General features: G+C 40.2%; 1 long non-coding RNA gene and 1 pseudogene across 1 annotated transcript; both read right to left on the bottom strand.

Annotated features, from left to right (window-relative positions):
* Nucleotides 1–8,045: 8,045 nt before the first annotated feature.
* Nucleotides 8,046–16,582, bottom strand: LOC100619734 (60S ribosomal protein L18a-like; annotated as a pseudogene).
* Nucleotides 16,583–20,429: 3,847 nt separating this feature from the next.
* On the bottom strand, nt 20,430–60,438 carry LOC103103184 (uncharacterized). The gene is made up of 5 exons (XR_457370.2): nt 59,984–60,438; nt 56,057–56,126; nt 50,278–50,443; nt 21,577–21,668; nt 20,430–20,770 (listed from the first exon to the last, which is right to left on the bottom strand). It is a non-coding gene; the product is annotated as an uncharacterized LOC103103184 (long non-coding RNA).
* Nucleotides 60,439–72,089: the final 11,651 nt, after the last annotated feature.

Here is a 72,089-nt window from a genome sequence, read left to right as displayed (position 1 = left end):
ACAACCTTTTAAATCCATTTAAAATAGGAATTAAGTGGTCTAGGACACTAAGAACGCTAATGAAGTAAATACCCAGTGAAAAAACAGGAAAGAAGAAGTTCTAAACCTCAATATACTCACTTATGACCTTTTTCTTCACCATCAACTATGCTCTGAAAGGGCTACATAAGCAGATCCACAAATTTACAACAAAACTCAGCTCTGCCCATGTTCCTCCTGGCAGTACCATGGAAAGCCAAAAGACAGAAGATTGCATTGGATGGGACTAAAGCACTTCAGTGCTACAATAGTACTCATTTAGAGAACTTAGAAACAGAAGGAACGGGCACAGGATGTTAGTGTATGTGGATCTACTGTTTTTTGAGGTGAACCCCTGGGGTTCGGTTCAGGTACCCTTTGCAAGAATGCAAGATTTCATAACTTAGCTTTTTATTGTCTGTCAACATGGAATCTAGGAATCCCAAACTTGTGACCTAGTGGGATCTGATGAACCCCAAGTTTCAGGACTAGCTTATAGATTGGAGACCCCAAAGTTTGTACTTGTTCCCTGTTCCCATGGGAATCCACCCTGAAGGGAATCCCAGGCTACCAGTTTCAGAATGAGTGGGGGATCCTCCGGGGAATGACAAGTCTAGTTGGGAGGGACTAAGCATATGCTAAGGATCCTTTAGTATCCATTGTAAGTAGCCCCTTCTCTTACACCCTAGCCTCTAGCTATGATTCCTTTCCCAAGCTTGATTGGATTCTGTCTGTGTAGTTTGAACACTCCCATTTTCTTTGTAGCTATACTGATGTCAATCATCTTTCTCTGCCCCTGGATCCCCCAAATGGTATATAGGTTCCCCAAATTATTTTGTTTCTGAGAGTCATCATCTAGCATGGTGGCATTCCCAGGGATAACATCCCCAGAGTCCAGGGTTTATACCCTGAAAAAGTTGTGGCACCAGACTCAGAGTAAAGAATTAAATACTGGACTTACCCCAATCCTAATTAAAGACTTGGTTTTTCTGACTATTTAATAATTCTGTGTTATTTCCAAGTTAACAAGTCTTACAATACAAGGGTCTGAGGTGGACAGTGTTATCTATCAGTGAAATATGCAGTCTCAGAAGTATGGAACACACATGCCATCTTTATCTGTTTATCGGTGGTCATCAGAGATGGTCTTCTCTGACTCCACTCTTTTAGAGGAGTCCTTCATTTGTCCCCTGGAACTTCTGGGTTTTCTGCATCTTGTTCCATTCTTCTTATTTCTGGGCCCCACTACATGTCTATTAGATAACCTAAGTGAGTCTGGGTATCTTTAAATAAATATTATAAGACAAAGAAAAATGAAACAATATTTGATGGAGCAGAGAATCCCATGGATCCTCAAGAGCCACAGCAGGATGTTCCTGAATGATTTATAAAAGAAGCAAGAATCATAAAAACTGAATTTATGGCTTGAAATAATAGAGATGCCTGAATCCATAGTGGCAAGTCTCCCCAAAGAAACCAGAGAGAACTGACTGTGATTACAAATTACAAATAAACTGAAGCAGAGAACAATCTAAAAGAAGAAAAGCAAAATGCAATAACATTAAAAGAAAACATGATCTCCCTAGAAGCAAAACATACTGATCTTGAAGGCAGGATACATAAAGAAAACTTAAGGATTATAGATCTCCCAGAAGAATAGGACAAGTCAAAAAAACCTGAACACCAAGGAAATATTTCAAGAAAACTACACAGACCTGTGAACACAAAGAACAAAGTGCCAATTGAAAGAAAACATATATTACCTCTCAGAACAAAACAAAACTATGATGCAAACTCCAAGATAGAGTGGTTAACTTAATAATTCCTGTGATGTTAAATGGATTCTTCAAGGGATGTGGAGAAAAACCTTCAAAAGAAAGGGAATTTGAATAACACAAGACTATTTAGCACCCACCAGAAACTAGAAAAGTGAACGGAATAACATATAAAGAAGGCAAAGGTACCACCAAATCCAAATTTTTATTTTTTTTAGAAAAACAGGTATTCAAAGTATTCTTGGGAAGAAAACCAGACATGAACAAATTACTTGCTTTCCAAACATCTTTGACAATAGACACACAACAAATAAACAAATTCAATAACCAAGGTCAACAACAACAAAATAACAATGGAGAGATCCTTAAAGATTTCTTTCTAAAAGTAGACTAGGGGACACAGGTAAAAGCAGAAATCAAAAAGGAGTGATGAAATAATCAAAATATAATGGACCAGGGCAGCTTGGTGGCTCAGTGGATTGAGAGCCAGGCCTAGAGACGAGAGGTCCTAGGTTCAAATGTGACTTCATACACTTCCCTGCAGTGTGACCCTGGGCAAATCACTTAACCCCCATTGCCTATCCCTTACCACTCTTCTGCCTTGGAACCAATACATAGTATTGATTCCAAAATGGAAGGCAAGGGTTTTAAAAAACAAACAAACATCATGGACTAAATAAACTTCACAGCACCCTACCTATAGGTGAATGGGAAGGTACATTAAAGAGGAAAGGGGAGGGAGAAGATACATTATAATCAAGACAAAGATTAGCAGTGCAGCAGAAATAACTAATCTCTCAGGAAAAAGAGAACCTTGAGGAGAATAGATAAGGAAGTAAAGGGATGGATTTAAATAGGAGGTAGGAAATGGGGAAAATCTTGTTTGAGTGGTGGGAAACTAAACTTCTCTTGAAGGAAGAAACATTCCATAAAGGAAAATGAAGAGCTTGTAATGGGTATAATCTATAGTCATTTGGTTCTCAGAAAGATCTCTCATATACCTCAGGAGAAAGGGAATTGGCACTCATAAGGGTAACTAATACTAAGAAGAGTGGGGGGGCAGCTGGGTAGCTCAGTGGATTGAGAGCCAGGCCTAGAGATAGGAGGTCCTAGGTTCAAATCCGGCCTCAGCCACTTCCTAGCTGTGTGACCCTGGGCAAGTCACACAAGCCAATACACAGTATTGACTCCAAGACGGAAGGTAAGGGTTTTTATTAAAAAAAAAAAAAAAAAAAAGAAGAAGAAGAGTGGGAAGGCATGGCAAAGGAGAAAATGACCCTAGAGAAGGCTAAGGTTAATAATAAACTGCATAATCAGGCATATTAAAAAAAAATACCTATCATGGGGTAATATCTTTTCTATTATCTGCAGAGAGAGGTATTTCTAAGAAAGCACAATAGAAAAAAGGGACCAAGGGACAAGATTTACAAGACAACAACACAGAAACTGTTTGAAGAAGGGAACCCCAAATAAGTAAGCTTAGAGATTTTAATTTCATGAAGAATACAGAACCTAAAGATGGACTAAAGTAAGTGTAAGGGACATGAAATGAAGAATACAAGATTAAATTAGATGGAAAAGGAAGATAAATAATGAAGAAAATGAGAAAAAAATCTTTTTTAGTGAAAAATGAAAGTCAGTTACCTTCTTCTGCTTTACATGATTTAATATGATTCTCCTTAAACCTCTGTGAGGTAGGCAGGGTAGGTGTTATTATTTTCATTTTGTAAGTGTAGGAACTGATACTCAGAAAGGCCGCAATTTGTTCATGTTTACAAAACATCCTGTAGCATTTTTTAACTTTTTGTGTGCCATGGATCCCTTTGGCATTCTGGTGAAACCTATGGACTCCTCAGAATAATATTTTTTTTAAGAAATTCACAATTGAAGAAAATACCAAATTTTAGTTGCTTAAAATAAAGATGTAATTTTCCCCATCAAGTTTACAGACCCCTGAAATTCTTTCCACAGCCATTGATAGCTGGTTAAGAACTGTGGTGGAAAGAAAAGTAGGCAGGACAATTCTTTAGCTCACTGAGAACAAGGAAGGGAGGATTGACTATTTGTGTGAACTGAGGGGTTCCCTAGAGGTTTTCAGCAACTTGACACCTTATACCCAATAATTCTTGGCTACCACTACCACCACACCAACTATATTGCAAGCTCTTTTGTTTTTTAAACATTATTTTATTTGGTCATTTTCATACATTATTCATTGGAAACAGAGATCATTTTCTTTTTCTTCCCCCCCCCCCCCCGCCCCTCCCGCCACCCCTCCACTAGCCAATGCACAATTCCAATGGGTATCACATGTGTCCTTGTTCCAAACCCATTTCCTTGTTGTTAGTATTTACATTAGGGTGCTCATGTCTCTCCTCAATCGTATCCCCTCAATCCCTGTAGTCAAGCAGTTGCCTTTCCTCGGTATTTTTACTCCCACAATTTGTCCTCTGCTTGTGGATAGTGTTTTTTCTCCTAGATCCCTGCAAATTGTTCAGGGACATTACATTGACAATAATGGAGAAGTTCATTACGTTCTTTTGTACCACAGTGTATCAGTCTCTGTGTACAATGTTCTCCTGGCTCTGCTCCTTTCACTATGCATCAATTCCTAGACATTGTTCCAGTTCCCATGGAATTCCTCCACTTTATTATTACTTTTAGCACAATAGTATTCCATCACCAACACGTACCACAATGTGTTCAGCAATTCCCCAATTGAAGGGCATTCCCTCATTTTCCAATTTTTGCCACCACAAAGAGTGCAGCTAGGAATATTCTTGTACAAGTCTTTTTCCTTATGATCTCTTTGGGGTACAAACCCAGCAGTGCTATGGCTAGACAGTCTTTTGTTGCCCTTTGGGCATAGTTCCAAATTGCCCTCCAGAATGGTTGGATCAATTCACAACTCCACCAGCAATGAATTAGTGTCCCCACTTTGCCACATCCCCTCCAGCTTTCACTACTTTCCTTTGCTGTCATGTTGGCCAATCTGCTAGGTATGAGGTGATACCTCAGAGTTGTTTTGATTTGCATCTCTCTGATTATAAGAGATTCAGAGCACTTTTTCATGTGCTTATTAATAATTTTGATTTCTTTGGCTGAAAACTGCCTATTCATGTCCCTTGCCCATTTTTCAATTGGAGAATGGCTTGATTTTTTGTACAACTGGTTTAGCTCTTTATAAATTTGAGTAATTAGACCTTTGTCAGAGGTTTTTGTTATGAAGATTGTTTCCCAATTTGTTGCTTCCCTTCTAATTTTAGTTACATTGGTTTTGTTTGTACAAAACCTTTTTAATTTGATGTAGTCAAAATTATTTATTTTACATTTTGTGACTCTTTCTAAGTCTTGCTTGGTTTTAAATCTTTCCCTTCCCAAAGGTCTGACATGTATACTATTCTGTGTTCACCTAATTTACTTATAGTTTCCTTCTTTATATTCAAGTCATTCACCCATTCTGAGTTTATCTTGGTGTAGGGTGTGAGGTGTTGATCCAAACCTAATCTCTCCCACACTGTCTTCCAATCTTCCCAGCAGTTTTTATCAAATAGTGGATTTTTGTCCCAAAAGCTGGGGTCTTTGGGTTTGTCATAGACTGTCTTGCTGAGGTAATTTACCCCAAGTCTATTCCACTGATCCTCCTTTCTGTCTCCTAGCCAGTACCAAATTGTTTTGATGACTGCTGCTTTGTAATATAGTTTGAGATCTGGGACTGCAAGGCCACCTTCCTTTGTATTTTTTTTTATGATTTCCCTGGATATCCTTGATCTTTTGTTCTTCCAAATGAACTTTGTTATGGTTTTCTCTAATTCAGTAAAAAAGTTTTTTGGAAGTTCAATGGGTATGGCACTAAATACATAGATAAGTTTGGGTAGGTGCAAGCTCTTTTAAAGGAAAGGACCATACCTTATTCTTCAACTTATCTTCTCAACTACAAGTGGGAGGTGCTCAAAATATTGGGTATTTGATCCGCCCCCCAAACATTATTTCAATTTCGTCTTATAATTGCTCCTTATACCCCTCAGTACTCACTTTTATCAAGTACAATTCCTCTTCTCCTCTTTTTGGGAATTCACTTCCTTTGGGTACTGGCTGCCTTGCCTGCCCTGTCTCACAACAAACACTTTACCATTCTTTCCAGAGTCTTCTGGCTGACCTACTCTTAGGTTGGCTGCCTGCCCAGGTTGGTGGAAAGGAACTGATTAGATCCTAGGGGAAAAAGGATGGGTGAGATCTGAGCAAAAGAGTTGAGTTAGCCCTATCCTATTGAATAGAAAGAGCAAAGAATCCTCTGTAATCAGATGGTTCTCAGAATGCCCTGTAGCCCCTGCAGTCTTCTTCCCTGGGTGTTCTATCTTTATTGGAACGACAGGAGGAGCCCCAGAGTCACACTTTATTAGACAAGAGTCTAGTTAGCTTAGTCTAGGATCAGCTTTAGCCTCAGCAGCAGCCATCATGCCTCATAAGCTGACCAGCTCAGACTGGTTTTCCAGGTCATTATCACTAAAAAATGAAGCTTACCACCAGGGATCTCGACTCCCAGGAACCTAAGCTAGGACACAACTCTGCATGAAATGACACTATAGCAGTACAACTACTTGCCATCCACACTCCCACACTACCTGCAGGAATCTTGGCTCTGAAATCCTACAAAGCCTTCCCTTAAAAACCTTTCTAAAAAACTGGGGCAAAGTAGAAGGAGGGGTCCAGACATGGTAGCAGGTCACTAGCATTGAGCACATCCCTCATGCTGGTTGGACCTAGTCGAAGTGGTCCAGACAGAGGTAGTAACTAATGGGTAACATGGGTCCAGCCCCATCAAAAGCAAACTTAATTCCAGACTGGCGTGTATCTTCTGGGCTCTTGCTTCATCTCTTCTTCAGCTGTAGGAGAAAGCTCCCCTCCAAACCAAGCAGGTCTGCTAAGCTGTCTTTTGAGCTCTAGGGTGTTTTCTCCTGGAAAGTTGTCTCACTTACCAGCTATGTAAACCCTGTGCCTACTGGCACAGTTACCAAATCACGTTGGCCCAAGCTCTGATGATCCAAAGAGTAGATTCTAGAGGGGAGTTCCAGTGAAAATTCTAGGCATAAAATTCTATTGTGCAGATGAACAGATTCATATGCATATTCATGTTACATATGTATACACTAGAGATATACAAAGTAGATAAAAGGTAATCCCAGAGAGAAAAGTATCAGCATCTCCAGGGAATGAGAAGTATCTCTTGCAGAAAGGAGCTCTTGGCCTGAATCATGAAGAGGCCAGGCATTCCATGAGATGGACATGTGGATAGAAAGCATTCCAGGCATGGGGCCAGACAGTGCAAAAGCACGGAGAGGTGAGGTGGGGTGTGGTATGTAAGGAACTGCAAATACTCCAGGATGGCTCATTTGAAGACTGGAATAGAGTCGATATAAGAAGATTCAAAGATTCAAAAATATTAGAACCTGGTTGTGAAGAGCTTTAAATGCTAATTGGAAGAGTTTATAAATGATCCTAGAAGTAATAAGGAATTACTGGAGTTTATTAAATAGTTTGTGAATATATGTGTGTGTAGGGGGGGAAGGATGGCATGGAATTGCTTAGAAATATTTTTTGAGGGGCAGCTGGGTGGCTTAGTGGATTGAGAATCAGGCCTAGAGACGGGAGGTCCTAGATTCAAATGTAACCTCAGACACTTCCCAGCTGTGTGACCCTGGGCAAGTCACTTAACCCCCATTGCCTTGCCCTTACCACTCTTCTGCCTTGGAACCAATACAGAGTAGTGACTCCAAGATGGTAAGGGATTAAAAAAAAAAAAAGAAATATTTATTGAATTCCTGGGTGCTGATGAGATCACCAAATGAGATAGGATAGAGGGAAAAGAGAAGACCCAGGAGAAAGTCTTAGGAGATATCTGCACGTAGTGGAAATGGCATAGGCCAAAATCCAGCTGAGGTTCTAAAAGGAGTGATTAGACAGATAAGAGGAATACTGAGAGAGAGCAGTGTCCCCAAAACCCATAACAAAGAGAGTACACAAGAGGAGAAGGTGGTCAGCAGGATCAAATGATGGAGAGAGGTCAAAAAGAATGAGGAATGAGAAAAAGCATTTAGATTTGGCAATTAAAAGAGCAATTTTAGTTGAATGATGAGGTAAGAAAGCCAGGTAGCAGAGAAGAAACAGTCAGATATCAAATGTAGACTTTTTCAAAGAGTTTAACTAAGAAGGAACAGAAAGATATAAAATGATAGTAGGTATTAAAGCAAGAGTTTTAAAAATTAATTTATTTTAAACATTAAAAAACATTTTGAGTTACAAATTCTCTCCCTCCCTTCCTCCCCTCCTCTAATCATTAAGAAAGCAAATAATATATCAGTTACATATATGGAATTATGTAAAATATATTCCCATCTTTCCTATGTTACAAAAAAACAAAGAGCAAGAAACAAAATTTTAAAAGTACGTATACTTCAATCTGCTCTTAGATTTCATCAGTTCTCTCTTTAGTATTTTTCATCATGAATCCTTTAGAATTGTCTTGGATCATTGTAGTGATCAGAGTAAAATATATCTCCTTGTTTTTGCATTTTCTTCTAGAACATGTTGGGCCTCTTGGTAGTAAAATATGACTTGTGCTTTGATTCAGGACTCTATGTGGCAGAGGGAACTTGATTTTGGAGTCATGAAACTTCTTGACTGACGGCCAGCAGTACTTATTGGCAGGAATTTTGTCCATTTTCGTAATCTGGGTGGAGTAGGTCCCAGTATGGTGATGGGCCCCCATATCTTGGTAGCATTGAATGACATCACAGGCAATGGTCAAGTCTCTGTGCATGTTGTGAGTGCCACTCCTAGAATCATAGACCAGCTAGATACTAAAATTTTTCACCACAAGAGGGGATTTTTCAATGACCTATTTGCAGCATACATTTCCCCAGAAGACTTCTTTACCTTCTTCAACAAGTCAAAATCAGGACTTTGGTACCACATGATTGGGAGCAAAAACCCAGATCAGGGAAAGAGGTGGCACTGGACTCCTGGGAGTAGGGAGGCAGCATCCAACTACCTTATATTCTCTCAGGGTACCTGAGGCATCCCCACTTATTGACCAAAAAGAAAAAAAAGAGAGAGAGAGAAAGAGAAAGAAAGCAAATCGAGTTCTGATGTAAGGGGGGGGGGGGAAGTTCAGCGATTCGCTCTATCCAAATGTGTGATGTGCTTTCTTAGGAGCTCATAAGTTCACCATCATTTCTTCAAGAAAAGACTGAATGACTACTTATAGTCAACCAAATGTGTTTTGGACTAGATTGCCTCTAAAGCCCCTTCCAACTGAGTTTCTGTGATTTTTGTGATTCGTTTGCCATTCTATTTTTTGGGGGGTATTTTTATCAACTGTTAAATCACAAGGTTTAACAAAATGGGAGTTGCTAGCATTTTAGAAAGAGGAGACTTGAGATACTAATAATAAATATTTATTTGTAAATTTTTTTGTATTTTTTAAACCCTTAATTTCTGCCTTAGAATCAATATTATTAATCACTGATAAAAAGATGAGAAAATTAAAAGAGATAGAGCCCAGGGGGACCCTCCAACTCACAGGTCAGATTTCTTCAGAGAATGACTACCCAAGATTTGAGATTCTTTGATGAAGGGCAGCTAGGTTGCTCAGTGGATGTGAGGTACTGGGATTGAATCTGACCTCAGACATGTCCTAGCTATATGTGACCTTGGACAAGTCACTTAACCCATTTTTCTAGTCTTTACCACTCTTCTGCCTAGGAAGACATACCTAATATCCGTTCTAAGACAGAAGGTAAGGTTTAAAAAAAAAGACCCCAGAGGTTGTTTGATGGTCCCAATAGCATAGTTCATGAGTCCCCACTGATGTGCTTATTATTATTCATCAGACTGAAGACACAATTTGTTCAAAGTAAAGTCATTTAATGAAAGAGCATAGTACCCTCTCTGGGAGTAGCATCGCCAAACCACCAAACCTATTTCCAATCCAGCCCTCACAGTCATCCTCTAGGGAAACATTTACTATGATCATTTCTACCAGCTGCCAACCAACTGCCAGCCAGGGAAACCCAGCCTAGCTGGAGAAGCAAGGTACCCTGAGGGAGAGACAGGAGGCGGTTTGCAACATGAAAGTCAAACCACTAAGACTTTCTTTATCACCAAACACAAAAACCTTGGGAATAAAATGCTTCCTGTTCGATGACCTCAGACATTATCCTAGGAAACCAACCCTGCAAACCCTGCCTGGTAACTACAGGTATCCTTTCCATATCTTTAGAATTAGGGTGCAGTGCTCCCAGATCTGCAAAATCTGCATAAAATTTTTGGCCCTCCCTTTATACCATGTCTTGTCATGAACTCTCTATAGCCCCTATATTTTAATATCTGAAGGCTTGACTATAAACTGGGTAATGGCTATTTGCTCAATAATTACCAGGCAGATAACAAATGGTGGATGGAGGGGGAGGAGAGAGAAGGGAAGAGGCAGAAAGAGAAAGAGAGTCAAACTCTATCCGTCTATCCCTATCCGGATAGGGAGTCAAACTCCCTATCCAGCCCAAAAGCAAATCATTTCCCATAAGTGGAAACTGGCAGAATATGTAGACTCTGTGTGTTTGTGTTTATATGTGTATGCGTGTGTGTGTACCTGTGCCTGTTCCCCCTCTCCCTCATGCACACTCATTGAGCTTCTTGCAGCAAATTCACCCAAAATGTAATCTTATTTCCTGCCATGGCGTCATTTTAAGGGAGGCGTTATCTCCCACATTAAAACCTTCCCTCCTTAAGAGGAAAGACAGTTTATAACTAGCTCAAATATTCCAGTCCATGAATAACACAGCAAATTAGATTCTACAAGCATTTTAAGTGATTATTATTTGTAAATATTCTACTACACATTGGGGATACCACCTGTGCCTTCAAGGAACTTACAGTCTGTAATAATTAAAATTATGAGACTATTAGTAACTTAATAACTTTATTAAATCAAAGTAGCAGTAGTAAAAAGAGGGAAAGGTAGGGGAGAAGTAGAAAGATACATAGCTTATTAATCTATTGGCCACCATGATGGATTGATGCTTATCTCTGACAAGGGTTCCTCTAGCCTCGACGGTCCAGCCAGAAGACTCCAACAGGCTCCTGGGTCTCTCCTTATAAGCTGTTTTCTCGACTCACTAGCTCTCACACATCATATCTAAGGAAACAACCATAGTTTCTTAATTTTCTGGGCAGTGCCTATCTCATTGGTTCCTTGGTTCTTTAACTTTCTTTCTCTGAGGGCTTATCTATATCTAAATTTACTCAGTGGTCTTTGACCTCCAGATTACTGAGAGATGATGTTAAACAAAGCGACATAATGGAACAAGAAATTCTCTTTCAAAAAGTCTAATGGGGAGAATAGAACTTGTACACCAATATGTATGATATAAAGCAGAATGTGATCATGGTAAAGAAAGGATCTAGACCAAGCATTATATGAAATATGAAGGAAAATTCAATTTCAGGTTAAAGGATGAGGAAAGACTTAATGGGAAAGGTGGGGACCTGAGCTGGATCTTATTCCAGTTACCACACTTGGTCTGCACCAGTGTCCAGTCTGGAGAGACTGAACTTAAACCCTCAATTATCCATTGATCACCCTACATAGGATTAGCAAATATAATCAAATCTCAAGCACCCCTTTCGTCTTCTTAGTTTCTCTTATTGTATCTAGGTCACTCCAGGGTATTCTAGCCTCTGGCTGCATCCTATTTCCCTAGAGTCTATGTCAGCCAAACAGTTGCCAGTCCTTTCCTATACTGTTCCCCCTAAAGTACATACAAAACCCTGAGTTCTACAATTCAGTGGAAATTCTCATTATTGGTGTCTTTATTGGATACAGTGTTCCTAGAGTTCAGAGCAGTGACTCCATGTAGTGGCCATGAGGGCATTATCTCCCTTGCCCAATTCAAGACAAGTTCTACTATAACTACTTTGGTAGTTCTGTGTTTTTTCAGCTTGACAGAGACAAGAAGAAAACAACCATGGAGAAGAGGAAGACAGCAATTTTATGTCTATCGAAATCGCCTTCCAAAATTGTTGTGTTCTATAAGCTTAAATAGCTTAAAACCACCCTAAGACGTTTGGGACTCCCTATGGATTTTTTGCTTGTTTTTTATTTTAGCTAGGGGAAATAGAGAATCATTTAAGATTTTTTTTAGAAGCAGAATACTGACATGGTTAAACATTCTTTGCCTCAAAAAACAAAAGTGATGTCGAGTAAAAGAAATAAACAACAACAACAAAAAACCCAAACCTAAATTCATTATTAAAAAAATTAGTGGCCAAAGTACTAGACCAGGAAGCAGCTATGTGGAAAGGGGCAAAGTCAGGCAGCATCTTCTCCTGGAAAAGTGTCTATGCATGACCCAGAGTCAGAGGAGTAACCACTTCTCCTCCCACTACACAAGTCTAGGACTCCTATACCATGTTAGCTTTCTAGTGGAATTGAGGCTCAGATCCATGTTGTGAGAATGTTAGTTAGTTTTTCCTTTCACAGGTTTTGTAGTCTTTGCAAGAGGAGCTATTAAAGCTCGTGGGCTCTTTGTTAGGCAGAGACTTGGTGGCTATATTTCTTTCTTGAAAATGAACCAAGGTGGGGCAGCTGGGTGGTTCAGTGGATTGAGAGCCTGGGTTCAAATCTGATCTCAGATACTTCTTAGCTATGTGACCCTGGGCAAGTCACTTAACCCCCCATTTCCTAGCCCTTACCACTCTTCTGCCTTAGAACCAATCTAAGACTAAAGGTAAGGGTTTAAAAAAAAGAAAAGAAAAAGAAAATGAACCAAGGTAGACCTAGAAGGGGTGAACGATAAACATTAAGGTTATCTGAGCAGTATTTGACAAAGGAAGAGAACTAGGGAAAAAAATTCTGTCCAGAATATCTTCCTACACGTGGCAAATTCCTATGAGGTCCACTCACCTCAGTATCCAACTGATGCTTTGCCTTGCTGTACTAGAAGAGCAATCCTAAATTAAGGACTGTGATAATATAAGTTGTGTGTCTGGGAACATGTGTGGGATGAAGTTGGGCACACAGGATAGAGAAAGTGAGGAAAAACAAGCACAGGAGGAGGAAGGATGCTGGTGAGGAAGAATCCATGGCCTCAACCCCACATACACCTTATTTCATGTTAAAGTTGGTCAGGCAATGAGAGACTTGGCCTACAATTCTGTAGTATAATTACAGCCCCACCCCTGGATTCCAGTTAAATTACTTACTTACAATACTTACAATTCAGCACATACTGAGCAGCAATAATAAAGTGAGTCCAGGTTGGAAATCCCTCCGGCCTCAGTTGGGCATTTGCTGGGCAATCTGGGGCATGCCCTGCTCTTTTCAGTTTTGACAGAGGTCAAGGGGAGAGGAGGGCCTGCTTGGGCCTCTGGACATTGAGAATTGGCTCAACCCGTCTTTGTTGTCTGCTGCTTCTTGGGCCAGCCAGCACTAGCCCTTAATGGCCTTGGGATCAGGTTTATGGTGGTGATTCTCTGTTTAAGAATACAGCAGGTAGCTTGAGCTCTCCTCCCAGAGTGAAACTGGGAACAGCTAAACTCAACCTCGTTTTTAAATACTCAGTTATTACCCAGAGACTTAGGGCAAAACCGCAGTTCAAAGCCACCTAAAGCACTTAATTGGAACAGAAAAAGAGATTTTAAAACACTGAGTCACAGAAGAAACATTCTGAGGCCATGCCCCAGATGAATGCATTTCCATTCTTTTCCTACAGTCACCTTCAGGTTACCACTTGGAAAACAGAGAAAACAGAACTCTTTGGCAGCAAAGAGGCCATCCCTCAGAGGTCTTGGCCATCTCTCAACCCTAAATGCAGCTATAATAGTTTCTGCAGCTCTCTTCTTCACCTTTCCATAGCCACAAATCTGCTTTGTTCCAGATCAGCTCTCACACTCTTAGCAACTCAGCCAACAGTTGATTTTTTTTTTTGTAAACCCTTAACTTCATCTTGTTTCTCTTTTTTTGTCATTCTCCCCCCAATATTTATTTATCTATCTATCTATCGATCTATTCATTCATTCATTTATTTATTGTTTGTTTGTTTTTTCCATTTGAATTAGTTTATTTAGTCAATTTAGAACATTATTCCTTGGCTACAATAATCACATTATTTCCCTCCCTCCCCTCCACCCACCCTTCCCGCAGCCAACATGCAATTTCATTGGGTATTACTTGTGTCCTCTTACCTTCATCTTGAAATCAGTTCTGTGTATTGGTTCCAAGGCAGAAGAGGGGTAAGAGCTAGGCAAGTGGGATTAAATGACATGCCCAGGGTCACACAGCTAAGAAATATCTGAGGTTAAATTTGAATCCAAGACCTCCTATCTCTCGACCTGGCTCTCAATCCACTCAGCTACCTAGCTGCCCCATAACTATTAAAAGCCAATCCTTGGCCCCAAATCCAGTGCACCCCAAGTACCAGTATTTCTTGCCATCTCTACCAGAGGGCCTGGAGTCTGTTTCCTGCTTCTAGCTGTCTCTAAGTCAACATCTGACTACTAAGGGAATTTAAAACTCTGGGTCCTGGCCATTAAGGTCAGAGGCATCAGAGGAAATGTGGTTGCTGATGGGAAGATCTTTATTGCGTTTAATTCTGATTAAACCCCGTAGCAAATCCAAAAGAGATCTGATTCCTGATCAGTGGATACTAGAAAGCTGAAGCTCAAAAGTCCTCTGAGATGGCATCAAAAAGCCCTATTTGCTGCCACCTATGGCAGAGCTGGAATCCTGAATGGTTTCCCCTCCTTACTGCATCCCCATCTCCCTCCCATCCAGCTCTGCTTCCTGTGGTTCCCTGGGCAGTCACAGAGCCATTACCGGCCACCTGTGTAGACCATTAGCAGCCACCTGCTGATCAGCCTGAAGGTGTGAAAACCTGGAGATTGATTTCCACACAGCAGTGAGAAGCCTGCAGCCAAGAGCAGAGAAAGAGGAAGCTTGAGCCAGAGGGGAAGTGGAGGAACAAAGGCAAGTGAGATGTGTTTCTTTCTCCTGCTCTTGCTTTTTAAATTTTAATTCTTTTATACCCTTACTTAATACTGTGCATTGGTTTCAAGGCAGAAGAGGTTAAGTAACCTGCCCAAGGTCACACAGCTAGGAAATGTCTGAGGTCAAATTTGAACCCAGGACCTCCCATCTCTAGGTCTGGCTCTCACTCCACTGAGCCACCTAACTGCCTCCTCCAACCGCTTTTCTTTTGGTTGACTTTTGCACATCTTTTTATCTCCATACCAGGTCTAGACTTTGGCCATCTGTCAGGTCAGATCCTCAGCTTTGGAATGAGACCAGTTTTTGTGTGAAGAGTTTGAGAAATGCAGACAAGGCAACTAGATACCGAGTGCTGGGGTTAGGAGACCAGGAAGACCTGAGTTCAAGTACTCCTTTACAATTTTTCCAGCTGTATAATCCTGGACAAACCACTTAATCTCTGCTAACCTCAGTTTCCTCTTCTGAAAAATGAAAATAATATTAGCACCTACTTTCCAGTGTTCCTATGAGGATCAAATAAGATAATATTTGTAAAATGCTTCCCAAGCCTTAAGCCACTATATAGTTGTTTTTGTTGTTCAGTCATTTTCAGCTCTTTGTGACTCCGTTTGGTGTTTTATTGGCAAAGAGATTGGAGTGGTTTGTCATTTTCTTCTTTAGCTCACTTAATGATGGGAAAACTGAAGCAAACAAGGTTAAGTGACTGGCCTAGGGTCACACAGCTAGTGAGTATTTAAAATTGGAATTGAATTCAGGAATTCAAGCCCAGTACTCTATCCACTGTGCCACCTGCCTGCCCTAGAATTTGTTGTTATTTGGTCATTTCAGTCCTAGCTATTATTTTTAGGAGAGGGTCTGAACAGCACATGCTGCACCATTTGGAGTTGTGGGAATTGGGGCATAGATCCCTAGCCTTGTTCTTAACAGAAAAAGCAATGAATGAGTATTGTTAACGCTTTCTAGAGATGAACTGACTTAGCTAAGTAGAAAAGGACATGGCTGGGGTAGGAGGGAAACAACCAAGGAGAGGAGAAAGACTATAGTTTACAGCTATAGAAAACTTCTCCAATAATTATTGTATTCTATAAATTCAACTTTGGAACATAAGGCAGTATGTCACAGTGGATAGGGAGCCTGTCTCTTACTCACTGAGACTTGAGTTCAAATCTTCCTTCTTTGTGATACCTTGGCAATGCTCCAGGACCACAACTCTATACGATGATAAGTTTCTGCAAAGGTGCTGATTTGATTCTGGGGAGGAAGTTTCCCCACCAGGATTTCTCTGCACCTATGAAATCATGAAAATATCCAATATTCAATTCCATATACAATTCCATGCAGAGTGTGAGAGCTTCCATTCCCTTCAGTCTATTAAGCCCTAGAGCAGCGATTCTCAACCTCTCAATTTGTAGCAATGAGAATACATAATGCATATCAGGTATTTACATTTCGAATCATAACTGTAGCAAAATTACAGTTCTGAAGTAGTTTTGGTTTGGGGTCACTGCAACATGAGGAGCTGTATTGCGGGGTCACAGCATTAGAAAGGATGAGAACCACTGATCTAGGGGGTGTCTATTAAGATGTACTTTGGGACTGAAAGGGTTTTCAGGGAAGACTAAGACCTCTGGTAGGAGGGTTGCTGAGCCCTTTTGTTCAGGGTTGCTTATCCATCTTTGGTGTCTACCTGCTGCCCAGCTCTCACCTGGGACTCCAAGAAACCATTTTCGGCAGTCACATACATCTCAGCAGGTGGACTAAACTAGGTTGAGGGTAACTGGATGGCTACAAACCTTGGCTGATAAGTTAGGAAGTGTCTACCCCAGGCATGTGAAGACTACCCTCCTCTCCAGGAATAGATAGATGAGAACAGTTCATCTCAGTAACTATGAAGCAGGTGCTGTGGGGGACTTAAAGTGTGGTTAGACATTGAAGAAACCAAAGCCGTCCACTGCATCCCAGGCCACCACCAGGCATCCTCACTTTGGTCACTGGACTTTAGTGACTCTGGAAGTGAAAGTGAGGAGGACAACTTTTTTTTTTTAGTATCCATGTGGATTATTTATTATTTTATCAGCAGTTTAATCAGCATAATATTTAATGTTCCATTCAATCCCACAAGGGTGTTATTATATCCCTTTGGTTTTAATTCCTTATTTTTATTGTATCACATTAACCAGTCTTCCTCAGGATCATGGAAGGGACTTCAGAGGCCAGCTGGTCCAACTCCCTCATTTTATGTTATTTTATTTTTCTGGGCCATACATATATTATCATGCAAAACACACTTCCATATTGGTCATTGTTATAAGAGCACACTCAGACAAAGCCAAAACTCCTGCAGAAAACCATAAATACTCTGATGTGAAAGAAAGCATGCTTTGATCCTCATCCACTGGACTCAACAATTCTTTCTCTGGAGGTGGATAGCACTGCTTATCATAAGTCTTTCAGAATTGTCCCACATTAATGCATTGCTGGTGGAGTTGTGAATTGATCCAACCATTCTGGAGGGCAATTTGGAACTATGCCCAAAGGGCGATAAAAGACTGGCTGCCCTTTGATCCAGCCATAGCACTGCTGGTTTTGTACCCCAAAGAGATAATAAGGAAAAAGACTTGTACAAGAATATTCATAGCTGTGCTCTTTGTGGTGGCAAAAAATTGGAAAATGAGGGGATGCCCTTCAATTGGGGAATGGCTGAACAAATTGTGGTATATGTTGGTGATGGAATACTATTGTGCTCAAAGGAACAATAAAGTGGAGGAATTCCATGTGAACTGGAACGACCTCTGGGAATTGATGCAGAGTGAGAGGAGCAGAACCAGGAGAACATTATACACAGAGACTGATACACTGTGGCACAATCAAATGTAATGGACTTCTCTACTAGTAACAATGCAATGATCCAGGACAATTCTGAGGGACTTATGAGAAAGAACACTGTCCACATCCAAAAGGAAGAACTATGGGAAAAGAAACACAGAAGAAAAACAACTGCTTGATCACATAAGTTGATGGTGATATGATTGGGGATGTAGACTCTAAATGATCACCCCAGTGCAATTATCAATAATAGGGAAATAGGTCTTGATCGTCTTGATCAATGATACATGTAAAACCCAGCAGAATTGCACATCAGCTGGGGGGGGAGTTTGGGGGAGGGCAGGGAAAGAACATGATTCTTATAACCCATGGAAAAATATTCTAAATTAATTAAATAAATAAACTTAAAATATGGAGATAAAAAAAAGAATTGTCCCAGATCTTTGCATAGCTGACAGTAGAGGCTGAGCTTTCTGTAACTCTGCCACACTTAAATCCAATTTATGCTCAAGTCAAAAGACATTAAGAAGGCAGGGGGAGAGGGCAGCTGTGTAGTTTAGGGGATTGAGAACCAAGCTTAGAGATGAGAGGTCCTGGGTTCAAATCTGACCTCAGACACTTCCTAGCTGTGTAACCTTGGGCAAGTCACTTAACCCTCATTGCCTGGCCCTTCCTGCCCTTCTGCCTTGGAACTAATACACAGTATTGATTCTAAGATAGAAGGTAAGGGTTTAAAAAAAAAAAAGAATGGGGAGGGGGAGTGTCAAACCATGAAGAAAAAAGTAGGATAGCTTAGTGGCAAGAACAAAAATTTGAGACCCAGAGTATTTGGGCTCCAACACAAGCTCCCTATCCTCAGTACTCAGGAGCTTGGGGTGTCTTATTCCATCACTTAGTAGCTGTGTGATTTAAGGAAAGTCATATGGCTTTTCTGAGCCCTAATTTCCTCATCCATGAAATAAGGATAATGATATTTGAGATGGAGGAATTAGCTTTATAAACCCTGAAGTTATAAATGTGTGTATGAAGATGGGGGAATGTGGGGAGCAGTTAAATGGTTCAGTGGAGAGAATGTTGGGTCTGGAGTCAGGAAGACTCACCTTTCTGAGTTCAAATCTAGCCTCAGGCACTTCCTCTCCAAGTGACCCTGGGCATATCATCTAAGCCTGTTGGCCTCAGTTTCTTCATCTATAAAATGAGCTGGAGAAGGGATGGCAAACCAATTCAGTAGCTGCCAAGAAAATCCCAAATGGAGTTACAGAGTTGGACTCCACTGAAAAATGAATGAAAAACAAAAATGAAGGTGAGAACCTTAAATTAAATACTGAGGCAGAGAATTGTAAAGAACCTTGGTAACTCCAAACGCTCATTTTCTAGGGAAAGAAACAGATCCAGAAAGGTTGTGGTTTTTGCCCCAGGTGGCCTGAGGAAGATGAGATGGGATACAAATGGAAGGCTTCTGATGCCAAAGCCAGGTCTCTTCCTCTTCTTTTCTGATGCTTGCCTCTCATTAACACGGCTAGCTGGGCTCAAGGGGGAAGAACTGGGCCTCACATCAGCCTGGCAGGTGGGCTTCATTAGCTCACACTGAGGTGAGATGTGTTTCAGCAAAGTTGTTGATTGCTTCTCATTCTCTGTGATGAAATGGAGCCAGGTCTGCATTTTACAGGAGTTTTCCTGATAGAATGTTTGGGTCCCCCCCCCCCCAAAGGAGGGTGTTGTCAAGTTCCCTTCCTTAATCCTGAGGTTGTTATCTGGCAGTAGCTGAAGGTCAGAATCTCCTGGTCATTAGAGGCACAAGAGGCCAGCTAGCCTAGTCCATTCCTGATCAGGGATCCTCTCCAAAATATCCTCAGCAAAAAGTCATCCGTCTTCATTTGAAGACTTCTAGTAATGGGAAACTCATCACTTTTAGGGCAGCCTATCACACTTGATTTTTTTGTGGTCAAGTCATTTTTCAGTCATGTCTGACTCTTTGTGATCCCATTTGGGTTTTTCTTGGCAAAGAAAACTTTCTTTTCCAGCTCATTTTACAGATAAGGAAACTGAGGCAAACAAAGATAAGTGACTTGCTCAGGGTAACAGAGCTGGTAAGTGTCTGAGGCTGGATTTGAATTCAGGAAGATGAGTCTTCTTGACTTCAGGCTTAGTTATCCAGGAGACAGCTCTAGATTTTGGGAAGTTGTTTTCTTTTCACACAGAAATCTCTAACTTTTTGCCCATTTTCAAAATTATTCATTTTGCTCTTAGTTCTATGCTTTGGAGTCAAGCAGAGAAAGTTTCATCCTACTATCATGAAACAGTCTTTCAAATAGGGAAAAATTGCTCTCATATGCCCCTAAACCTACTCTTCTGCAGGCTCATCATGCTCAGATAGTCCTCATGTGGCAAGATCTTGAAGCCCTTTGCTATTTGGGTTACATAGAGGTTAGGACACCAGGTTTGGTGTCAGAAAGACCTGAGTTTAACTGAAGATGAAAACTTATATCCACCTCCAGAGAAAGAACTGCTGGAGTCTGGATGCAGATTGAAGAATACTATTTTTTACTTTCTTTTTTTCCCCATTTTTTATCTGTGTTTTCTTATGGTTAATATGGAAATGTTTTCCATGACTGTACATGTCTAATCTATATCAAAGTGCTTGCCTTTTCAAGGAGAGGGGAAAGAAGGGAGGGAAGAAGAGACTTTAGAACTCCAGTACTTTTTTGTAAATGTTAAAAAATTTTGTTTACACGTGTGACAATTAAACATTCTAAGAGACTGACTTCCAGGTAAGAAAGTCAATTTATTATTTAGACCAGCAATAACCAATACATTCATTGGTCATTGATCTTTCTCCGTGATCAAAGACCAGGAAGTTCCAGCCTCACAGATTCCTTAAATACAATTTTGGAAGCCCCTCATTTGGCCTTTCCTTTAGACATCCCAAGACCTCTCCTAATTGATGAATAACCAAGGAAGAGGAGGCCCATCATTGAGTAATGGTGGATAAATACATGCCTGGTGTCTGTGATCAGGTCTCATCTGGTCATGCATGACTCTCCATTTACTCCAACGTAAATGTTGCCAACAGGTACACCCAGGTCTCACCTTTCTATTTCTTATCCTACAATGGAAAAAACTTCTTGAATTTCTGAGGAACAAAAGGAATGAGTACAGCAGTTGGAGGAATGGATCTGAGAATTAATATGAAACCCAGAAATAAAAATGATTCAATATATTAGAAACAAATCCTTTCACCTGTAATTGAAAAAAAATTAAATGTTAGGGGAAAAAAGACCTGAATTCAAATTTGACCTCAGACATTTACTACGTAGATAAACTTCACTTCTGTTTGCCTCAGTTCCTTTAATTGTAAAATGAGGATAATAGCACCTACCTCCCAGGGCTGTTGTGAGTATCAAATGAGATAATATCTGTGAAGTGCTTATCATAATGCCTAGCACAGAGTAGGTGCTTAGGAACTGTTCCTTTCCCATTCCTCTCAGTGTTCTCTAGATTGTAAATATCGGTATTCAAATATGGCACCAAATAATGCACTAGATTTTCTCTTATTAAAGCAGAAAACAAGATCATCAGCTCCCTAGTCTTGGATACTGTTTTGCCTTTCTCAGTGCAGCCTGTTACACTCCCCAGTTAGCTTTTTTGTCTGCCCTCTTACACTATTGACTCTACTCAGAATCCCAGGGCTTTATCAAATGATTTGTTACAATGTCTTCATATGGTACTTGTGAAATGAGGTTTTTGAGCCTACTTGTAAGACCTTGCATTCATCCCTATTTGATTTCCTCTTATTAGATTTGCAAAAGCTAAGCCTTAGGAGAATTTCAAGTGTAGCTCAAGATTCCAGACTGGATTATTTGCATAAAGCTTAATTCATTGTGAAGAAAATGCTGGCTTGACACTGCATACCTCCCTCAGGAGCAGAGCTGGGGTGAAAAGAGATCTTCTTGCTTTCTGCTTTGGAGGACACTCATGGTTCCAGTCCCTCTTTGAGGAGAAATCTGGGGAAGAAGAGAATAGACCAGAGAAACAACAGATATGTACAGGAACTGGCAGCTCAACGTGTTTCTAATTTTCAGCTTTCCTTCTCAGAATCTTTAAGGAATTTCCTCTTGGGTGAGATAAACTAGCCATTACTACTCTTCTGGGTTGGAATAGACACCTAGTATCTAATCTAAGACAGAAGGCCAGGGGCTTTCTTTTTAAAAATAATTAATTAATTTTAAAAAATTCTCAATAATGTAAACCTTCCAGAGCCTGAATAAGATACCTCCTTTCTGACTTGCTCTCCTTTCCCAAATGACTTAATAAGTTTCTTTCTAGAACTATTTCAGACTTGGGGTTTTATCCTCATGAATGTCATAGCCCACTACTGTTTTTTATTTCTTCGGATGTTAATATCATCTTAAACTGTGCTAATACCCTTCTCATCTATTCTGTCCCACTTGAGTTCAGTTTGCCCTACTGCCCTATTCCAGGCATGGATCCCATTTTACAAAGTTTCTATGATGCCTATGGGGTAAAATTTGCCTTTTTCCCTTTCCTATTTCTTTGTTACTAATACTTTGTGAATTTGGGGAAAGATATTGATGCCATAGATTTTATTACTCATTCCTTTCTTGGATTTTATACAGCAAAATAGAAAGTAACCCTGTTGTTTTGTTTCTTCCAAAATCACAAATTTCTCTGGTATCTAACAGGGTTACACAGATACACAAGCAGTTTTTTGTCCACTTCCTTTCATCGTCAGCTGAAGACTCCCTTGACTTGTAAGACTCCAGGGAAATGCATTTTCATCAGTCTTTCTTAGGTAGGCTCCATCTCTGGCCCTCATTCCTATATTTTTATCTATATATTTTATTTTAGCTATATATTTTAGCACTATATTATATATTCGTCTATGTTTCTCCCTGCCCATTTTCCTATTTGTCTCCTACTTCGTCTAAGACATCCTTTTTTCTCTGAGCAAGATTTGTACTGATGTTTCTTTTCTCCAAAATTATTTGGAAAGAACCATCCAGGATGAAATAATAACTTTCCAGCAGTTCTTGGAAACAAGAGCCCTTGCTAGGCTTTGATCTAGAAGGCAGAGGTACTGATTCATCCTGCCCCAGTCCCTTTACTACTCCAACTCCCAAATGCTTCTGATATTAACTCTAGGGACTGAGCATATTCTGACTTTTTCAGGATCCATCCGTGGAATTGTCATAGGAAGGGGGTTATCCTGAAAAGATGGCGATTCAGAGAGTGTTGATACCCTTGGTGCTGGTTGATACCCTCCAAATTCCATGCTTCAGCATGACACCTAGTTGGGAACTGTAAGAATAAGAAAGCATATCTTGAGAATGGAAGGTTTCAAATAAGGTTCAACTTAACACAGGCTCCAGGTAGGATTGTTGTTGGTCATCAATAGTGTCTGACTCTTTGTGACCCCATTGAGGGTTTTCTTGGCAAAGATACTGGAAAGGTATGGCATTTCCTTCTTCAGCTCTTTTACAGAGAAGAAAATTATGACAAACAGGGTTAAGTGACTTGCCCAGGGTCATACTGCTAAAAGTGTATCTGGGACCAGATTTGAACTCAGAAAGATTTGTCTTCCTGACTAGGCTTTGTTTTCTATCTATTCTGCCATGTAGTTGCCCCAGTTAGGGCTAGAGACTGAAGAACCAGCTCCCCGAACCTGTATACCCCTTCCCTGTCCCCCTCACCCCTAGAGCCCCTGCAGGCAAGTTACCACACCCTGAAATGCGCCAGGAGACAATAACGACCCTAATTGCAGACGTTCCTGTTCACTCCAGTGTATAAAAGACCTTTGAGCCCCAGAGTGGGGGCTTGAGCCATTTTAGAGTGCCAAGCCCAAGTTGCAGTTTGTTTAATAAACTCCCTCTTGTGCTTTACATTGTTGGTCTTGCCTCATGCTTGGGATTGATTCACCGGGCACTTCATATGGGGGCTTGCCTGGGATCCCACGAAGGAAGCAGAGTCTGACCAACAGAGGAAGGGGACCCCTGTCTCCAGGGTGACTTGAGACGAAGGGATCCGGAACACGTCACATCTCGGTGGAAGATGGTAAGGTCCAGTGAATAGCCTCCGGAGGTGTTGAATGAATGTGCAGAGAATGCTGTATAAGAGTGAGGGGATAGGGTCTCCTGAGTCATCGACCTATGGCTAAGTAGCTGACCACTGGTCACTGGCCCAGGGGTTGTTCGGGGACAGCCTATTGCCAAGCCGAACTCATTGGGGAGAACCGCCCACCTATTTCTGAGTGTGGCCTGGGAAAGTACATGGTTCCTATTTTTCCGCAAGGGGATAGGTCAGAAATCCTGGGAAGCATGTGGACAAAGACTGTAGCACCCCTCTTAGCTATCTTCACCTAAGATCCCCGACTCCCTCTCCCTTGGATGAGCCATGAGAAGGATCCATCAGACTTGACTCCCTTAAATGGGGTATTATGGCCAGTCGATTTTAGTCGATTTTATTTGTGGGGTTTGAGTCCCTGCTACAAGGGTTAAAGGCCCTTACTCAGGGTTCAAGTCTCTGGTTCAGGGTGGTTAGAGGCCCCCCCGGTTGGAATTAGGAAACACAGTGGACACACTGGGGGAAGAGGGTGCGGCCCCGGGGGAAGCCTGACCACACCACTCTGTTTTGGGGATCACTCACCCCTTGCCCCTTGGGGTGAGTAGAGGAGCACATCCAATCCAATGTTCATATTTGTTGTGTCTGTCTTGGCTGCCCAGTCCGTCCCATATTGCCCTGTCTGCATTCATGTTCACCGCCTTTGTGTATAGCCTACCAACTCCTTTCATTCTACAGGACTTTATGGGACAGGGAGAGTCCACTCTGCTCTCCCTCTTCTCTGTCTTCAAGGCGAGGGCCCACAATCTCTCCGTGTCCATCAAAAAGAGTAAACTTGTTACCTTCTGCTCTTCGGAGTGGCCGGCATTTGGTCTGGGATGGCCCAAGGAGGGGACTCTCAACTTAGAGGTTATTTCCAAAGTCTGGGCCCAGGTTCTAGATCCCAGCCCACAAGGCCACCCCGGTTAGATTCCTTATATTCTTACCTGGCAACACCTAGTCCTGGACCCCCCATTGTGGCTCCAACCCTTTCTTCCCTCAGATCCCCGCTCCCTCAAAGGGAGCCCTTAAGGCCTTGACCTTCTTGGAGGATGTGAGGGAAAAGAGGCGCAGGCACGCTGGGACATCTTCTGAGCCAGAGGCCTCAGCCCCACCCATATTACCAGTTGACCCCCTAGCCTCCAGACCTGCCACTGCCACCCCCACTTTATGCCCCCTTATACCCTCACTTAGGGGCCGAGAACGAGGCAAAAGGTGGGGGGCTAGCTCATGGCACTCATACCTGGGGCAGACAAGGCACCCCCAAACCTCAGGAGCCCACCTCCGACACTGCTCTCCCCATCAGGGTCATTGGGCCCAGAGTTCTGGGTAGGCCCCAAGTATATCAATATTGGCCATTTTCTTCCAGTGACCTTTATAATTGGAAAACGCAGAACCCCTCCTTTTCTGAACAACCCCCAAAACTAATCTCTTTACTTGACTCTATTCTTTTTACTCATAACCCCACGTGGGATGATTGCCAACAGCATTTGCAGGTTCTCTTTACCACTGAGGAGACAGAATGGATTCTCCTGGAAGCCAGGAAAAATGTTCCTGGAATTGATGGCAGATCCACAATCAGCCCAGCCTCATTGATGACGCGTTCCCTCTGAACCACCCCAATTGGGATTTTGATCAACCTGAAGGAAGGGAGCATCTCCTAGTCTATCGCCAGACTCTCATGGCCGGTCTCCACACCGCAGCTGGTAAGCCCACCAATTTGGCTAAAATAAATTTACTTAGACAGGGACTAGAGGAGAGTCCTGCCTCCTTTCTGGAGACATTGCAGGAGGCTTTCCACCTGTTTACTCCAATGGACCCCCAAGCAGAAACAAGCCGTGCTGCCATACTCTTGGCCTTTGTTAACCAGTCAGCTCCTGACATTCGTTGGAAGCTCCAAAAAGTTGAAGGACTGGGTGACCAGTCCCTCGGTGACCTCCTAAAAGGTGCTGAGCGAGTGTTTAACTCTCACGAGACCCCGGACAAATTGGTAGAGCACCTCCAGCAGGATCACAAAAACCAGAAATACCTTGCCAGAATTCTGGTGGCTGGGCTAACCCAGTGCCCCATAACTCAGCCCCCTCCTCGGGGACCCTCTCAAAATCGTGGAAGATACCCCCACTTCTGCTGCTTTCATTGTAATGAGGAGGATCATTGGAAGAGGCAATGCCCCCAGTTGACTAAAGACCACCCCTCCGACTGAGACCGAAGAAATGGTCTGGATGGAAAGACCCTCCAGAGTCTCCCCATTACCCCCGCCATGACCAGCAACTGAAAGTCCTGTGGGCCCAGGAGACAGATGACTGAGGGGCACGGGACTCTGAGCCCCTCTTGGAGTCCTGGGTAACCTTAAAGGTGGAGGGGAAACCAGCAAGAATAGCCCCTCAATATTCAATGAGGCTCCCCCCTCAGATCTTTGAGAGTTCTGATGTCACCCTCCTCCAATATGTCGATGACCTCCTACTAGCTGCCCCCACCAAGGCCGCTTGCAAGGAGGGCACTCTGGCCCTTTTAAGAACCCTAGAGCAGCTCGGTTACAGACTCAGTGCTAGGAAGGCCATGAAATACAATAAATGGCGAGGGAAGTCACATATCTGAGGTACAAACTTCGCAGGAGACAATGGTGGCTAACCCATGCTATGCAGAAAATGGTCCTGGGAATCCCCACCCCAACAGGGCCCAGACAAGTCAGGGAGTTTCTTGGGTCTGTAGGATATTTCCACCTCTGGATTCCTGGGTTTGCTGAGCTGACCCAGCCCCTGTATGAGGGTTCAAGGGAAAATCCGGGGTGGACTTGGTCCCCTGATATGGACACTGCCTTTCGGGCACTGAAAGATGCCATGCTAACTGCCTCAGCACTGGCTCTCCCCAACACTGAGAAACCGTTCCGACTTTATGTGGCTGAGAAGAAGACGATAGCTAAGGGGGTTCTGACACAGAAGTTGGGTCTGGGGATAGACCTGTCACATATCTTTCCAAATGGCTGGACCCAGTAGCCCTGGGGTGGCCTCCTTGTCTGCAGATCCTGGCTGCAGTAGCACTCCTAGTATGGGACGCTGACAAACTAACACTCGGGCAGGCCCTCCGTGTGGTCACCTCCCATGCAATCAAGCGGGTCCTTAGATAGCCTCCCAACAGGTAGCTATCCAACGCTCACCTTGCCAACTACCAGAGTCTGTTACTCAATGCTCCACCCGAATCTCATTCCAAGTGACTTCAGCCCTGAACCCCTCAACCCTGCTGCCCGACTCAGAACCAGATGGACCCCTACATGACTGTCAAGAAATCCTAGCCACTGCTACCTCTGCCCATCTGGATCTCTCTGACGTGCCTCTCCTGAATGCAGACCACGTGTGGTTTACAGAAGGCAGCAACTTCATCATAAACTGGCAACAAAGGGCTGGTACTGTGGTAGTCAATGCTTCCTGTAACCTCATCTGGGCAGCCGCCCTTCGTGAAGGTATATCAGCTCAAATGGCAGAATTGATCGCTCTGCAGAAAGCCCTGGAAATGCCTGATGGTATACACCGACAACAGGTATGCTTTTGCCACTCTACATGTTCACACGCCTATCTACCGAGAAAGGGGGTTCTTGACGGTGGGGGGGTGAAGGAGGTTAAACATTTGATTGAAATCCAGGGCCTTTTATTGGCCGTACATCTGCCAAAGAGGGTGTCAGTGGTTCACATTCCTGGACACCAGAAGGGGGCATCTCTAGAGGCTTGAGGGGACAGGGCAGCGGACCAGGCAGTACAAGAAGCAGCACTCAATGCCCCCCTTTTAGTCCTTCCCATGGTGATTCCGCCTCCCCCTAAAGGGGAATCCCAGTATTCTGAGACACACCTTATGTGGATACAAAAGCAGCAGGGGATGAAGAATGGTCTCTGGTATAAAGACTCGGAGGGCAATACACTTCTCCCTGAAACTCAGGGGCAGCTGCTGAGCACCCAGCTGTACCACCTTACCTATGCAGGGGACAGAAAACTATCCCAACTCCTGGAAAAAGGATAATTGCGGTTCCCGGGGAGACAGAAATTCCTGGCCTGCCTCATGGAGGCTTGTTGGGCCTGTCAGTTAATGCGCTCGGCCAAACCTGGCAATCACATCAGCAACCACCTAAGGGGAGATCGCCCCTGTCAGTCCTGGGAAGTGGACTTTATCAAAGTAAAGTCTGGACAGTTCAGATTCAGGTATCTCCTTGTTTTTACTGACACCTTTTCAGGCTGGCCTGAAGTGTTCCCAACTAAAACTGAAACAGCTCAGACAGTGGCCAAAAAGCTCCTGGAAGAAATCATCCTCTGATTTGTATTCCCCACATTCATTGGTTTGGACAATGGACCAGCATTCATGAGTAAAATCACACAGGCAGTCACTGCAGCCCTGGGAATAGATTAGAAATTACATTGCGAGTATAATCCCCAGAGCTCCAGACAGGTAGAGAGAATGAATAGGACAATCAAGGAGACCTTATCTAAATTGGCCCTTGAGACTGGCATAGATTGGGTGACCTGTAGTTGAGGCATTGCTGTAAGGGTTAAAGCCCTCCTCTTCTCCCTGCTTGGGCTGCATAGTCAAGGTCGTGGGTTGAACTGTGTACAACCTGCCCAGCTGCATGCTCAGGGTTGGAATAGTCAGCAGAGGGAGGATTGATAAGGTTTGTGAGAAAGTGTGAGAGACTGTGGGAAACTTGTTTCTCTGCCCTTGTTTGGAATCCTCTCAGTTCTTCCTTGTGCCTGGCAGGTAACTTCATGAATTCCTATGAATCTGCCCAATTATTGGTTCCTGCTGTTGCTGGGCAGTAACATCATATCTTCCTGTGTGTCTTAACCTATATATGCTTTGTGTGAACCTAATAAAGATTTATCGCTATGCATTTTCATATAGCACCCATTCGTTACTCTTCACTTTTTGTTACCCCAGGTAAGGTCACACAGGGCTGGCCGACCCTGGCGCTGAGACTTATAGTGACCCTCCTTCCTTTAGCCCTGTTCCGAGACCGGAACACCCCCAGCCCACATTCTCTTTCCCCCTATGAGATTCTTTTGGGCTCTGTAATATTTATAGGGAAAGAATGCAGTGGATATGAAGAACAGGGGATACGGAAGGTTTGTAGCAGGGAATGGAGGAGTTAAAGGGAGAGAGGGAATATGGCTATCAGTGAGGAAAAGGCGAGAGATGCCCCTTGCCAAGAGGCTATTTTTGAACCAAATGGAGTGTCCAAGAAATGAGCCACTTATGATAGCCTGCGGGGATGTTTTCTTGCTGGATTACTGCCGAAGTTGTCCCAGAGGAGGTAAACATGGATCCTCCTGAGGGATAAGCCTTTCCCAGAATTTGGTTGCCCAGCAGGGGTCTAAGGAACATTTATAATTGGATGACTGAACTGAGGTTCAACTCTCTCTATGCCCCAGGAAAGATAGTCCACTTATCTGACTGCGATATTCAAATAAGATAAATTTTAATAACCAGTTTGGATTGGAGAGGTATCAGGGAAAATGAAAGAGGGATGTCCCTAAATAAGGTTGGAGTCTTTCTCAGCTTTGGAGCTGAGGCCAGGCCTCACAGGCTGGTGGAGGGTTTCTCTTATTCCTGTCTATGCTATATCTGTGCTGTGTTTTCTTAATTTCAAAATCTTAACAGTAGACAGCAAGCAACAAGAAAAGTTCTGATCTTCAGAGCTGATTGGGCCTGTCTCTTTGGGCTGAAGAAATTGAGGCACTCCTATCCAGAATGGGAAGCCAAAGCTCCTCCCACTACCAATGCCAGGAAGGAAGTACTAGTCACAAGACTCACTGCCACTCCCACTTGCCCCTTCCCCCCACCAACTGTCAGTCTTGACAATTTCTTCTCTCTCTAATATTCCCGTTGTTACCTGTTCCAACACAGTGGCAGAAAGTCCAGAACTTGTACTAGTTTCCTTTCTATATCTCCCTCCCACCTCCCTGACACCTGGCATCCCGAGAGACCTTAGTCTATGTTGTTGGGACTGGCAGCCCTTCATCAAGATATATGGCCCCAATTAAGGGAGCTTTTTCAGGCACCACCACATACTCCCCACAACTTCCAACCTGGGGACTGGGTTTGGGTCAAAAGGCATAGGAAGGGGAACCTCCAGCCTCGCTGGAAAGGACACTATGTTGTTCTCTTTGTAACCCTTTCTGCTCTTAAGGTAGACAGAATTGGACCTTGTATCCATCCTTCTCACATCTGACTGGCTGCTCTGCCCTCGCTGTCCATCAGGAAGAGGTGGAAAGTAACCCAGAGACCCGCTTAAGGTACATATCACTGAGGGAAAAAACACATCATGTTGCTGTGTGCCCTAGTTATGGCGTTGGGCTTGATACAGACTGGTTTCTTTTATCAACCACACCAAGAGTTGTTCCATAATCCTCACCAGCTCTGGAAATGGATGCTGGGAAGTTGGGACTCCTCTACTATCCTACAAACTTACGGCACTTATGGTGCTCCTAGTTTTATTCTCCTTCCCTGCCACCTTATTGTCACAACCAAATCCTGTGTGGAGAAAGGTCCCTGGGGCCCCACATATGCACTTCACCTACAATGACTATTATATTTGCCCTTCCTCAAATCCAGGACTGTCCTATTGTAATTCCCTAGGACATTACTATTACTCTCATTGGGGATGTGAGACGCAGCCAACCTGTTGGCCTCCAGCTAGGCCAGACTTGTTTCTCTCTCTCTCCTGGGGTCCCCAGGGCTGTAGACCTCACACAGAGCTAGGGTATCATGTGGCAACAGGATGTACAAAATCCTGTGTAGATTGTCAGTATCTCAATTTGACAGTCCTTAGCCCACAGGATCCGGGATATGTTTTTGGGCCACACTTGGGGGCATACGTGCCTACATGAGTAGTGCAGACCCTGGAGGGTTTTTGTGATTAAGAAGGAACCTGCCCTCCCTACCCAACCCATGCCCCCGTTATGCCCCAATAGAGTATTGAACCCCCTGAAAATCCCTGCCAACCCCAACAAACCTACCCGGCCCATACAAAATCCCAGCTCCTCAGTAGAAGCATCCCTGCTAGCCACGGCTACACCTAACCCCCTTGGCCCCATCCTCAAACCCCGAGAACCACCCCCCTTGTGGTCCCTCTTGCAAGCTTCATATACTTCCTTAAATCAGACCACACTGAATCTCACTGACTCATGCTGGCTCTGCCTTGACACCCAACCTCCCTACTATGATGCTATTGCCTTGAATTCAAGTTTTAATGCCTCCCAGCAGGAGTCCCCACCAGAGTGTGATTGGAACAAAAGGAAGTCGGGCCTGACCGTGTAGTCTGTTTTAGGCGCTGATCACTGCGTAGGGAATATTTCCCACCCTCAGTCTCATGTCTGTGCCCAACACTCTACCCCGGCGACTGGTAAATTCCTTATCCCTCTCGCCGGAGCCTGGTGGTTATGCACGACTACTGGTCTGACCCCTTGTATCCCCCTCACCACCTTACAACGGACACACGAGATATGCCTCCTTACTATCGTTGTGCCCTGCATCCTCTATCACACTGAGGATGATGACTTTAGATTTTGGGGACCCTGGTCAGGTCCTCCTGCTAGAACACGAAGGGAGCCAATAACCGCCATCACCTCGCCACCATCTTTGGCCTCACTGGGGTAGGGACAGGCATTGCCTCTCTCACTCTACCCCATCAGAGTCTCTCAGCACTTAGAGCAGCAGTAGATGAGGATCTCGCTAGGATTGAGGCTTCTATCACCCTCCTTGAAAAATCTCTTAACTCCCTTTCAGAGGTAGTATTCCAAAATAGGCGAGGATTAGACCTCCTATTTCTGCAGCAAGGCGGCCTCTGTGCAGCCTTAAAGGAGGAATGTTGCTTTTATGGTGATCATATGGGGCTAGTTAAGGAATCTATGTTCAAACTCCGAGAAGGCCTCGCCAAATGCCAAAAGGAGCGGGAGTCGCAAGAATCATGGTATAAACAACTCTTTCACTGCTCTCCCTAGCTGACAACCTTCATATCTACATTATTAGGCCCCCTGATCCTCCTCCTTCTCTTTTTAACCTTTGGCCCATGCATTCTTAATCACCTAGTAGCCTTTGTCAAGGATCACATTAATACTGTCCAGCTAATGGTCCTTTGCCGGCATTATCAAACCCTGACTCCTACTGAATCCCCTTATGATGATACGGTAGCATGAGGAAGATTCCTCATGTACAGCAGAAGAAGTGGGGAATGAGGAACCAACTCCTAAACTTATTTTTCCCCTTCCCTGTCCCCCTCACCCATAGAAACCCTGCAGGCAAGTTACCACACCCTGAAATGTTCCAGGAGCTGATAACAACCCAAACTGTAGAAGTTCTTGTTCACTCCAGCATATAAAAGACCTTTTAGCCCTGGAGACAGGGCTCCAGCCATTTTAGAGTGCTGAGCCTAAGCTGCAGTTTGTTTAATAAACCCCCTCTTGTGCTTTACATTGTTGGTCTTCACCTCATCCTTGGGATCAATTCACTGGGCACTTCAAGACCATTTAAGATTTAGTGATCTAAGAATAAATCCCAGACATCTAAATAAAACTTTGCAAAGAAGTCTTCCTTATATCTTTTCCCCACTCATACTGGGTACCCTCCTGAGTACTCCCTTTCTGAGGCCCTACTATCATAGACAAAATTATCTACATGAGTCATGGGGTCCAGAATCATCCCCAAGTTGGGGAGGGAAGGTAGAGACCTGAGAAGAGACATCATATAACCTACACCAACACATTTATGCTGGTGAAATAAGTAGCTTTTTAAAGTCACCAAAGGGACACATTTAGCCTAAAACCAGCCTGAAAATGAAAAGGGATAATTTATTTCCTTTATTTTGGTGACTGTAGGGGCTGATTGCTTATGTGCGGGTGCGCATGCTGGTGAAACCACCTCTTTCTCTTTCCACTACCCCTGCCAAGGTTCTTCCCTGAGTCACTGCCCATCTGCCAGGTCCTGCTAAAGATCTGGGAAGAGTCAAGACTGTCCTAATTTTTCCTACCCTACAGATGGTGCTGGTGGAAACATTTTCCATGGTGGCTAGTTCCATTGGTTAGACTAAAGCATGGTAAAAATGAGCTGCTCACAGATTTCTGACTCTCAACCTCAGTTCTAGCCAATTCTTTTACACATATTGATGACTAGGAAAACTGTAGGAAATAAGAGTATGACTGACTCTGTTTGAGCCATCCCTACTGGAAAACAACTCAACTGCAACAACTACTGATTATGGGTCTCTAGCGCCATCTTTTTTTTTCCAAGCTCTTACCTTCTGACTTAGAATAAATTCTAAATATTGGTTCCAAGGGAGGAAAGCAGTAAGAGCTAGACATTTGGGGTTATGTGATTTGCCCATGATCACATAACTATGAAGTGCCTGAGGTCAGATCTAAACCCAGGACCTCTTATCTGCAGGCTTGGCTTTCTATCCCTAGCTACTGCTCTAGCATCATTATTTTTCCTTTTTAACCATATAACTAGATTTACAGATGGAGAGATCCTTAAATGTTATTTTGTTTAATACTTTCATTTTATAAATGAGGAAACTGAGGCTCATAGAGGTTTACCTCCCCTAACATCATATAGCTAGTTTTGGAGGACACTCAGGGAACAAACCCAGGTTTTCCAATCTCAGGTCTAATGTTCTTTTCAAAACACTGTTTCGAATCTACAGTAGTGAATTTGTATATTTGCATGCTTATATGGGGTTATACTTATATATCAAATGTGTTTGCAAATTGACTCTAGGACACCAAATAAAATTTCATAAACCCCAAAGATCAGGGCATCAACCAATCTGCTACCATTTAGGAAGAGTTAGATTCAGCCAATGCATATGGTGGACTTTCAGGAGACATGGACCTGGTCCTTGAGGATCTTAGAGTCTAGTTAGGGAGCTCAGAGTCACACAAAACCACTAGAGGATATAAGAAGATAATCTATAATCAGATGATCTCTTGTTAGAAAAAAATATACGTACTCTAGCTATTTTGAGAAGTAGAAAACCTACAGGAGAGAGCATGAGCATGAGAAGGGGGGTAAAGATTCTTAAATGAATCAGTCAGTCAATTAAGATTTATTAGGTGCTTGCTATGAGCTCAGCACTAATGATACAAATTTTTTTTTTTAAAAGACCATCTCTTCCAAGAAACTTATGATTGGGAGAGACTTCTGGATAAACATAGCAGCAGTCTAAATGCAGATCACTTCCTCTCCCCAGCACACACCAACAAGGACTACCCCAAAAGACCTTAAGAATCATTTTCAGAGGAGCTGTACAGTAGGGTGCAGCATTGAAAGTGTGTGGGATTGGGGCTTTTCCAGTCTATAAGAGGGTGAAAGGGCTTCCACCCAAAGGTAAGCTGATCCACCCTCCCCCACCCCCACCTACAGAGCCAGAGCCAGATCATGCCAAAATGAGCAAGCAAGGGGGCACCTCTGGAGTGAGCAAGGGACACCTCTGTGTCCTTGGGAACTGACTAGGACTGCAGGGGACCCACCCCTGAAAGCAGCTAGGCAGGAAACCCCAACACGCGAGGGAGCACAGACCTTAGGTGCCCGGAGCCAGCGTGCCTGCCAGAACCAGGGAGTGAGCGAGGAGTACCTCTAGAGAGAGCAAGGGGGCACTTCTAGGTCCTTGGAAGCTGACTAGGACAGCCAGAGAACCACCCCTGAAAGCAGCTAGAACAGAAACCCAGGCAGGCAGGAGAGCACAGAACTTGAGCGCCCCTGGGAAGGTAGCACCGAGAAGAGCTGCAAAGGACTGTGGATATTCAAGAGCTTGCCTCAGGCAAAATCCTTGCTCCTTAACTCCATACACAGAGAATCTGCCCAGGTGACTCAGATTTCTGACAAAAGAGAAAAGGAAAAACATCCAGGAAAATGGATAATTGTGCACAGGAGCCTCAAAATCTTTCCAAAAAAAAAAAAAAACAAAAAGAAGACTGTGACCCTCAAGAATTTTTATGGAGGAAAAACCCAGGCTACAGAGGAAATACTGGATGAAATTCAAACAAAGGCAAAACCTAAAAAAAAATGGAAATTGTCCACAAGCCCTGGAAGAATCTCAATTGGAGCTTATCAAAAAGATGGGAGCCTTCTGGAAAGAGAAGTGGGAAATGGTTCCAAAAAAAAATATGAAGAAATCATAGCTGAATACCAAAAGGCTAAAGCAGAAAACCAAAAGATTATGACAGAAAACCAGGCCTTAAGGACCAGAATTGAGCAACTGGAAACCAATGATTTTGCAAAACAGCAAGAATTAATGAAGCAAAATCAAAAGACTGACAAAATAGAAGAAAACATAAACTATCTCACTGACAAGGTGACAGATCAGGAAAACAGAGGAAGGAGAGATAATTTGAGAATCATTGGTCTACCTGAAAATCCAGAAATAAACAGAAACTTTAACACCATACTTCAAGAGATCATCCAAGAAAACTGCCCTGAAGTTCTTGAACAAGGGGGCAAAATAGACATTGAAAGAGTTCAGAGAACACCCTCTACACTAAACCCCCCAAAAACAACTCCCAGAAATGTAATCGCCAAATTCCAGAGCTTTCAAGCTAAGGAGAAAATACTACAAGAAGTCAAAAAGAACTAATTCAGATACAAAGGAGCACCAATCAGGATCACACAAGACCTGGCAGCTTCAACACTAAAGGACTGCAAGGATTGGAACACGATATTCAGAAAGGCAAGAGAACTGGGTCTTCAACCAAGAATCACCTATCCATCAAAACTGATTATATACTTCCAGGGGAAAGTATGGGAATTCAACAAAATAGAAGATTTCCAAGTATTTGTAAAGAAAAGACCACAACTAAGTGGAAAGTTTGATATCCAAACACAAAGATCAAGAGGAACATGAAAAGGTAAATATGAAAGAGAGGGAAAAGGAGAAAAATGTTTTTTTTTAAATTCAAACTCTCTTCTTTAAGGGCTACAATTAGATCAAATTATATATATATATGGGGGAAATGTTATTTGTAACTCTCAAAAATGTTTTCATTATTATAGTAAAGAGAAGAATCATTCATAGGAAAAGATTGGGGCATTAAAGGCTATAAAATGATATGCAAAAAAGGGGGGGGAATAGATGATGGTACTAAGAGATACTTGAGGTAATAAAATAAATAGAATAATCTTCATCACACAAAGATACACATGGGAAGGATATGGGAAGAATACTCTTATAAGAGGGAGAGGAAGAGAGTGCTAATAGGTAATACTTGAATATTACTCTCAGTGAAATCAATTCTTAGAGGGAAGATCATCTAGATCCATTGGGATCTTAAAGTCTATCTTATCCTACAGGGTAAGAAAGAAGGGAAAACTAAGGGGGTTAGGGGAGAGGGAGTTCAAAAAAAAGGGAGGGAAGGAGAAGGGGGAGGGAACTTAACAGACCCTAAAAAAACAAGAAGTGAACAAAAAGGGAGGGGCCAGAAAGAGAAGCATATCAAAGGAGGGGAATAGGGGGGTTGATGAAAAGTAAACCACTGGTTTAAAAGGATATAACAAAAGAAGAAAGGTCAGAACTTGGAGAGGATATCAAAATGCTAGGGAACTCAAAAGTGACAATCATAACTTTGAACGTGAATGGAATGAACACACTACCGTAAAAGGTAGACAAATAGGAGAGTGGATTAGAATCCAGAATCCTACCATATGTTGTCTACAAAAAACACACATGAAGCAAGTAGATACTCACAAGGTCAGAATTAAAGGGTGGAGAAAGACCTATTGGGCCTCAACTGACAGAAAGAAGGCAGGAGTTGCAATCATGATATCTGACAAAGCCAAAGTAAAAATAGACCTGATTAAAAGGGATAGGGAAGATAAATACATCCTGATAAAAGGGAGTATAGATAATGAGGAAATATTACTAATCAACATGCATTCACCAAATGGTATAGCACCCAAATTTCTAATTGGAGAAACTAGTAGAATTGAAGGAGGAAGTAGATAGTAAAACTATTACTAGTGGGAGACCTGAACCTATCACTATCAAATTTAGATAAATCAAATAAATAAATAAATAAATAAATAAATAAGAAAGAGGTAAAAGAGGTGAATGAAATCTTAGAAAAATTAGAGTTAGTAGATATATGGAGAAAAATAAATAGGGACAAAAAGGAATACACCTTCTTTTCAGCAGCACATGCCATATTCACAAAGATTGACCATATACTAGGTCATAAAAATATGGCATACAACTGCAGAAAAGCAGAAGCAATAAATGCAACCTTTTCAGATCATAAGGCAATAAAAATGATCATTAAGGGTACATGGAGAGCCAAATCAAAAATTATTTGGAAATTAAATAATATGATTCTCCAAAATTGACTAGTCAGAGAACAAATCATAAAAACAATTAATAATTTCATTGAAGAAAATGACAATGATGAGACATCCTTTCAAACTCTATGGAATGCAGCCAAAGCAGTACTCAGGGGAAAATGTATATCCTTGAGTTCATATATTAACAAATTAGGGAGGGCACAGGTCAATGAATTGACATGCAAATCAAAAAACTTGAAAGCAAACAAATTAAAAAATCCCAGAAGAAAACCAAATTAGAGATCCTAAAAATTAAGGGAGAAATTAATAAAATTTAAAGTGATAGAACTATTGAACTAATAAATAAGACTAGAAGTTGGTATTTTGAAAAAAACAAACAAAATAGGCAAAATATTGGTCAATATAATAAAAAAGAGGAAAGAAGAAAATCAAATCAACAGTATCAGGGATGGAAATGGAGAACTCACCTCCAATGAAGAGGAAATTAAGGCAATCACTAAAAACCGTTTTGCCCAATTATATGGCAATTAAATATGCCAATCTAGGTGATATGGATGAATATTTACAAAAATATAAATTGCCTAGATTAACAGAAGAAGAAATAGAATACTTAAATAATCCCATATCAGAAAAAGAAATTGAACAGACCATCAAAGAACTCCCCAAGAAAAAATCCCCAGGACCTGATGGATTCACAAGTGAATTCTATCAAACATTCAAAGAACAGCTAATCCCAATACTATACAAATTATTTGACATAATAAGCAAAGAGGGAGTTCTACCAAATTCATTTTATGACACAAATATGGTACTGATCCCAAAGCCAGGCAGGCCAAAAACAGAGAAAGAAAACTACAGACCAATCTCCTTAATGAACATAGATGTAAACGTCTTAAATGGGATACTAGCAAAAAGACCCCAGCAAGTCATCACAAGGGTTATTCACTATGATCAGGTGGGATTTATACCAGGAATGCAAGGATGGTTCAATATCAGGAAAACCATCCACATAATTGACCATATCAACAAGCAAATCAACAAAAATCACATGATTATCTCAATAGACGCAGAAAAAACTTTTGACAAAATACAACACTCATTCCTATTGAAAACATTAGAAAGTATAGGAATTGAAGGACCTTTCCTAAAAATAATAAATAGTATCTATCTAAAACCATCAGCCAACATAATCTGCAATGGTGATAAGCTAGATGCATTCCCAATAAGAGCAGGAGTGAAACAAGGATGCCCATTATCACCTTTATTCAACATTGTACTAGAAACACTAGCAGTAGCAATTAGAGAAGAAAAAGAAATTGAGGGTATTAAAATCGACAAAGAGGAGACCAAGCTATCACTCTGCAGATGACATGATGGTCTACTTAAAGAATCCTAGAGAATGAACTAAAAAGCTAGTGGAAATAATCAACAACTTTAGCAAAGTCGCAGGATACAAAATAAACCCGCATAAGTCATCAGCATTTCTATATATTTCCAAAACATCTCAGCAGCAGGAATTAGAAAGAGAAATTCCATTCAAAATCACCCTAGACAATATAAAATACTTGGGAATTTATATGCTGAGACAAACACAGGAATGATATGGACACAACTACAAAACACTCTCCACACAACTAAAACTAGATTTGAGCAATTGAAAAAATATTAACTGCTCATGGATAGGACAATCTAATATAATAAAAATAACCATCCTACCCAAACTTATCTATTTATTTAGTGCCATGCCCATTGAACTTCCAAAAACCTTTTTTACTGAATTAGAAAAAAACCATAACAAAGTTCATTTGGAAGAACAAAAGATCAAGGATATCCAGGGAAATGATGAAAAAAAAATGCAAAGGAAGGAGGACTTGCAGTCTCAGATCTCAAACTATATTATAAAGCAGCAGTCATCAAAATAATTTGGTACTGGCTAAGAGACAGAAAGGAAGATCAGTGGAATAGATTCGGGGCAAGTGACCTCAGCAAGACAGTCTATGACAAACCCAAAGACCCTAGCTTTTGGGACAAAAATCAACTATTTGATAAAAACTGCTGGGAAAATTGGAAGACAGTGTGGTTTGGATCAACACCTCATACCCTACACCAAGATAAACTCAGAATAGGTGAACGACTTGAACATAAAGAAGGAAATAATAAGTAAATTATGTGAACACAGAATAGTATACATGTCAGACCTTTGGGAAGGGAAAGATTTTAAAACCAAGCAAGACTTAGAAAGAGTCACAAAATGTAAAATAAATAATTTTGACTACATCAAATTAAAATGTTTTGTACAAACAAAACCAATGTAACTAAAATCAGAAGGGAAGCAACAAATTGGGAACCAATCTTCAGAACAAAAACCTCTGACAAAGGTTTAATTACTCAAATTTACAAAGAGCTAAATCAATTGTACAAAAAAATCAAGCCATTCCCTATTTGATAAATGGGCAAGGGACATGAATAGGCAATTTTCAGTTGAAGAAATCAAAGCTATTAAGAAGCACATGAAAAAGTGTTCTAAATCTCAGATAATCAGAGAGATGCAAATCAAAACAACTCTGAGGTATCACCTCACACCTAGTAGATTGGCTAACATGACAGCTATGGAAAGTAATGAATGCTATAAGGGATGTGGCAAAGTTGGGATATTAATGCATCGCTTGATGGAGTTGTTAATTGATCCAACCATTCTTGAGGGCAATTTGGAACTATTCCCAAAGGGCGATAAAAGACTGCCTACCCAGCCAGAGCACTGCTGGGTTTGTACCCCCAAAGAGATATTAAGGAAAAAGACTTGTACAAGAATATTCATAGCTGCGCTCTTTGTGGTGGCAAAAAAACTGGAATGAGGGGATGCCCTTCAATTGGGGAATGGCTGAACAAATTATGGTATATGTTGGTGATGGAATACTATTGTGCTCGAAGGAATAATAAACTGGAGGAATTCCATGGGAATTGGAATGACCTCCAGGAATTGATGCAGAGTGAGAGGAGCAGAACCAGGAGAACATTTTACACAAACTGATACACTGTGGTACAATTGAATGTAATGGACTTCTCCATTAGTGTCAATGCAATGTCCCTGAATAATCTGCAAGGATCTATGAGAAAAAACACTATCCACAAGTAGAGGACAAACTGTGGGAGTAAAAACACCGAGGAAAGGCAACTGCTTGACAACAGGGGCCGAGGGGATATGATTGGGGATGTAGACTCTATATGAACATCCTAGTGCAAATACCAACAACATGGAAATGGGTTCGGATCATGGGCACATGTGATACCCAGTGGAATCCCATGTCAGCTGTAGGAGGGGTGGCGGGAGGGGAGGGAGGAAAAGAAAATGATTTTTGTATCCAATGAATAATGTTTGAAATTGACCAAATAAAAATAATGTTTAAAATTTAAAAAAAGAAAGAAAGAAACATGATTGGTAGCAGCTGGGTGGCTCAATTGATTGAGAGCTAAGCCTGGAGACAGGAGGTCCTAGGTTCAAATCTGGACTCAGACACTTTCCAGCTGTGTGGCCCTGGGCAAGTCACTTAATCTCTATTGCCTAGCCCCAATATACAGTAATGATTCCAAGAGGGAAGATAAGGGTTAAAAAAGAAAAAGAGAAAGAGAAGTTGGAGAAGTCCAAAGAATGCAACCAGATGTGAAGAAAACCAGATGGAAAGTAAAGAGATGGCTGTCCTGGGTGCCCCTCCCCTTTAAAAAAATTTTTTAAACCCTATGCTATCCTCCTTGGTTGCTCTCTTTAAAAAGAAGCTTTGGGAAGAACTCTCCACTCTCCCCTCCAATAAGAGCAGAACTAATATGAGGAGATGGATAAATAAAAATTAACTAGACAGAATGGAGAAATAAGGTGCTGTAGGCATGAGGAGGCAAGATGGCAAAAGAAAGAAAGCAATAAACTTGGAATAGTATCTGAGTTAGAGTTCTATGTTGGAAGTTTGTTAGAAACTGAGCCTTAGTTTCCTTATTAGTAAGTACTATGAACCTCATGCTCACAGTACATTTCACAAAGTTTTTGGGTGAAAAAACAAACAACTAAGTGCTCTATAAATATGAGGTTTTTACTATGGTGGCACTATGAACATGAGCACAGAGGCTGTAATGAATTTGGAAGACTGGAGAATAACTTGATTTATAGATGAAAGTTTCTTAGGCACTTTGAGGATTGGGGAAAACACTGTTTAGAGTAGAGAGTGATAGGTCAATTTATAAAGGATGGCTTAATCAACATCTCTTCCTGAAATGGATAGAAAAAAGTAAGATTTTTGAGTTTCAGTAGTTTCACCGAGTCACCTCTAATCTGTATCTATCTATCTATATGTATGTAATATACATATATATTCTTTTTTCCTTACTTATGTGTAAACACATTTTTTAATCTTTCAAAAAAAATTTTTGAGCCAAATTCTCCAACTCCTCTCCTTCCCTACTTTCCTTCATCCCTGAGGTATTTTACTTCTCCCCCAAGATGGCAAGGAATCTGATATTTATTTTAAATGAATCACTTGTAATCTTGCTAAAGTAAAATTCCAGGGTAATCTTTAGGGCCCCATTGCCTAGAGATATGATGGAAATTTAAAGGAATTAGCTCATTCCAAACCATCTAGCAGATGAGCATGGGAAAATAGGCATTGGGAGAGAAGAAAAGCAATTCCAAAGGGAAGAAATTCCTAAGGAACTCTCATCGTGTTGTGGATTTGTGGGTCTGACTCACAAAAGAGCTGAAATAGTCCTGAGCCAATGTTCCCAAAAGGTCCATAAATACTCCAGTGAAGAGACCCTCATAGCAATTGCAATTTGGCAGAAGACCAGCAGATGTCAGCAAAGCAGAAAAAATTCTGGTAGATAAAAATCACTAGCCAGAAGATGACAATGATGTCAATAAGAATGAATTAAGCACTCCTATGTGTCAGGCTCTGTACTAAGCCCTGAAGATAAATAGTCAGGATGAAATTGCTGCTTCCTTCAAGGAAATTACACTGTATTAGAAACCACCCCCCCCCCCCCCCCCCCCGTACATCTAAATGAATACCTCATGTGGCAGTTTCTAGGAGGGAGTTGTTTCTGTAAAGTGAAAAGATTCTTCTGGGGTTTTTTTTGGGGGGGGAAGGGGTAGAGTAAAGGAAAGATGAGGGTTTTTATTCCCTTTTCCTGGGGCCCCCACTTCTGGAATAGTAGGAGTTATTCTCTAGCTACTCATCTACATCCCCATAAGTTTGCATGGAGTAGAACAACATGGGAGGCTTCATGACCCAACCAGACATAAATGACTTCTGACTAGCTTCTTTTATCTAGAGATAAAACATGGATTCACACTTTTACCATGCTCTTGAAACTTATGGAATATAAATCAATAATATTCTCTGACTTGGGCACCCTTACCTATAGCTAGGACAGATCTCATCAGTGCCAAAGAGTCCATTTCCTGCCCTATCTTCTGCACTATTCTGATTACTGCCCCTACTATTTTTTTTTATCATATATCTTTTTCAATAATGAAATACCAACATGTCAGAAATCTTTTGCTGCCCTTCAATATAATTTGTATAAATACAAACTCATTTTTAAAAATAACTACTTTTTAAAAAATCTCTCCTTCACTCATGGTAGAAGTGAAAAGAGAGGTGGAACAGATCAACCAAACAATAAGCAAAAATTTATTAAGAGCCTACCATGTGTCAAGCACTGTGCTAAGCACTAGGGAATACAAAAAGAGGCAAAAGACAGTCTCTGCCTTCAAGGAGTTTACAATCTAATGAGAAAGACCATATATAAGCAGATAAATTTTTAAAAAATAACCGACATAAAGGATAAATGGGAAGTAATTAACAATAGGAAGGCATTGGAATTAAGAGGGGTTGAGGAAGGCTTCCTACAGAAGCTGAGATTTTATTGTACCTCAAAGAGATCATAAGGAAAAATATTTGTAAAAAATATTTATAGCCATGCTCTTTATCATGGCAAAAAAAAATTTGGAAAATGAGGGGATGCCCTTCGATAGGGGAATGTCTGAACAAATTGTGGCATCTGTTGGTGATGGAATACTATTGTGCTCAAAGGAATAATGAACTGGAGGAATTCCATGTGAACTGGAAAGACCTCCAGGAATTGATGCAGAGTGAGAGGAGCAGAACCAGGAGAACATTGTACACAGAGACTGATACACTGTGGCACAATCAAATGTAATGGACTTCTCTACTAGCAGCAATGCAATGATCCAGAACAATTTTGAGGGACTTATGAGAAAGGACTATGGGAGCAGAAACACAGAAGAAAAACAGCTGCTTCGTTGGGGATATGATTGGGGATGTAGACTCTAAATGATCACCCTAATGCAAATATTAATACTATGGAAATAGGTCTTGATCAATGATACATGTAAAACCCAGCAGAATTGCTCGTTGGCTACAGGAGGGGGGTGGGAGGAATGGAGGGAAAGAATCATGTAACTATGGAAAAGTATTATAAATTAAATAAATAAGTAAATTAGATTTTAGATGGGACTTAAAAGGAAGCCATAGAGTAGTAGTCAGAATGGAGGAAGGCAATGAAAACATAGCAAAAGGTGGATTTATAACAAATAATACCTGTACTATATAGATTATTTTTGAGAATCACCTTAAAAGATTAATAAAATGGATATAACAGTAACTAAGTTGATAAAAAAAAGATTTAAATTTTTTTTTTAAATTACAGTAAATGGAGAGAAAATAAGATGATTTGAAACTAATGTAACAAAGTATATGGCAAAACAATTAAAAAACAAATACAATTAGTGAATTTTGAGGCAACTGGTAGCACAGTGGATAGAGTCCTAGTTCTAGAGTCAGGAAGACTTTTGTTCAAATCCAGCTCTTATACTTACCAACTGTGTAACACAAGAAAAGTCACTTAACCCATGTTTGCCTCAGTTCAGCTGTAAAATGGGGATAACAATAGCACCTATCTTTCAGAGTCATTGTGGTTCAAATGAGATAATATTTTTTTTAGAGCTACTGAGCCTGGCATATAGTAGGCACTATATAAATGCTTATTACTTTCTCCTGTCCCTAATTACAAAAATTATAAAATACCAAATATCAACATTCTTAAAAATTAAAATGTCAAGAAAATTAGATATCAAATATTGTAAAATGAAAATATTTTTAAAAGAGTAAATTGATAACATAAGACAAATTTCAAAAGATAATTTAAGCAAGCCACCAATAGGCTTCTCTGTAAAAAGCAAACAGATTTAAAGTCCAGGTAGATTTATAACAAATAATTTAAATAACAAATAATAACTGTACTACATGAATTATTTTTGAAAATAGAGAAAGAAGGTGCTCCATCAAAGTCTTTCTACAAGGTAAACATGGTCTTGATTTCCAAACCAGGGAAGGCTAAAACAGAGAAAGAAATATTAACTAAATATTGTAAAAGATTTTAACTGGTTTTGGCCAAGGGATTACAACAACATTTATAAATATAGATATGTATAAATGTGTTTGTATGTATATACATATATGTTCATATATATGTACATATAATTATTCATTATGGCTACATTCAATTTTTATTAGGAATATAATAGTTCAGTATTAGAAAAAAATTCATGTGATAGTTCATAGTGATAAAAATAAAAACAAAAACAAAAATAGAAGAAAAACTGGTAAAATATAGAATTTATTTCTTTAAAAAATCACTAAAAAGCTTAGAAAGAAAGTGACTTTTTCCTAATCTAAACAAAAGCAACTCATTTTTTTTTCTTCTTTCTAAAAGCATTCATTTAAAACCACAAATGAGCACTATTTGTAATGGAGGAGTCCTAGAAGCTTTCCTAATTAGATCAAAAGTAAAGAAAACATGTTTTCCATTACAATTATTGTAGAATACAATAGTATAAAGGCTAGTTATAGTACAAAGATAAGAAACAGAAATTAAAGGAATAAGTGTTGTCAAAGAGAAAGCAGAATCTTGGATCATATGATTTATTTTTAAAATCTTAGAGAAAAATTAACAAAACAAATCACATGCATATTGCTAACAAAAGCCATAAGAAAAGGAGCATTTGGAATAATAATGAAATCCATTAAATGCATGAGAGTGAACCTACCAAGACCCACAAATAGGATTTATGCAAATATAAAATAATTTTCAAAGACATAAATGGAGACTTAAATGCAAATCTATTTAATGTTCATGGCTATTCTGTGCCAATACGGTTTTCCTTTTTAAACCCTTACCTTCCATCTTGGAATCAATATATCTATTTGTTCCATTGCAGAAGAGTTATAAGGGCTAGGCATTGGGGGTTAAGTGACTTGGCCAGGGTGTCACACAGCAAGAATATGTCTGAGGCTAGATTTGAACCAGAACCTCCCATTTCTAGGTCTGACTTGCAATATAATTTTTTTAAAGTTATGATATTACTCAAAGTAATCTACAGACATATACTCTATTATTATATTAATTATACAATTATATACAATTATATAATGTAAAAAATAAGTAAATATATTTAGAGGAACAAAAGGTCAAGCTCTTTAGGAAAATTATTTTTTTTAAGTAGGAATGAGTGGGGCTTGATGTTACCAGTCCTCAAGTTACATAATAAAGAATTAATCATCTAAATTATACAGAATTGTTTTTAAAAATAGAAAAGTTGATTAGGGGAATAGTTTATCTAGACAAGATGAGAGAAAAGTGCATACATCCGTTCATTAAAAAAAATAGAACACAAAGTCCTTGTGAGAGAACTCTTTATTTAACAAGAATTACTGGAAAAACTAGAAAGCACTTTAGTGGCTGGAGTTTGGATCAGTGAGGAGAGACTTGAAGCAAACAGGCCCACTAGCAGGGTCTTAGAATTCTCCAGATGTAAGGTAATGAGGGCCTTGGCAACAGATTGGATATGTGATATGAGAGACTGATAATCTAGGATGACTCAGAATGCAAACCTAAGAGATTGGGGGGATAGTGTTACCTTCTTTAGTAATTGGGAATGTAGGAATTAGGAAAGACTTGAGGGATAGATAATGAATTTTATATTAGATATATTGAGTTTAAGATGTCTACTGAACATTTCTTATAAAAATCTGATATTCAAAATCAATAAGGAATTATAAATCTGCAATATGAGCCATTTCTCAATGCTTAAAGAACATAATAAGCAGTTCTGAATAAAAAATTCAAAAAAGCAATGACCATTAAAAATTATAAGAATTCCAATAACTAGAGAAATGGAAATGAAAACAAATGAGTTACTATTTCAAAATGATCAAATTGACAAAAGATGGCAAAAAATGGAAAAATTAATTGTTGGTAGGGAGGCAGGAAAACAGGCACACTAATTTACTCTAGGGGGAGCTATGAAATGGTCTAACTATTTAGAATTATTCAAGGAAAGTTAAAACTTTTTTTGTATATTCTGGTTTATTTTTCCTACCATTGAGGTTTTTTTTTTTTCCAAAACCCTTACCTTCTTTTTGAGAATCAGTACTAAGTATTGGTTTCAAGGCAGAAGAATGGTAAAAGGTAGACAAATTAACAAGTTTTATCCTTCAGGAAGGGGATGATAAAATAGTAAAGTGCTTTTCTGCATTTGCTCTACTATAAGTAATTGAATACTGAGGAGGGGGGGGGGGAATGATAAGTAATTTCAAAGAAGGTGATACTTATGTCTTAAAAATCATGATAGGGAAGTAGAGGAAACCCAGAATCTCCTATTTTTAGATCTGCTGCACTCTGGCCACTGAGCCACCTAGCTGTCCCCCCTCCCCTCCACTATTGAGTTTGTATTTCAGAAAGGATATTAATCACAAAAAAGAATTATCTGCATGAAAATATATTCTGAGTACTATAAATGTGTCTACATAAGAGACAAATGGATGGTATAATATCTAGGGTGCTAGACCTGAGTTCAAATTCATTTGGTCTTATTTATAGCTATGAAATCCTGAGTAAATAATTTAATATCTCTCTGTCTTAGTTTTTTCTTTTTTTTGATTAAACCTTTACCTTCTGTCTTGGAATCAATACTATGTATTGGTTCCAAGGCAGAAGAGTGGTAAGGGCTAGGCAATGGGGGTTAAGTGACTTGCCCAGGGTCACACAGCTGGGAAGTGTCTGAGGCCAAATTTGAACCTAGGATCTCCTGTCTCTAGGCCTGGCTCTCAATCCACTGAGCTACCAGCTGCCCCTACCTTAGTTTTTTGATCTACAGATAATAATAATAGCATCCACCTCCCAGGACAATTGTGAAAATTAAGTGAGAGAATATTTGTAAAGTATAGCATGAATTTTAAAGAGCTGTATAAATGTTATCATCATCATTATAATCATTATTATCATTATTGTTACTGCCAACGGTATTTATCAGAGCAAAAAAGTTGGAAATAAACCATATGCCCTAAGATTTGGTTGAACAAAATGTAATAAATTACAGGAAGACTCATGTGAATATATGTGGAATGAATGAAGCAATCTAATAGAACAATATGCAGACTGACTGTAACTACAGGAAGACATTTAAAATGCAACAAAGCCCTAGGCAGGAACATTGGATGACAATGACAATGATACTCATCTAGAAAGCACATTATGTTCTTTTGCCAAGTGGCAAATTATTAAAGCCTAAGGTTGCATGAATTATCAGTGATCATTGCTATTGATCTGTTCTATTGAACTGTTTTCAGGGACTCTACATTGCAGGGGACTCCAGTATGAGTGCACTGAGGTTTTTAATGAAATGTTTCAACAAAACGTATCATGAAAATCAAATGAAATATAAAACCAGGGCAACTAGGTGGCACTGTAGATAGCCACCCGGGAGTCAGGAGGATTGGGGTTCAAATGTGGCCTCAGACACTTCTGGGTGTGTGACTGGGTAGGTCACTTAACCCTGTTGCCTAACCCATGTCTTTCCGTCCTCAAGTTATTAGTAGGACAAAAAGGAAAGGTTAAAAAAAAAGAAATATAAAATGAATGAATGAACATGTAAAACTAATTGCCAAGCATGTACTGTGACCAGATTTACAGCATAAAGGTGGTCAGTTGTTAGGTCTTATATACTACTTGTTGATACAAGGAAAGGAAAGAACATTGCTTGCTGGGCTGCTAGTAGGGAAGCCTAGAATTTATCAATGCTAGATGGCTGCTAAGCCTTCTCATTGCTCCAGTGAGGGCATGTGACAGGTGGGAAAAGAGAGGAGAGATGCTCAATGACAGCTACCCAATGGGAGTGGCTTGTTAGAACATAGAGATAGAAGGGAGTAATTGCAGAGATACCATTTGGGGAAAAGTAAGCATCTCTGACTGCTTGCTTGATGGATCCTATCCCATACACTTCTCAAACAAAAAAAGCCCATACTGGTACTTATTCCGTTTCCCCCTCCTCCTAACTTGTGGGAGGTATCACCATTCTTCTAGGTGATTGGGTTCATAAACTAGGAATCATCCTTAATTCTTTATTCTCTAATGTTTACTATCCATTCAGTTACCAAGTCTAGATTCTATTTCTTCAACATCTCACATGTCCATTCTCTTCTCACTACTTACACAACTGCCCTGGTCTAGACTTTCTTCACTCTGCAGGGATTTTTGGAATAGCCTTCTAGGTGGTTTCTCTGGATTTAGTCTTTCTCTTCTCAAATCCATCCTCTATAGAGCTATTAAATTGATATTCCTAAAGTACAGGTCTCACCAGTTCAGTCCCCAACTCAAGAAGCTTCAGTGGTTCCCTATTGACTTTACCATAAAATGCAAATTCTTTAGGTATTTAAAGTCCTTTATAATCTGAGTCTGCTCTAACTTTTCAGACTAATAACACAGTATGAAATTATTTCCTTTAGAAAATTTAAACTCTAGTCAAACCAGCTTACTGGCTGTTCCACATTCATGACATTCCATATGTCGCCACCATGTTGTTGGTTGGGCTTTTTTGTTTGTTTTTTTGAGACTGAGACTCCCTGTCACTCCTTGAGTGGAAATAAAGTGGCTAATCAAGGATCCAATACCAAAGCTGATCAGCTTGCATCAGCTCTGTTTTAACCTGTTTTGTGTTTCCCATTTGGTGTGTCCCTCTCAGGCATTATGATGTTACTCTTTACTAGCAGGCTCACTCATATCAGTGCCTGATGTAATGTGGATAGCTGATTGGTTTTATCCCTATTACAGCTTGGAATCCCTAAACTCAAGTGATCCACCAGCCTCAACTGCTTTACCAGGAGCAGGGACCATAGGCATTTATCACCAAACCTAGTTTCTACCTTCAGGTTTTTGCACAAACTGTCTAACATGTCTGGAACCTCCTCTCTCCTCAGTTCTGCCTTGTGGAACCCCAAGATCCTTCAAGCCTCAGCTCAAGTGCCAGATTTAGACAGACAGACACAGAGAGAAAGCAGATAGCGTTCCACTGGGTAAATAAATAATTGAAACCATAGTTTGTAGCTTTTTCAGATTTCTGAGCCATAAATGTTCATAATGAAAATACAATAATCAACTCTCAAGAGCTGGTTAATACTGGCTCCAGAACTTTATAGTTTTAGTTTAGATCATCAACAAACTCCTGTTTCCCTCTTGGGCTTACATTTGGACACTTCCCACCCTGTGATATCAGGACTTTTAGTAGTCACAAATTTAGAATTTGATGACATCTTGGAGGTCATATAGACCAGCCATCTCCTTTTCCAGTATAAACTGAGACATATAAGGGTTTTTTTTTTTCAAAACCCTTACCTTCTATCTTAGAATCAATACTAAGTATCAGTTCTAAGGCAGAAGAGTGGCAAGGGCTAGGAAATTGGGGTTAAATGACTTACCCAAAGTCCCACAGCTAGGAAATGTCTAGGTCAGATTTGAACCCAGGACCTCCCATCTCTGGACCTGGCTCTAACCACGGAGAAATCTAACTACCTCTGGGGCTCATAATTTAAGTGACTTGCCTAAGATTGCACCAGGATTGTTATATGGCAGAGATAGGATTTGTATTCAGGTCCTCTAATTCAAAATCTACTTTTCCAAGGTAGGAGTGACTGAGAAAAGGGAAAGATCTCAAGGGACCATTCCAGGGCAGTACATTTTTCTTAAGTTTCCTATAGTTCATTCTTGCATACCTTTCCATCTTCTCTTTATCTGGTTAACTTAAATATTACAAAGAGATGTGGTAGACAAGAAAGAAATTCTACTCACTTTGAGAATTTCTCTTTTTTCTTTTTGATGGCTCCATCTTTGTAAAGTCTTCTCCCTAGGTCATATGAGAATATATGTCTCTCCTTTACCTCTGAGCTCATCCCAGACCTATCCTTTCTCTGCATTCCCTGTGATATCAAAGTTGCCTTCATCTCTATAGATGGACCTGAGAAGAAAAAGAATTGGATCTGGTTGTCAGATCATATCTGTAGTGGCACCACTGATGAGAGTTTTTACATATGAACTACGTGAAGATGAAGATGAAATGGGTCCTGCACAAGAGCTTTAGCATAGCAATACAGTTAGAGGGGGAGGAATGGGTAGGTTAAGAAGAACTGGGGCAAAGATGATAAAAGATGGAAAAAGTGAAAATTGTAATGACTATGGGAAGTCAGGCACACTGACTGTGGAAATATGAATTGGTCCAATGGGTCTGGAAAGCAATTTGGAATTTATGAAGAAACACAAAAAAAGTAACAAAACTATTCATACCATTGGACCCAACAATCCAATTATCAGGAATATATTGGCAAGGAGTCCAGCAACAGAGAAGAAGGTACCAAAACATTTATAGAAGCAAATTTTATGATAGCAAAAAAAACCCAAAAAAACCTTGAAACAATTTTTTTAATCCCTCACCTTTTATCTTAAAATTAATACTGAGTTTTAGTTCCAAAATAGAAAAGAGGTAAGAACTGAGCAATTGATATCAAGTGACTTACCCAGGGTCACAAAGTTAGGAAGTGTCTGAATCCAAATTTGAACCCAAGACCTCTCATTACCCATAGAAACAAATTAATCAACAAGTATTTAAATACCTAATAAATTCCAGGCAATGCACTAGGCCTACGGGATCAAAATACATAAATTAAATAGTCTCTGATCTCAAGAAGGTTATATTCTTTCAGGGATGACAACATGTATGCATACAAATATGTATAAAATAAGTATTCTGTGTGTATGAGTGTGCATGCATGCATGTGTGTATGTGTGTTTGTGTACCTTTCCTATCAGACACACTCACCCAATTCATGCTGGCATTGACAAGTTGGATCTCAAGATTTGGGGCTACTATCATTTTGAGAGTTCTATGGGTAATCTTGTGATCGACTATCCTTTAGCTCATGAGCCCCCATTGGTGTGTTTCTATATAATAATAAGACAGTAGATTGAGTTATTTAGAAAAGGCATTTACTCCAGGGGTGTGGCAAGAACAAGAGTTACAATAAGCATCTCCTCCCTACCTTTCCCAACACCAATATTCCACGAAGGGAAAAAGAGCCCTGAACTTAAAATATAATGTAATGAGACACATTATGAGGAGCACACAAAGCAATGCTAATCCACAGTTCCAGAACTGCAGAGCCTTGATGTCCTTTCCCTCTCTAGAGGTTCCTCAGGACATTTGCTATAGAGTATGATATCAGTGATGGATGAATTTCTTTGCTAGTCACCTAGACTGATTCTTTTCAGGACATAATACCTCCTCTGGATGTGGGATGAACTTGTTTGTCATTGAAAGCAGTATCATGACCAATGGACAATCTGCTACTGGCCTGGGTCAAGTGGGTTATTCTGAGCTATTCTGGTTCTTTACTGAGTTTAGCTTCTGCCTGCCTGGACCAGCCAGGCTTCCTTGTTCTTGCTTTGCTGCCACCACTCTGAGCAGGAAAGATAACTTGGCTACTGAGCTCTTTTCAGGGCACAGCACCTCTTAGGGACATGTCAATCTAGTAGACTCCCTGGGTTTGCTTTGATGGGTATAATCTTTTCCACTAGTTCATCTGAGTAGTACTCTGGGCTTTTTTTTTTTTCCTGTTAGGAGTGATAGAGCTCTTTTTAGAGTGCTATAGAGTTCTTTCAACTAAGGTAGTGACCCTGAGCTAAGGATCAACAGAAGCCTCTTCTCTTTGACTCCCTCTGAATCTCAGCTCTGAAGTGGCTTGTCCCATCCAGACAGGAGCTGGATGAAGTCTAGGCTCTTTAATATGACAATTCTTCCGGACTTAAAGCCCTACCCTCAGTGATCCACTACCTGGCTTTAGTTCAGGCTCATACTACCCTGGGGATCTTACTTAGATTCTATGTAAGAACTAGTCTGGATGCAGCCAGTGCTCTAAAAGCAAGTTCATTGTTTTGTTCCCTGGACTTTTCATTATATACCTAAGCCATTCAAGCTTCCGGACCCTTTCTAGCTTGGGGAATGTCTATTTTGCATCTGAAAGCCTCTCCTTTTATCTCTGTTCTTCAGCCCTTTAGACTTTCAGCTTTTTTGCTCAAGTCTCAGTCACCCACTGCTACATACACAAAAAAGTACATGCAAAACATATACAAGAGAAATACTAGGTAATGTAGCAGTAAGTTAAATTAGCAGCTGGCAGGGGTCAGTAAAAGTTTTAAATAGGAGGTAGCATTTGAATTGAACTTTGGAAGAACCTAAGACTTAATAATAATAATAATAGCTAATATTTACATAAAGTAGGACTTCATTTCATGTGAATTCAACATATGATTGGCAATAGAGAAAAAATAAAGGCAGAAAAATACGTAAATACAATTTTAAAATTACCCACTAAATTTGCACCATTTTCCCAAGCAGTTCACCTAATCACACTTATTCCCCTAGTGTGAGTCGTCCCATTGTTTTGTGCCAAACCTTAGCTCCAGTGTTAGTCTTTGTCCAAAATTCTCTTTTGTAACAAGTTGTATCCCTGTCAGAGCAGTGCTTCTCTTTGTTTCATTAGCCATTACTATTTAGTTGTTAATAATGGTTCCAAGGGAAAAGAGTAATTGGTTGTTCTAATAAGTCTACAAAAATAAGGAAAGTCACCAAGTGGCTTGGTATGTGTATGTAATACTGGTTAAAGCCCTGGGGGTTCCTCTTATGTATGATTTTCAATTTATACAAAGGTTCTGGGTTTTGATGTCATAAAACAGGGTGCTGCAGTAGTGCTTCCTATGTACCTAACACTGTAATTATTTTGTTTGATTCTCATGGATACCATTGTTACCCTCATTGAAACAGACAGAGGTTAAGTGACTTGTCTAGGGCCATATAGCTACTACGTGTCTGACATCAGATTTGAACTCAGGTTGGCACTGTACCAAGGCTAGAGATAGAATGTTGAGAAGTTGGAATGTCACGTATGAGGGACAAAAATTAGGCCAGTTCATTTGGACTATGAAGTGTGCTAAAGTCATAGCCTAGGAAGATATGTTGCAACTATGTTGTGAAGAGCTTTAAATAGCAAACAGAGGAATTTGCATTTGTTCCTAGAGCTAATATAGAGCCACTGGAGTTTATCTAGCACTATGCTGATAATGGTTTAACCACAGATTCTCTGGGGAAAAAAAAATGTAATCATGACACTCCTTTAAGTTTAATCTACATTATTAATATTTTCTCTTAAGTCTAGACAACTAAGAAGACAATATATTAAGCTTTGATTTGTAGCATTTGCCAGCTTTTGTGCTACAAATCCTCACACTGGAAATTTAACAATCAGCTCTTGCTAGACAGTTTAAGATGTATCCAGTACATCCCTAGAATTTATTAAATAGGGGACTGGCATGGTCAAACCTATGCCTCAGAAATATCACCTTAGCAGCTTTATGGGAAATGAAGTAAAGAGGAGAGAAACTTGAAGTGGGAGAGTGGGGGGCAATTAGGAGGCTATTACAATATTCCAGGTAAGAGATGATAAGAGCCTGAACTAGGGTGGTAAGCAAAGAGAAAGGGAAAATTATGGAAGATGTCTTGGGAGTAGAACTGGCTCCTGATTGGCTATGTGGTGAGAGGAATAGTGAAGAGTCAAGAAGGAATCAGAGGTTGAAAACTTAGATAAGTAGAAGGATGGTGATGTTCTTGATAGAAATAGGAAAGTTAGAAGGAAGAGTAAATATGGAGAGAAAGATGATAAGCGGATGTCCAGGGGAAGTGACAAACTATAGTAAACATATATGACAGAATATTATTGTACCAAATGACCAACAAACATGTATTAAGTGCCTATTTTGTGCCAGGCACTGTGCTAAGCATTGGGGGCTCAAAAAGAGGCAAAAAATAGCCCCTGTCCTCAGGAGCTTACAATTTAATGAGCAGGGAGACAATATGCAAACATATATATGTAAAACAATCTAAATATGAGATAAAAATGAAATCACTAACAGAGAGAAGGTACTCTAAGAGGGTTTGGAGAAAGTTTACTGTCAAAGGTGGAATATTCGTTGGAACTTCAAAGAAGTCAGGAAGCTCAGTAGTCAGAGTGAAGAAGGAAGAGCATTCCAAACATGGGGATAGCCAGAGAGAATATTGGGAGCCAAGTCTGAGGCATTTAGAGAAACATTCTGAATCTGATCCAGAACCAAGAGAGTGGACCCAAGAGAACAATGCAAACAATGTCCAAAATGATAAAAAAATAAATGAAACTTAGAAGGCATCAGAATTCAGTTGCAATGCAATGATAAACCTTGATTTTAGAAGACCAATGAGGGAGTACATTTCCCTTCTTTAGAAAGATTTGGACCTTTGAGGTGGAATGCTCCATGAGCTTCCCAGCATGATCACTATGATGGTTTGCTTTGCCCTACTTCTCATCTTTGCTAGCACAGAAGGCTCTAAGGGTATGGGAGAAAAGGGAGTTGTTGAGAAATGACAGGGATATGAAAAACACAAAATATCAATAAAACAAACCAAAAAAGAACAAGGAAATGAACATAATGATTGATGAGTAAAGCGTCTGGGTCAGAACAAGAGCTGGGAAAAAATGTCTTTCGTGCCTGTGGACATTTGAATATACTTGCTGCTAAAAGAGCAAGTGGAAGAGGGTGGGAGGGAATGAAAATATGCCAGCTGTGAAGGGTGTGAGTGAAGAGTTTCCTTCTGGCATTCCTTGAGTCTAGTATTTCTGTCTCTTCTCATTCCCTCTAATCCTTTTGCTGACCAAGATCACAACCACTCATTTAACCTGTTCTTGCTTTACCCCCAATACCCTTTTGGCATCAGTTAAAGAGCATTGGATTTGGCCAGAAAATTAAGAGATTGGACAAAGTGATTCCTGATATGCCTTCCAGCTCTAAAACTAAGATCAGCCATAAGACCTGGGCTCTATGCAATACTCTTTTGGGAGACAGCATGGTAAAATGGAAATGAGTTCCAGTTCTGCATTCAGAATATGAATGTCCCTTATAACTTGGGTGACTTTAGGGACACTTTAGAGACCTTATGGACCTCAGTTTCCTAAACTCTAAGATGAAACATTTCAGGGCAACTAGATGGCTCAGAGGATAGAGAACCAGGTCTAGAGACAGGAAGTCTGGTCTCAAACACCTCCTTGCTGTGTGACCCTGGGTAAGTCAATTAACCCCAATTACCTAATCTTTGCTTCTGTTTTGCCTTGGAATGGATACTAGGTATCAGTTCTAAGACAGAAGGAAAAGAGTTAAAAAAAAAAGTAAAATGACATGTTAGGATTACATGGTCCCTAGAGCCTGAAATAGTATTATTCGATGGCCTTTGTTCTGTGTGACCTTGGGCAAGTAATTAGACTCTCTGAGCCTCAATTTGCCAATCTCCATTAGGAAGAGAAATAACTACTTGCCTCATAGGATTGTTGTGAAGATCAAATATGAGCATTGACATCAAACTCCTTGTGATTATCAAGTATCATATAAATGTGAGTTATTATTATTTAGTACCAGATCCAGGATAAGAATAACAATCCTCCCAGGGCTTCCATGGCAACACATCTCCAGAGCCTCTTCGAGATCATTCATTTACCTTCTCAGCCACAAGGATTGGCAGGTTTTCACTGTAGCAGGAATTGGATTTCTCATAGAAGAAGCTGGAGCTAGGGTAGAGGAGAAGGGAGAGGATGAAATGGTCTCATGTGGTGGTACTTGCGTAAGTAAGTCAAAGCCTAGACAAAAGAATTAGAGAATTTCCATAGAAACATCTTATGCAATTGCAAAATAAAACAATAATAATAATAAAAAAAACCCTAGGCACAATGAATGTCCTAAATAGGGGAATAATGAAATAGAATGAAATCCTGTAAAGCAATTAAGACAGACAAGTTTGAAGAATATAAAAATCTGGAAAGATGAAATAATGTGAAATTTTAAAAGGCAGAATCAAAAGAATGGGGTACATCCTAAGTACAATTACATACGAAAACATGAATTTAAATGAATAGTTAACAATTTTGGGGACTTTGAGGAGGGACTGAAAAAAAGCTGTGATTTTTTTTTTAAGTTGGACCAGAAACCTCCTTGAAGGAATTCCTTCTATCTAAGCAGCTAGCAGCTGCTGCCACTTGTATAAGTCTTAAAAGGTTGCCTGAAGCATTGAAAGATTAAATAATTTGCCCAAAGTCCATCACATATATGAAAGGTCAGATTTGAACTCAAGTCTTCCTGACTACGAGGCCATAGTTTCAAGGAGGAAAATCATGGAATCTAACATACTAATTCTGCAAACTATCTTTTTGTGATACTTTATTATTATTCTTATTACTCTATGGCCTTTGTTCTGTGTGATTTTGGGCAAATTAATTTACTTAGATGCAAATAGAGACTAAGCAAATTTAACTCTTAAATTTATAATAAGACACAATTTAAAAGGCAGGTAGGTGGTACAGTGGATAGAGGGCTGGACTTGGAGTCAGGAAGACCAGTGTTAAAATCAGGCCACAGATACTTAAATAGTGGTGTGATACTGAGCAAGTCACTTAAGCTCTGGTTGTGTAATCTGTAAAATGGGGAAAATAATAGCATCTACTTCCTAGGGTTGTTGTGACTATAGGAAGAGATGATATTTGCATGTGCTCTGCAAACCTTAAAGTTACATATGAATGGTAGCGATGATGTTTTTAAAAAAAATAAAAGTGTAGACACTTTAGAGTACATCTAGTTCAACCCATTTATTTTACAGATGAAGAAACTAAACCTTGTAAAGAAAGGCTAAAGCCCAAGGTTGCATGGCTAATTTAGAACCTCCTACTTCAGTTCCTGATAGATTGATTTAAGAAGTAGAAATAATGCTTAAGTAGAGAAAGTCAAAAAGAAGGCTGTGCTCAGAGAAGAAATCAGGACAGGACTACTATTGTCTTGCCATTTCTAGTAGCTATTAGCAGGATAGAGTCCAATGATCTCATGTTCAGAACAAAGGTGGATTATAAAGCAGTAAAGACCAAAATGATCTGGTATTGGCTAAAAAATAGAAAGGTAGATGAGTGGAACAGAAGAGACAAACAATAGTAAAAAGATGATAGTAATCTTGTATTTCCAAGTTTGGGGAATAAGAACTCACTATTTGCTAAGAATTGCTGGGATACTTAGGAAGTAGTTTCTGGCAGAAACTAGATATAGACCAATATCTTACAACATTTGCTAAGATAAAATAAAAATGGATCCATGACCTAGACATAAAAGAAGATGTCGTAAGCAAATAAGAAAAATAGGAAATATATTGCGTATTAGATTTATGGATAGGAGATGAATTTATGAGTCAACAAGAGATGGAGAACATTTTGAGATGTAAAATAGATAATTTTGATTACATTAAATTTAAAAGGCTTGTACAAATAAAATTTCTATACCCAAGATTAGAAGGAAAGCAGAAAACAGAGGGGAAATTTTTAATAGAATTTCTCACATAGAGGTTTTGTTTCTAAAATATACAAAGAATTTTTTTCAGGTTTACAGAAATAAGAGCTATCCCTCAATTGATAAATGGTCAAAAGATATTAAACAGAGAGTTTTGGGATGAAGAAATCAAAATCATATGTAGATATATGAAAAAATTCTCTAAATAGCTACTGACTAGAGAAACACATATCAAACAATTCTGATATCATTTCAAACCTCTTAAATTGGCTAAAATGATAAAAGGGCCAAATGACAAATGTTGGAGGGGATGTGGAAAAATGGGGACATTAATATATTGTTGGTGGAACTGTGACCTGCTTTGGAGAGCAATTTGGAATTGTGCCCAGAGAGTTATAAAATTGTGTATGCCCTTAGGCCCTACAATGCCATGGTTGGGTCTTTTTCCCAAGGAAATCAGGAGAAAAGGAAAAGAATCTGTGTGTTCCAAAATATTTATGGCAGCTCTCTTTGTGGTGGCAAAGAACTGGAAATTGAATGATGGAATACTCCTGCACCTTAAGAAATGATGAGTAGGTTAATTTTCTTAAAAATTGGAAAGATCTACATGAAATAATGAAGAGTGAAATGAATAGAACTAAGAGAACATTATGTTCTGCTACAAAATTAATATTTGAAGAATAACTTGTGAATGTCCACCTCCAGATATGAACAGATAAATAGAAACATGAAAGACACAATTGATACAAATATATCTTTTTGTTCAGTATTGCCGTCTATGGTACAGGGAGGGGAAGAAAAGGAAGAAAAAAAATACCTGGGAATAAATTCTATTTTTGAAAAAGAAAGAAAGAAAAGAACAGAAGTGGGACCAGGTGAACAATGTTGGATAGAGGACAGTTGAACCATGGTGCTGAATCTTGTCTCATAGGATTCCCCTAATGATAGGAGAGAAGTCAGAGGTTATGATTGGTGGGACCTGAGCCTGTGAATAGGAAAGGAGTTGGACTATATAATAACTAAGACCCCTTCCAACTCCTCATATTCTTTCATGATACTTTGAAGTATTTTTTTGTTTTATTTTGTTTTTAATTGGGATGTAAAGGGTATTGGCTTGAAGCCCACTTTCCACTCCCTTTTCCCAAAACATCTGTTTGATGTTAGGGGTCACTGGTCATTTTGGTCACTGTGTGCATTGTTTGTTTGGTTTTGCTCTCTTTGCTCTATATCAAATTCATGCATATTTCTCTGAATATCTCAGATGAGACACACTCTGGCTCCTTTGCTCAGACTACTGATCTCCTTGACTTTTTTTTAAGTTGGTTTTTTTTTTTGAGGAGTTGAATCTTTCCTTTTCTTTTAAAAAGAAAATCTTCAGTTTTAGAATCAATACTGTGTATTGGTACTAAGGCAAAAGAGCAGTAAGGGCTAGGCCATGGGGGTTAAGTGACTTGCCCAGGGTCACACAGCTAGGAAGTATCTGAGGCCAGATTTGCTCCTGTCTCTAGGCCTGGCTCTCAATCCACTGAGCCACCCAGCTGCCCTTGTTTTCCTAATATTGAATCATCCCCTCTGACTTCTTTTTAGTACCAACTAACATTTCATCTTCTTCAGGAAACTTTCTCCAACTCCTCTTAATTCAAGTGCTTTCTCCTTAGTTTTATATATATTTGTTTGTTTGTTTGCTGTCTCCTTGCCCATTAGATTGAAAGCTTCTTGAGGGCAGGGTCCTATTGTTTGCCTCTTTTTGACACTCCAATGCTTAGCACAGTGCCTGGCACAAAATAGGCACTTAATACATGTTTGTTGTTCATGTGGTACAATAATATTCCATTAGAGTTGTTTACTATAGTTTGTCATTGCCCAAGCAATGGACATCCATTTATCTTTCTCTCCAAATTTACTCTTCCTTCTAACTTTCCTATTTCTATCAAGAACATCACCATATTTCTACTTATCTAAGTTTTCAACCTCTGATCCCTTCTTGACTCTTCACTATTCCCCTCCCCACATAGCCAATCAGGAGCCAGTTCTACTCCCTAGACATCTTCCACAACTGTCCCTTTCTCTTTGCTTACCACCCTAGTTTAGCACCTCTTACCTGGAATATTGTAATGGACGGTAATTCTCTCCCACTGCAAGCCTCTCTCCTCTTCAATCCATACTCTCTACAGCTGCCAGAATGAGATTTCTGAGGCATTTCATGAGGTTTGACCATGCCAGTCCCCTGTCTGATAAACCCTAGGGATGTGCTGGACCCACCTTGAATTAGCTAGCAAGAGCTGATTGTTAAATTCCTAGCATGAGCATTTACATGTCAAAGTTTGCAAATATATATATATACATAAATAGGTTTTTTCAGCTGTCAATCATGGTGAAACAAGTAACTTTAATGACCAAGTTACCAGAAATAATGAGTGAAAATAAGCAGTTACCACATGGCAGGCTTCCTCTCTGCCTGGGGTGACCTCTTAGCAGTGGCTAGAGGATGTCCTAAAGTCTCTGTTCCTAGGAATAGTTCCTGGCCCTGCCTGGTTCTTTGTGATTCATGCCCTGGATGTGTTTAATGTAATGATTGCCCCGGGTGCAAAAACTCCTACTCACAGTTCAGGGTGCACCTAAACAAATATTACACAAAACAAATCTGTCCTGGAGGCAATTGGATCTGAAAAGTACTCTGTTGCTGCTTTTCAAGATTTTTTTAAAAGGAGGAAGTTTCCTTCAGGAAAGGAAAGTTCATTTCCATTACTCTGACCCAGGGGGTTAGAAAACTGCTGAGAAAAAAGTAACAAAGCAACAGGCAGACTTTTTTTTTTAACCCTTACCTTCCATCTTGGAGTCAGTACTGTGTATTGGCTCCAAGGCAGAAGAGTGGTAAGGGCTAGGCAATGGAGATTAAGTGACTTGCCCAGGGTCACACAGTTAGGAAGTGTCTGAGGCCAGATTTGAACCTAGGACCTCCCATCTTTAGGCCTGACTCTCAATCCACTGGGCTACTCTGCTGCCCCCTAACAGGCCAACTCTTGCAGTCTATTTTCTACAACAAACCACATCTTTCCAGTCACATCGATGATCAAGTGGTATAAAAAGTAGGATATCTCTCTCACGAAAAAGAAATGGGATCTCATGATCATAATGTGGGACCATAACTAGAACTGGGAGAAACCCTTAAGGCACATAGTCCAGCATCTTTATTTTACACATAAGACTACGGAGGCCAAGAGAAATGAAAGTGACAGGCATCCTCTGATTGCAAAGTCAACATTCTCTATATTTGATGGGATCTCAGAGCTGAAAAAGGAAAACTGTTGGGAGAAATTCTCAGAGACCAGTTAGTACAATTTGCATCTCAATCAAATTGAATTCTATAAATATTTGAGGTTTACAGCACTTAATAAATAGTCTCAGTTTCTGGTCTGGGCTCAGTTCAATGTGGGGGAAGCCTCATCTCTAATGAGAGGAATTAAGGTCACTTTTTTCCCCTTCACTCTTCATTCAGCTTGTCAAACCCCAGTCCAATCACCCTAGGGGAATCATTATTTAAAACTATGGTTTTGATTCATGTCCAAAGTCTCCCAAAAGAGGTTAAAGGTTCACAACCCATTGGATAAATCAGGTATGGAGCACGTATTTATTTCCTACACATAAAAGAAATGCTAATGAATACAGCCACAGAGTGCAAGTTAATGGAACAAAATAAAACAGAATTGAGTAACTTAACATAACTATTATTATATTCTCCTTAAAGGCTAATACTTTTAAATTTAGAATATAACACAATTTGCAGGACTGTTGATTTGGCATTTTCCATTCTACCCCAGCTCTGCATTGTGCAAACAACTCCCAGTTAGGTCATCTGATAAAACAATTCAGGCTTTCCTGGATCTTCTTTTTGGTGGTTATCTTCTTCAAGAATTTTGGAGTAGTTGGCAAGTGCTTTTTTCCTAATCATCAATCTAGGGAGAGCTCTCAAACTCATAAATTAATTTCTAAGCCTGGACTCATCCATCTCAGTAGAGCAAATTGAGCTGCTATTTGTGCCCCTGAGGCAGGGCTCTAGGGTATTCTAAAAGGGTTGAGGTTGTTTCCTCTCTAAAGTCATTGGCTTGAACTACTGGCTATGTTCTCACTATTAGAAGACAGTAACTGGCACTCTTCCCTTCACTACTTCACATCAATTAGCTTTTGGAAAAGGATATTTACTTTGAAGATACCTTTTTTTTAACATTATTTTATTTGGTCATTTCCAAACATTATTCATTGGAAACAAAGATCATTTTCTTTTCCTCCTCCCCCCCCCCCCCCACTTCTCCCATAGTTGACGGGCGATTCCACTGGGTATCTATCACATGTGTTCTTGATTCGAACCCATTTCTGTGTTGTTGGTATTTGCATTAGAGTGTTCATTTAGAGTCTCTCCTCAGTCATATCCCCTCCACCCCTGCAGTCAAGCAGTTGCTTTTCATCGGTGTTTTTACTCCCACAGTTTATCCTCTGCTTGTGGATAGTGTTTTTTAGATCCCTGCAGCTTGTTCAGGGACATTGCATTGACCCTAATGGAGAAGTCCATTACATACTATTGTACCACAGTGTATCAGTCTCTGTGTACAGTGTTTTCTTGGTTCTGCTCCTTTCACTCTGCATCAACTCCTGGAGTTGTTCCAGTCTCCATGGAATTCCTCCACTTTATTATTCCTTTGAGCACAATAGTATTCCATCACCAACATATACCACAATTTGTTCAGCCATTCCCCAATTGATGGGCATCCCCTCATTTTCCAATTTTTGGCCACCACAAAGAGCACAGCTATGAATATTCTTGTACAAGTCTTTTTCCTTATTATCTCTTGGGGGTATTGAAGATACCTTTGGATGAGAGGACAATATCAAAAATGCAAGCATTCTCCTACCCCACACCAATATCTTGGAGATGCAGGTTCCTCTACTTTCTCCTACTGCCTACTCTAGTAAAGCCTGGAATTACTCTTAGCACAATTGCTACAGAATTTGGTTTCACTAACTTCATGGTCTGCCCCATCCACCAACCATGTGGGCCAGATAGTATGTGACTATCAGATGAGATTTCATCTCTACTACTAGGCTGGGTCCCAAAGGTCATTTATGAAGGTTTCTTTTTGCTCCTTGGAGCATTGATGCTGATATGACTGAAAAACCTGGCATGGATTTTGACTCTCAGATTTTGGATTGCTTAGACCTTTCAAAAGTCACAAGGTAAAACCCATAGAATAATACCCTTCACTTGAACAATTAAAAAAAAATGCAGAGGCCAAGGATCATAGACTCATCATGACTCTATATGTTGGTCTCAGTGGGAAAGATCCAAGATCTCTCCTTTTATAGCATTGTCTCTAATTGGATGCTCTCAGTGGAATCTGACCAAGAATAGTAACCAGAGAGATGCTTAGTTTTCATGCCCACTTGGCAAGTGAAGTAGGGAAATAAAACGAGCTGCCCCTTTCCTTCCTTTTCTCTTAGGAAGTGGCCCCAAAACATTTATAGCCGCTCTTTTTTTTCTCTTAATTGGGGGGTAGCTGGATAGCTCAGTGGATTGAGAGTCAGATCTAAAGATGGGAGGTTGTAGGTTCAAATCTGGCCTCAGACACTTCCTAGCTGTGTGATCCTGGGCAAGTCACTTGATCCCCATTGCCTAGCCCTTACCACTCTTCTGCCTTGGAACCAATACATAGTATTGATTCCAAGATGGAAGGTAAAGGTTTAACTTTTTTTTTAATTAAAAAAATTGATCCAAAGATATTTTATTTTCCCAGTTGTATGTAATAATAACTTTTATCATAAATTTTCCAAAATTATCAGATTCAAATCATCTTCCTTCTTCCTTTTCCTCCTCAAATTCAAAGATGGCAAGCAATTTGATCTGGGCCATGCATGCATGCATGCATTATCATGCAAACCACACTTCCATATTGGTCACTGTTGTAAGAACACATTTCTACAAAACCCAAACTCCAAAATAAAACCATACATACAATGATGTGAAAGATAGAATGCTTTGATCACATTCATTTGACTCCAAAAGTTCTTTCTCTAGAGGTCATAAGTCCTTCAGAACTGTACTAGATTATTGCACTGCTGAGAATAGCCAAGTATTCACAGTTGATCATCATACAAAATGTATTTCAATCTGTATCAGTTCATGAACATCTTTCCAGTTTTTTCTGAAGTCATCTTGCTTATCATTTCTCATAGCCCAAGAGTATTCCATCACCAGTATACATAAACCATAATTTATCCAGCCATTCCCCAATTGATAGACAGCCACTCAATTTCCAATTCTCTGCCATCACAAAAAGAGCTATATAGCTGCCCTTTTTGTAGTAGCAAAGAATTAGAAACTCAGTGAGTGCTCATCAGTTGGAGAATGGATGACCAAAATATGAAATATTAATGTAATAGAATATTATTGTTTCATAAGGAATGACAAAAGGAATGGTTCCATCCTCTTCAGTCTAGAAATTTTACTTTACTCTTAATGTTGTCAACTGGAATTACCTTCTGCCACTGAGGTCTCTCCTTCTGATTAGCTGATTCTTCTAAGAACCTCCCTTTTAAGGAGGAAACCCAGACATCTTCATTCCTCTGACTCGTTGGGCTTTCTCTGTCATAGCCCAGAAACCTCAAACCTCTTTGGACAGGAATAAACAAAAATGATGATAGAATGTGAGCTCCTTGAGGACAGGAACTGCCTTTCTTTTGGTTTGTGTTGGTATTCCCAGCACTTAGGACAGTGACTAACAACTGCTTATTGACTTGCCTTGATTTGAGATTTTGGAGAACCCGGGAAGACTTGTTTGACTAATGCAGGGTGAGGTGATCAGAACCAGGAGAACAGTTTATATAATAATGACAACACTATAAGGTAAAATAACTTTGTAAGACTTCAGAACTGTGATCAATGCATGATTGATCTCAGTTTTGGAGGACTGATGATGAAGAATGCGAACCACCTCTTGACAGAAAAGTGAGACTCAAGGTACAGAATGAGAAATATTTTTGGATGTAGTCAAAGTGGGAATTTGTATTACTTGATGATGCGTATTTGTTATGAGTTTTATTTCTATTTCTGTTTCCAGTGGTGGGGACAGAGGGCCAATGGGAGAGGGAAGAAATAAGTGCTTGCTCATTGAAAAAAATGTCAAAATATCAGCTACACATTTTCCCTCCCTTTAACTTCTATATGGCCACTTTGTTTTCTATAGCTCAGCCTTTAGTATAAAATGCTAATGTTGAATGGAATGGGTGAGGAAAGCAAAAAAAAAAGTTAAAATTTTCTATTTTAAAAGAGCCTCCAGTTACCAGTCTTAAATTCTGTCCTGAGATCTTCTTGGCAAAGTACAGGGTGACAGATGCAGGGCCCATTTGACTCTAAACACACACACACACACACACACACACACACACAAAAAAAAACCTTAGCTTCTGTTGGTTCTAAGGCAGAAAAGTGGTAAGGATTTGGCAATTGGGGTTAAGTTACTTTCCAAGGGTTACACAGCTAGGAAGTGTCTGAAGTCAGATGTGAGCCTAGAACCTCCCACCTCCAAGCCTGGCACTCTATTCCCTGAGCCACCTACCTGCTCCTGTCCAGTTGACTCTTAAAGCTGAGAAGGTAAGATTGAGGGAAAATTTGTTTTATACTCTAATTAAGAGAGGGGTTTGATTTAAAGTTTATTTTAAAAGGGTGTTGATTTAAAAATTTATATTTTAAAAGTAAAACTTTTTTACTTTTGTCATTTAAAAAAATGAATTTTAGGGGCAGCTAGGTGGCTCAGTGGACAGAGGGCCAAGTTCAAAGACAGGAGGTTCTGGGTTCAAATGTGATCTCAGCTACTTCCAAGCTTTGTGCTCTAGGCAAGTCATTTAACTTCAATTGCCTAGCTCTTACTATTTTCTTCTGCCTTGTTATTGATTCTAAGATAAGGTAAAGTTAAAGAATATAATTTGAGTTACATTATGGTTTCATTATTTTGGTGAATAAGTATGAATTAAATAATATGATTTAAATGAATAAATATGAGAAAATTAATAAATAATTAAAATAGAATAATGATGAATAAAATTATGAAAAATGATAAATAAAAAGAATGTTAAGGCTGATTATTTGATAAATGTTACCTATAAAGAAACTTTAAAGGAAGAACACCCTAAGAGATCTGCTATGTAAGCTAATGGTGATGACATGGGGTTCGAGGGGGACACACTTCTCTTCTTGATAGGTCATTGCTCCTATAGCTTGCAAGTAGAGAGGAGAAGTGAAGGTAGCATGCCATCAATACATCATTTCCAATGCTGTAGTACTCCTCTCTTAGGACCAATCTCTGCTCACATTTCTTTTTCCCAGAGTTTGATCAGATTGTGGGCTGCAGTGTTCTTCCCTCCTCCCTTCCCCTACTATACTGAATTTTGTCACAGGCACAGTTACAAGCCACCTATCCATCCTGGTTAGTGGTCAATGTTTTCCTTTTTTAAGTGCTAATAGACTGCTCTTTTAATAAGCTATTTAATTATTTTGCTGAAGTCTTGCTGCTTGGTGATCTGTACTTTCCAGAGCTACCTTTGTCTCCTTTTTAAAATTAGGACAACATGTTTCCATCTCTTAGTATCTCTCTTGTGGTTGGATATTCCTTAGAGATGTCTGGCAGATCTTCAGCAATCACATGGAAAAGTCTTTTTGCTACCCTGGGGAAGTATTTCATTTGGGACAAACCTATTGAAAGAAGCATTGTGCTCAATTACTATCTCCTCACTAATCTTGGGCTTCAATTCCCTCCTAGACATGCCTGTTCTATATATATGACATAAGACATATAAAACATGGGATAAGTAGAGAACTGGTTTCTTTTCTTTCCAACCAGAGATATTTCTGTCTTCATTATTGGTCTTTGAAACTTTCCAGACCTTCATTATAGGCAGATGTCCATTGGAACCTAAAGAGACTAACTGCTACAATTAAAGCTGGAGAAACTCTTCTATTACAGAGAGATGAATCAAATGGGAAGGCCAGCTTTTCCTCAATCTTGCTTCACTTTATGGTTTAATATACTAGACACTCTCCCTGATGGGAGAGATGGTAAGGACAATCCACATTCCAAGGAACTCAATCCATAGTTAAAAGAAATCCGACTAGAGAACAGTGAAGTGGCTCAGTGGATTGAGATTGGAGATCCTGGGTCCAAATTTGACCTCAGATACTTCCTACAAGTCACTTAACTCCCTCTTCTGCCTTGGAACCAATACAGTAGGAAAGAAAGAAGGAAGGAAGAAAACAGGGAAGGAAGAGAAAGTGAATGAGGAAGGAAGGAAGGAAAAAAGGAAAGAAGGAGGGTTGGGAGGGAAGGAGAAGGGAAGGGAGTAAGGAAGGAGTGAAAAGGGAGGAAGGGGAAGGGATCAAATGAAGAAGGAAGACAAGAAGGAAGGAAGGAAAGAAAGGAGGGAGGAGAAAGGGAAGAAAGAAACAAGGCAAGTAGGGAGGAGAAGAGAAGGAAGGAAGGAAGGAAGGAAGGAAAGAAGGAAGGAAGGAAGGAAGGAAGGAAGGAAGGAAGGAAGGAAGGAAGGAAGGAAGGAAGGAAGGAAGGAAGGAAGGAAGGAAGGAAAGAAGGAAGGAAGAAAGGAAGGAAGGAAGGAAGGAAGGAAGGAAGGAAGGAAGGAAGGAAGGCAGGAAGGAAGGAAGGAAGGAAAGAAGGAAGGAAGAAAGGAAGGAAGGAAGGAAGGAAGGAAGGAAGGAAGGAAGGAAGGAAGGAAGGAAGGAAGGAAGGAAGGCAGGAAGGAAGGAAGGAAGGAAGGAAGGAAGGAAGGAAGGAAGGAAGGAAGGAAGGAAGGCAGGAAGGAAGGAAGGAAGGAAGGAAGAGATGCATGGAAAGACAGTGCCCTCGCCATAGAGGCATGGGATGAGCATCTGAGATTCCTCAAGTCCTCCATGGTTAGCCAGATATTGACACTGGCCAATTCAACTTTCCTAAGAAATGAGAGGAAAGAGCAGCCCCGCCCCCCAGGTGGCCAATGTCTCATTTCCCTTCAGACACTAGGATACATGTAGATTGCAACCTGGCGAGGGAGCCATGGCTTTTGCCTCCACTTGCCTCTCCCCTTGCACTTGTGCTGGCTGCCAATGGAAACCCATTCACACCTGCCTGAGGAACTAGCACCTGGAGGTTGGCAGGTGGCTGCGTGGGATTTATTTCCTAAGCATCAGTGGCCAGCAGCATCTTGGGTATCACAAAGCATTCTTTCCAGTGGCATAACTAGGAGCTTTGGGCTTTGGCCAAAATGATGGAAAGGGCTCATTTCTTTCCCGAGAACTCTGAGCCAAGTCCATAGTAATCTTGAAATAAAGTGGGTTTGTGGATGCTGTTCTTCTCTTAGACCTAATGGACTAGTGCCATAGACTTCTCACTGGCCTCCATGCATCAAGTCTCTCCCCACATAGTCCAGTTGGCACTTAGCTGGCCAGGTGACTAGAATCTCTAGCATAGGTGATTTTCTAGGACCAAATACAAAGTCCTCTGATAGAAAGGTGGCAGGAAAACAATTCTCCAAGGGTGTGCCAACAATTAAGGGATTATTGTTCTATTGGATGAAGGAAAACTTTAACTGAACTAATTATCCTGGGTTTTAGAACGATGCTTTATCTCATTGTGAAATTTCATTTATTGTTTGACAACATCATAAATCATAGCTTGAAAATGAGTTCTGAGGGAAAGGTGGGTGACCCAGTGTATCCACTGAGAGCCAGACCTGGAGACAGGAAGCCCCAGGTTCATATCTGGTCTTAGACACTCCCTAACTCTGTGTGACCCTGGGCAAGTCACTTAACTCCAGTTGTCTATCCCTTGCCATTCTTTTGTCTAGGAGATAATACTCAGTATTGATTCTGAGTCAGAAGGTAAGAGATTTTAAAAAATAAAAAAGGAAAGAAAATAAATGAGTTGTAAGAGAAAAATTTTAAAAATCATGGAATTACTGCCCATGTTTGGTCTTTCTCTAAGCAGAAATGTTTAGATTAGAATAATCTAAATTTAAAAAGTTGTTTCTGGCAGAAATGCCTAAATTTTTTTAAACAAATAAAGCTCTCTAACTGGCATTTGTTTGTTTATTGTGACACCCTTATTTTTGTCTTAGAATCAATACCAAGTATTATTTCCAAGGCAGAAGAAAGATAAGAGCTAGGCAATTGTGGTTAAGTGACTTGCCCAGGGTCACACAGCTAGGAAGTGTCAGTGACCATATATGAACCCAGAATCTCCTATCTCCAGGCCTGGGGCTCTACCTACCAAGCTACTTAGCTGCCCTTGCTAATTGGCATTTAGAGTACTTTTCATAATTTGGCCTCATCCTACCTTTCTAGTCTTCTTAAATTTTTGTTTTCTTTCATGAGCTCTTCCGTTCAGCTACAGTGGCCCAAGTATAGGACCTCAAACATGACACTCTATCTCCCACCTCTGGAACATTACTATCCTCCATGCCTAAGCTCTTCCCTCTGTCTTTGCCTACCAGTGAGGGCTAGACAATTGGGGTTAAGTGACTTGTCCAAGGTCACTTGGAAGTGTCTGAAATCAGCTCTGAATGCAGGTCCTTGCTTCTCTGGGCCTGGAGCTCTATCCATTGAGCACTGTAGCTGCCCCTCTTCTCTGTGTTCTTGTATTACCTAGTTATTGATATATTTTATCCCTTATTAGAATGTACACCACTTTCTGATTTATCACTTATTTATGTGGGTATATGTTTGGGGGTTTTGGTTTTATAAAATTATTTTCTTAAATAAATAAAATGAATAAAAATGAATAATATGGAAATATGTTTTACCTGATAATACATGTAAAACCCAGATTGAATTGTTTGTCCACTTTGGAATGGGGGAGGAAAGAAGGGAGAGAGACAATTTGGATCATATAACTTCAGAAAACTTATGAGGAAATGGTTTCTAAATTTTTTTAAAATAATAAAAAAATAAACATTTTAAGTTAAAAAAAGAAAGAAAGAAAAGAATGTATGCTGCTTGAGGACAGGAACTGGGTTTTGGTTTTCTTTTGCTTTTCTTTGAATCCACAGCACTTAGTACATGCCTAGCCCATGTCAAACGCTTCATAAATCATTGTTGACTGACTGACTCATAGAATACTGACTACCTATCTCACAGGGAGGAAAGTACTTGGTAATAAACTTTAAAAAGCTACATAAAGGGGCGTAATTTATCACTTCTCACAGATAAGGAGAAAGAAAGAAAACAGAAGCTCTGGGAACCAACCTTTAGATCTGTCTATATGTGGGTGAATTATACATCTAATGTATCTTTTATCAGGCTGACCAGAGGACACATTAGTTCAAAGCAAGACAGTTAATTAAACAGATGAATTTTATGGAAGCAGCAAAGTTTCTAAGGACTCTCTGTCATTGTTTCTGGCTGAATTAGCAAAACCTTCCAGGAGAGGGGTTTAACCATCTGGTCTCACAGGACCTGCTCAGACTCTGGGTGCCCAAGCCTTGGTGGGGCTGCTTAAGTGCAATCCACGTTGATGATTTCCCATGTTAGCAAGTGTCACTTGCGGTTCTAAAGGAAGAGAACAGCAGAGCCTAATGTAGTTCTGCTCTTGTTAAAAAATTCCCAGATGCCTGTTAAAAAGGTTTTCAGCCCAATAAATTCCCAATGCCATTGCTGACACACCTAAAAATGCCTAGGGCAGCAAACGTTTTCCTACCATTTGCAGATAGAAGGAAGGAGAGGGAGGAAGAGAGAAAGGAAAGGAGAGAAGGAAGAAAGGAAGGAGAGAAGGAAAAAAGCACTCACTAATCATCTACTATGCTCCTTGTCACCATCCTAAGTGTTTTGCAAATATCTCCTTTGATCCTCACAATAATTCTGTGAAATAGGTGCAACTGTTATCACTATTTTACAGTCCAGGAAACCGAGTAGTTAAGTGACTTACCCTGGGTCACATTTGAACGCAAGAATCCCTGGCTCCTGACATAGTGCTATTCTCTCTACTGGGAGTAGATATGAGGACAGAGAGCCCAGTGACCCTTGTGAGGTGCCCATCTGCATATGTTATCACTAGCTTTTCCAAGGTTAATTCTATTCTCTGCTTGTGTGTGTGTGTGTGTGTGTGTGTTTGTGTGTGTGTGTGTGTGTGTATGTGTTGTCTATGCAGCTCTGGATATTTGTATTCTGAGAGACACCTTCATTTAGTGAGTAGAGTCCTAGGCTTGGAGTCAGGGAGGTCTCAATTTGAATCCTGACTTGGTAGTTATGAAGAAGTAGGCACTTGCTAGTTATAAAAAGCCAACAAAGCCAATAAATCTATTAATTTATTTATTTACTTAATTATTTCTTTATTGAGCCATTCCCCAATCGATGGACACCCCTTCATTTTCCAATTTTTTTGCTACCACAAAGAATGTGGCTAAAAGCCAATAAATCAATCAACAAGCAAATAATTATCTTAATAAAGCCGAGTACTGTGCTAGGGAATTGGTATTTGAAGTCTAAAATGAAGTAGCCCAGGTCCTCAAGGATTTTGCTTTGTATTGTGGGAGGTACCAGTTACGTATGTATATTTCTATATTTATCTATACAGAATAAATATGATACGGAATAAATTAAAGGTGGTTTAGGCAGGGTCTTAGTAGTTGGGGAGGATTAGCTAAGGAGTGGTGAAGCAGATGGGGCTTAAGCTAAATCTCTAAGAAAGAAAGAGTCTAAAAGGTGGAAACAAAGAGGGAGAGCATTCCAGGCATGGGGAGGTTGGTCAATTCAAAGGTAGGAAGATGGGAGGTAAAATGACTGAGGAACAGTAAGAAGGCCAATTGGGCTGATTTTTAGGGTACAGGAAAGGGGCTAATATATGAGAAGGCTACAAAAGAAGTTTGGGAGCAGGCTAGAAATGGCTTTAAAAGTCAGATAGAGGTGTTAATATTTTTATTCTTGAAATAAATAGGGAGTCATTGAAATTTATTGAGTAAAGGAGAGATGGTCAACCACAAGCTTCAGGAAAATCACTTTAGCAGCTTTAAAAATGGCCAGAACATAAGGGAAGGGCTATGACCACAGACTAGCAAGATATCCAGTCCAGGAAAATTTCCATCTGCTGAATCAAAGCTCTCTCCTAAATGAACATCCTACTCTCAATGGTCCTTCTACTGTAATAGCTAAGCAATCTCCTTTTGGCAACTGCTAC

This window comes from Monodelphis domestica, chromosome 1, assembly GCF_027887165.1.
Source record: "Monodelphis domestica isolate mMonDom1 chromosome 1, mMonDom1.pri, whole genome shotgun sequence".
Taxonomy (NCBI): domain Eukaryota; kingdom Metazoa; phylum Chordata; class Mammalia; order Didelphimorphia; family Didelphidae; genus Monodelphis; species Monodelphis domestica.
Note: the sequence above shows the minus strand (reverse complement) of the source record. Positions and strands in the feature narration are given on the sequence as shown.